This window comes from Ricinus communis, chromosome 4 (assembly GCF_019578655.1).
Source record: "Ricinus communis isolate WT05 ecotype wild-type chromosome 4, ASM1957865v1, whole genome shotgun sequence".
NCBI lineage: Eukaryota > Viridiplantae > Streptophyta > Magnoliopsida > Malpighiales > Euphorbiaceae > Ricinus > Ricinus communis.
Genome location: NC_063259.1, coordinates 451,881 through 523,969, shown reverse-complemented (window position 1 = coordinate 523,969; position 72,089 = coordinate 451,881). Strand labels below are relative to the sequence as shown.

Sequence of the window (72,089 nt, the reverse complement as noted above, 5' to 3'; positions counted from 1 at the left end):
GATAGTGGATGGATATAATGAGTTCGATAATAAGTATTTTAGTATTAATAGATTAATTGGGTTTTTTTACCTCTTAAATCGTAAGGGTTTGGTTGAGTTGTGATTAGTGTCAGCACCCATTTTTTGGATCTAGATATCGAATGAATTACAGAAAATCTGATGATGAAAGCTACTACTTTTCTCGAGTCTCGAGGATTGAAAAGAGGCGGATTTGAGAGAATGGTGGAATTAACTAGACTTTAAAATTACTTTTTTAGAATCAATTTAGACTCAATTGACAGAAAAAATAAAGTTTAAAGAGTAAAACGGCAGCTTTCACAAGTGTGGGGAGTAAATTGTCAAAATCTTAAAACTTTTGCTACTTAATGCCAATCGGCTCTGTGCATAGTTGAATTGCTTATACACTAAATAGGTCGATTGGCTACTTTCGAATTTTTTACGCCGTTTTTATGTGTATTTTCAACCTAAAACACCAAAAATTGGTAAAAATAAGTTTCTAGAATGTATTTATGAAAATTATTATAATTTTTTTAAATATTGGTTGATGATAATTGTTTAAAATTAAAAATAAATCCGTAATTATTTGATATTAATCTAATAAAATAGAGGGATACTCACAATCTATTTTTTAATAATTTAAAATTATCAGCATCTCTTAGGGTTTCTTAACCTTACTTCTATAAATAAGATAGTATTCCTTCGGTCTAGGGTTAGCTACATTCAGGAGGCAGCAGAGCTAAGCATAAAAAAATTACATCGATATACAAAGAGGAAACCTTTAGTAAAGCACTAAGAAAGAACTCCCAAAATTAGAATGACATAAACTTTTCTGAAAACACAATAATAGTATAACTAAATTCTCATCCCTTTTTTAATTCAACAGCTTCCTCGTCTCTTGAGACTCATACAGCGACAACTAACAGTGACAACCTAAGAATTTCCCTACATAATATCATCAACATCTCCTCTTATTGCTTCAATTTTTTTATTTTTGATTTATGAAAACATATTAGGAATGTTTCTTTAATGGTTATTCTACATAATTTCTATTATTAGATTGGAATTTCTTCATGTTTGGTATGCTGATTTTATTGGATTTTGAATTTGATAATAAGAACACCTAGGGTTTTGAATCTGATTTAATGAGGGTTTCGGATTTGATTGGTTAATAATAGATATAATTAGGTTATATTTTCATTTTTTTGCTAATCATACGTGCTCTAACTAATTTCTCTTTCTTTTGTGCATATAAAATCGGTCTGAAGCGCAAAAATTAAGGTAAGACTGCAGAAAGCCACTCTAAGCCTCTAGAGCCGATTGGCTCAATGCAGAGTTGATTTGGTTGTGCATTAAGTCGATTAGCTCTTCACCTTGAGCTGGTCAGCTTTATATATAATTATGCTGATTTTCGATTTTCTTGATGTATTTTGGCAATTTCTTGGACTGTAATTAGGGTTTTCTTTACGTTCTTTTTAGTTGTAGGTGAATTATAATAGCTAGATTTATTCTTTGTTTTTTAGTTTTTGCTTTTATTTATGATGGATGCCCAAATATATGTTGTATGATTGCCTAATTAAAAATGATTAGATAGACTAGTCCTTAAAATTGGACCTGACATGAGAACTGTAGTCTATTAACTTAATCAAAATGGTAATTGAGCTTTAACTTAAAATCCATATAGACTTAATGGGCTTTTTCATACTTAGTTAGGTTAAAATTAGACCATATTAGATTTAGGATCAACGAATTGGGCCTCTTCATAAAAAGTAATCAATTAGGCTTAAAGGCTGAAAATAAAAGTATAATCCGTAATTAGGCTAGACTAAGTAAGGGCCTTGTAGTAAGTAATTAGTAAGTCAGGCTAATAACTTTGATGTACGGGTTGGGCTTTAACAAAAATGGGCTAGATTTAGGTGGACCTCACATGCTGTAGTGCTTGATGTGTGATATATAATTATTGTATTTGTTGGAAATAGCCCGTTAAATAATAAAATTAAAGATAAATATATACAAATAAAGAAGTTGACTTACGGATCCATCTTTGGATTGTGACATAAGCTTCCTTATGGAATCGAGAAATGTCATTCAATAGTAAAAGTGTCCCGGTTACCTAGGAGGCGATTCTCATCTTTGCGCTAGGCTCTGTGACTAGTTAACGTGATCTCTATTAGGTTGAAAAGTCTTGCAGTTTTGTAGTTGCTGAAAATACTTGGGTGCGCACTCGAAACTGCCGCCCATAATTAATGGTGTGAGAATTTGATTTAGAATGTATAATTTTAAGCTTGCTACGAGCACTAGTAGCCACATGCATCTTTTAGTCCTAGTGCCGGTCTGGTCCCAGATTTGGATCGTGACAGATTTACCGGCTGAACTGAATTATTTATGTTTAGTTCGGTTACACTTTATATTTTAATTTGGTTCGATTTATAAAATCAAAAATTTCAGCTTTTGGTTAAAACCGAACCGGTTCCAACTGTTGCTCACCCCTAGTGATTACCGCGAAATTATTAGACGTTTTGCTGAAGCTGTTATAGTCGATGAAATGTCTCTTTTTTTTTTTTTTTGAATCCTTCAATTAACCACTTTAAATTTAAAATTCATATTTGATAGACCATTCGAAAAGGCAAAAAAGATAAATCAGACAAAGATTATATATATATATATATATATATACATGTGCAATGCATATAAATCGCTTGACTCGTTGTTGTTCACATAATAAAAAATAAAATAATTAGTAAATTTAAAAAAAAAAAACTTTACTGTTACAAATTAATATAAAATAAATTAACACATTTACAATTCGAATATGATTATACTTAACTGTAATTCTAATCCATCCAATTACGTATTTAATATTTTAATAAAATTAATTTAATTTATGTTGAATTATAAATTAATGCTTGCTAATTTATTTTTTAAATCTTTAATGATGATCTTAAATGATTAACGTAAATACAAAAACTAAGGTGCTAATTAATTTCTTATAAGAATAATTTTAAATTAAATTGTGATTGAACCAAGCATGTACTATAAAATATATATATATATATATATATAATACTAATAAATTAATATTTGTTTTTAAAATTTGATTTTTAAAAATAGACTTAGTTATACTTATAATTAAAAATTTTAATAGAATGAAACTTTTGACTAAGTTTTAATAATTTATTATTAAATTAAATTAATAAATAACTAAATTAACCCAATTAACAAACTTCATATATTTAATTTATATTTTGTTGGTGTAATGTTTTAAACATAGGTTTCTGATATAGTCAATCAGTGTTCCTTTGGTATATTATTCTGTTAAGTGTTTTTTTTTCATGTATCACAGAAATTAATTTTTCAGTTTGGAATTATCTCAATTCAATTCGTGTACTTTATTGACACATCCATTATATTACAAGTCATTAAAACTGTTGCAAATATTTTCTTTTAGGAATATTTACCTGTTTTCTTTTCCTTTTTATAATAATTAATATATTTTTTTTACAATCTTTTAGTGTCTTATTTCTTTTATTTATTGTTATTTTTTGTGTCTTATATTTTGTTACTAATTTTTACTGCTCCTGAGTGTCACTAATTTCATTATGCTTCTTATGTCATGATTTTCAGCCACCCAAATCTCAAAGGACCTTTCTTTATAAGGAGAATAAAAGAGAGGTGGTTTTATAAGCAAGACTTCAAATTTCTTAGGAACTTCAAATTTGGCTCTCTGTAATGTTAATTTTCTGGCTCACTTGCAATTATGTCAAGGCCAAGGGAGTCCAAATTTTAGATTTAAAGATAAACTGATAAGGAAAGTTAAATTAGTAGGAAACCTGTGTCAAATCTCATTTTGTTTCCCTATGGAAAGCCAATATAACCAAAGACTGAACTATAAAATATATGTAACCTATTTTCTTTATTTTTTTTTTTCTCATGTTAAATTCTAGTTAGATTACATATTCATCATTTTCTTAATCTAATGAAATGATATATGAATCTTAATTATTTTAATTTAACATTTAGATTAATAAATGACTCCATACTATACATATATAAAATATAAACAGATTTTAGCAGATCTACTGGTTTGAACTAATTCAATGGGTAGTATGAATCTGATTTTGCACAAGTAATTAAAATCAAACTCGTGATCGGATTTTGTTCATAAATGGAATTTAGAGGGATTCAGGTATTTATATCTTAAATGGATTTGAGTTACTCTCCATTGTCATTCCTACATGAGATGGATATCCATCTCCATCTCATAAGAATACGTAGACATTGACATCCATTATGATATGGATGTTGGGCATTGGAGATTAGCTCACCCAGCAAGTAGCCTAAAAGGAATTTCCAGTCTCTAAAGCTCAGTTAAGGACTTACTAAGACATCTTTATGCTGGAAACAACACTTCACTGGGAGTCTCCACTCGGCAAACAGCAGCCTTTCCTGGGTCTGGTGCTTGGATGCCAACAAATTTTAGTTGGATAACGCTAAAAGCTTGAACAGAGTCTGCAATCATTAGAAAAAGAAATTAAGAGGAAAAGCAAACAATCAGCAGTTAAAGAGAGTTTCTACGACCGTGCGTAAAGCATTAGTCTGACAAAAATGACACAAAAATATCCCCCTTGAGATTCGATTTTGTTAATGTGTATATAAAGTCAAGAAAAAATGAGATAACAAACATCAAACTGAATCTTGACCAAACGTTTGTTAATGTATATATAGTCAAGAAGAAATGAGATAACAAACATCAAGCTGAATCTTGACCAAACATTTGATTCGATACGATAACAAGCTTGCTTAGACTTCAATCTGGATCCTAAAGTTCTAGGCTGCAGAACTCAAATGGTTAGGCCTTAGATTTCTTCCCCTTTCCTTCTGTAGGTGGGTTGTTCTGGAAAGGGAGAAAAGATTTTCCACCCATATATCCTCTCAAAGGTTCTGGGATCTCTACACCATTTTCCTTCTGGTAGTTCTCAAGGATGCAGCAAAGGGTCCTCTCAGTTGCAGTCAGGGTAGAGTTCAACAAGTGAACATATTGCTTCGCCTGCTCATTGTTCTGCAACCAATCACAAAACAGCCAACAGAATATTAGAAACTTAACAATGATGTAATTATTAACGAAACCATTTTTAGAAAAGGGGCACAGTTCCTACTGCATGCAATACAGTTTTGAGAACTGCAGAGTTCAATTTACATCAGACCCTTCATGACCATCAACAGGCATGAGACTTGCACAGTTTTTCCTTTGTTTGAAGTAATGTTATATCTTCTCACCATTCCACCTCTCTTTTCTTCTCTAATCTAATGCATTTATTTTATCCAATTCCGCATTACTCTTTAAATTTTTTATTTAAATCAATGTTTATTCTAGGCTTTGTACCTCCTCATATCCTGTTATTCTTACCCTTATACTTTCAGTTCACCCCATCAAATGGGTCCTAAATTAGCATAACAGAATGTAAATAAATATAATTCTTATTACTTATCTGATATTCATCCATTAAATTTCATTAATTTTGAAGGTCTCCCATACAAGCTATTTCCCTAAAATTTCATCCTCCATCCTCAACTCTGTAATAATGGCACATAATCGTCCCTTAACTTCCAAGTTGTAACATAAAAATCAGTAAACTTGTATTGAATAACAATGGAATACCTTTTTCTTTTCATTTCACGGTCCTTTTCTAAAGTGTTGACCTAGAAGCCACAATAGTGACTACCATGTTCCCAACTACATGTGAATTCTCTCTCTGGCACAGAAATTTTGATTCTCCTGACATTTGTCACTCCTTTATCTCCAAAGACAATCAACTAAGATCAGATTTTATCTCCACTCAACATCCATTTCCTATTTAACCTCTTTCTTTAATTTCTCCAATCTTGGTTTGTCTCTTTTCGGCCTCATCTTACTTGCACTCAGACTAAAGTCATTGAAGCTCCCTCCATCAGAGAAACAAGTGAAAATCCAATAGTAAAAGAGAAAACAGAAGCAGGAAACACAATAATTGAAGAAAACCAGAAACCCTCGAAATAGGAAAAGCCCAACAAAAATATAAATACATGTTTTTGTCATCAATTACTCCATGTAAAATTGGCTCGCCTGAGTTGACCAGATCACCACCTACCATCTGATTGACTAATTATTCTGATAGATACTTTGATGAGAGAGAGGCTAGTGAATCTGAGAATGTTGATAGATTTTTAGCGTAAAAATGTTGAAGAATGTTTTGTTTCCTTGTGAAAGTGATGGAAGAAGAGAATTGGGATTTTGTGCTGCTAACTGGCTTTTATTAGGGCTCTCATTAATGAATTTCTCGAAGATTGAATTGTGGTTCCTCTCTCTGTTACATTGTTAACAAGATACATATTCTTTCATCAAATGAACAATGAGGTTAATCTTACTGCTCTGGATCTCTCTCGCCTGACAAATTATTTGTGCATTTTTGTCCAAATGTAGTGCACAATATTGCATGAAGTATTATTTTGAGCTTAGAGTTGAGAGAACATAGAGGAGCAGAAATTTAAGTGGTAGAGAGAGACAGTGTCCAGGTTAAGAAGAGAACTGCACGAGGAACTGATAATATATGCCAACCTGGGTTCCAAGTTAGCCCCTAGCCTGAGAAATAGCAGAAGATTGGAAAAGGTTCTCTATTGTTACACTAATAGAAGTTTATTGATATTGTTGATACAAATTGTAATGTAGTGATAATTATCTGCATCAAAGCAAAGTTGAGGGATAATGAACGAAATTTATCCTAACAACTTCAGCGTAGCTGAAACATGAACAAAACTTTATTATTCTTGATATAATAGAATGTCCAATTTTTCCCACATGAAGTACCAAACTATTACAGCAACTTCAGCCTAGGTAAAACATGAACAAAACCTCCTAAATTAATATTGAACACTGAGCAGTCCATAGAAAATGACTAATCATGATAATATAAAGCAACAAGATAAACATTGCATCACCAAATATATATAATATATGTTTTTATGAGGTTCCTGCAATGTAAGGAAATACAATGCTTCATTGCAATTTTTAGTTTTATTACCATAAGAATTATCAAGTAAAATTTTGGGCTCCACTCCTAGAAAATCTGTGCTGCAATTGTATGCAATTGCAGCCTTTGCAGTAGCAAAGAAATGGGTAAGATCCCTGAAATCTCAGTTAATACTGTTCTTGTTATCTTTGAGTTGATGACCTGCAGAAGGAAATCACTTTTCTAATCTACTGCTGTCCAGGATTTGAAGTCTTACCTGGCAGCATGTAATGTGTTGGCAATGGAGCTTAACTCCATGCTCGGACAGCTATGCGTCTCACTCAACTTGTATTTAGTTTATTTCTAAATTTCCTCTTTTGTACTTGTCATGACCCAAGAAAGTAGTTGTAACCAATTGTGTAGAAATATCAATATGAGTTGCAAAGATCATCATCAAATGCATAACAATTAAAATTGAAATTTATCTCTCAAGACTCTTCTCTCACTTCTTTCTCTTCTCATCTCAACTCTTCTCTTTCCCTCTCATTGTCTTTATTTTCTTTCTTTCTCTTCTATTTTTCTCTATCCAAACATTAGTTATGATCCATGAAGTTGGGCCATACAGTACATAAGATTTGGTCCATTTCTATTGAAAAGGGTGTGCAGTATTTTGTGTGTATCTGCTTTATATTTTTTTCCTCTTATTTTCTATGCACCTACTCTTCCTACTCTATTAGCGCTAAATAACTTGCTGCCTTGTTTAAACTCTTAACAAGGTGCAACCAAACAATTGTAAATATCACATTTTCAAAGATAGTGAAACATAGTAATGGTTTTAGCAAAAAGGGAAGCCAAGACAAGACATGACCACCATAGTTGGCCAATTAGGTTTGCCCTTACTTTATGACAGCAATGGCAATGGAGTGAAAGAGCTCTTTATAGTAAGGGCTATTTAGTTGGTGGTGAGGTGAACTTCACATCCAAGTTCATAGTACCATAGTTGTGTTGGCATCAGAGCGGAATTAAGGTTTCACTACCAGAGATGTATGATAAGCCAGAAATATATGATACACATGGCAGTCATATTCTAAATGAACAAAATTAGTTTGTAAGACCTACCTTTTTCTGCCCATATCGTATTTCTAACTTTCTTGATTGGTAGTCTGTGCAATTCGAACAGGAGACCAACTCTCTGTATGTATTTGAAGCAGGAAACCATGCTTCCAAATCATACTTCTTTGCAGCTGCATCATTCAGAGCACCAGAAACAATAGCCACAACTTGATAGGGGATGTTCAGCTGGTTGAGGAGAAAACTGTCAGACCACTTTATTTTAAATTTGTCATTGAAATGAGGTTATTAGCATGTCAACCAGGAGGCCTTGCCTTGTTATAGGATCCAGTGTTGTTTTTTAGAAACTATTTTTTGCAGAGATTTGTGTATATCAATTTCTAATCTTATGGTAGGTTGTCCTTAAAGTGGCAGCCATGTCAAATTGGAAACTAATGATGCTTTTCCCAAAAACCAAGAATTAAGAAAACAATAGACATCAGAACATTCTAATTTTCCAAGAAAATCCTATCATACCATCTTGTAGAAATCCTCAGAATTCTTTATCATTTCCTCGTGCATGTCCCAAGAGTCATTGCCATTTGGGCTAGTAATGCAGAATTGCTCCACTTTCTCAAACTGATGAACTCGGAAAATTCCCAGTGTGTCACGACCATGTGAACCAGCTTCTTTACGGAAACAAGATGAGTATCCAGCATATCTAGCAAAAAAATGAAATTAATGAGACCAACAGAATCAATCATTGTTTTCTGCCACAGAGACCAACAATCACTAATAAGTACAACCTGATTGGTAGCTGCGAGGGATGGATCCAATCATCTAAATGATAAGCACAGAGTGGTTGTTCAGCTGTAGCAATTAGATATTTGTCCTCTCCTTCACCAGTCACCTATCAAATATCAAGTCACTGAACTTAACATCTTGGAGTGATTGCAGTACCAAAAGAATAGACAAGTACATAAAAAGTTGTCTCAGGGACATAACTATTGCAAGGCAAAGCTTTTTTCACCTTGTAAAGTTCTTCATCAAATTGTGCTAACTGAGCACATTTTGCCATAATGTCTTTTCTCATGAAAAAGGGAGTTTGCAAGGCTGTATAACCTCTCTTCTCCAAGAAATCTAGCGCAACATTGATCAATGCTTGATTAAGTCGTACACCATCACCTTTCAAATAGAAGCCTCTGCCCCCAGCTACATTGGCACCTATTCATTCAAGCACATCAGCATCAGAATTAAATATTACAGAACCGACAAAAGAGAAAGAAAAACTCCAATAATACAAGCCACAGGTATTAATTTCAGAAATTTACTTTGAGATGGTTTGTTCATCAGGGTTATGGCTAAAAAGAATTATCAGCAGAAATTAAACAACAGATCCAATATCTATTTAAAAAATAATAGAAAAGTTGCATGCAATACTTGAGTCATCACTATCCAATAAAAACAAAAATGGCAGTAAAAAGAAATGCAAAACCATGATCCTTTTAGTCAATGCAAATGAATCATTGTAGTATAAATATGGAACACAAGAACTTAATAGATCTAAAAGCAATCAGAGAACTAATAGAAAACCCAATTCATTTGGTATACCTTTTTTAGTATCTGCAATTCCTAGAAGCTCAACAAGGTCCACATGGTTTTTCAATTTAGGCTCCAACCTTTTCTCACCCCAAACACTAATTACAGCATTATTGGCCTGTAGAATAATTTGAAAAAAAATGTAATTCCAATAACTCCAGCATGGGAAGTAAACATGAATAAACAAAAAACAATTAGCAGAGACCTCATCATTACTAACAGGCACTGAATCGTGCACAAGGTTCCCAACTTCTTCCAATTTCTTATTCAAAGCTAATGCAGCCTCCTGCACTTGTGCTTCTTTTTCTGCAGTCAATCGCTTGTTCTCATTTGTATCTTTTATCATTTCAGTTGCATCCTCACCTGCCTTTTCTTTTTCCAAATTTTTACCATCATTAACCTCCAAAATTAAGATTCAGAAAAACAAAAGAAAAGGAAACAGCAACAAAAAACCAATTAAATTAAATCAAATCAAATTGTACTAAAATAAAACAAATGCTTACAATTTTGAGCTTAGCGACCAGCTTGTTTATCTTATTAAAATCCTTGCGGAGGTTATCAAGCTCATATTGACCTAATACACATAGAAAAAGTAAATAAATTAAGTAAATTAAAGTAAAAATGACAAAAATAAGAGAGTAATAATGAGTATTATCGTTATTATTATAATTACGCTGCCTCCACTCCTTGTCCAGTAGAATGATCTCGCCGACGACGTTAACATTGGCAAAACGGCGACGTTGAGATTCACGGATGAGCTGGGGGTTATGGCCCTTGTCTTCTCTGAATAGATTAATGTCCAACATTCTTCTTCTTCTTCTTTTTCTACTGCTTGTAAGAAACTTTAATCCTCAGTGCCACCAGGCTCTATACTGCTATCCCTTGCACTCTATCAATCAAGTTTCTATTCAAAAAAAAAAAAAAAAATCAATCAAGAAAGACGGATTAATTGAAAATTTAAAAAAAAAAAATGTAAGGGTTAGTACTCAATCTTGGCACTGGTTATATGAGTTTCACAATCATCAGATTTGCTGCTGCTGCTGCTGAGTGGAAGTTGGAATCTGTGCTGCTGCTGGGTGGAAGTGGAATCTGTGCTCTTCTTCTGTTTCCTCAGTAAGTAAATAGAGGGAGAGGTAGGGTTTTATTTTATTGAAACGGCTACCAAACTAGTAAAGTACGGATAAAATGTCCCGTTCATAGCAAACCTTTGTCAATTGATTCTATTTGGTATTAAATTTTTAATTTGTTTCATTTTCGTATCTATCCTATTATTTTTGTTATTTCCGCCAGTACCAATGAGTATTCCGTCAGTTAATTGATAATATGACTTTTAGATTTATAAAATACCACAGACCACTTGATACATATTTTGCTGACTCATTTATTTTACTATAGTCAGCAAATCATTTGTGTCTCACTCCCAAATAAACAACTCTAAATTAGAAAAAAAATTTAATTTCAAACCCTAGTTTTTATAATTTGGCTTGATTCATTCTCTGTTCCCCTTTCTCTCATAATCGATTCTAAAGCTTCCTTGTTCTTTACCTTGTCGAAAAAACAGAGCAAAAAATAGCTAAGAGTGTGCTTAACCCGGAGAAATATACTTTTGGAGTTGAGGATTCTAATTGTGCATATGGAAGGCCTGCAAAATTGTTCGTGTCTCGAATTGAAAGGAAATCTGGTCGCAAGTTTTGGGGATGCTCATTTGTAGTAAGTATAAGAGTGCTTTCCTCAGTTTACATTGATATGGTTTTTGTTGTAATGAAGGTTTGTTCTTATACAGGTTCTTCAGTTGTGATTTTTTTAAGAGACACTACGTATGGGTTAATGATAGGACACTGGTGATGTTGCAAGAGTTAAGTTAAGTTAAGAATGGACACTGGTGAATCTAACATTATAAGTGAGCTGCTGAATAAGCACAAGAATGGAGTTAGTTTGCTAAATTCAAAGCTAAAGAAAATGAAAGAAGAAAAAGGGAGCATGAAGCGTAGTCGGGACCTGTATAAGCTTGGTTTTTATGTTGTGATTGGGATTCTGATTTACAAGATGTACTTTTGTTAGCTTAATTTGAAGATATACTTTGGATAGGTGGTGCGATGTATTTTGGAAACAGAGGTAGTTAGGTGGTGGTGGGGTGTATATTTTGAACACAATAGTTTTTATAACTACTATTACTTATGTATTTTGATGAGGAATGAATGAAATGATATGAAATGTGATTTTCTTCATAGATTCCTGTGGTTTCTTCATAAATTTCTTCATTTGGTTTTTATTGTGGTTTTTATTTTAATGTTATGATAAATAAGCATAGAAATTTAACCATAAATCAAGCTAGGAAACAGATAAATTGAGTGATAATTTAATAATAAGCATAGTAACAACATGATGTCATTTAAATAATATAGGTTGTTGATTACTTTAAATAATCAAATGTTTGAACAAAAAGTGAATAGGTGTAGAATTCCTATGCACATGAACCCTACACCCAAGTCTGTCAAAAGCCATTACAAAAACAAATATGTCAAAGGACCACACGTTAGGTCCAAACAGATAATAACAACACAACAATCAAAACAAACAGTATTAATTAGGGTTTCAAAAACATAAAATAATTGTTTCTTAGGTCTTCTTCTCTTTTTCCCAATCCTAATTCCTTTGTTCTCTGCAGTTCCTAGAGGCATCCAAGCTCTCTTCTTTGTTGAAACACTTCCATCAATCTTTTGTTTTCCTTTGTCTTGAAGCTTTGTTATTGTGTCAACTCCTTTCTTATTTATTGCAGCACTTCCTTCAGTCCCAACCTCTTTGCTCAACAATCTTTGAGGTATGAAAGTCTTTTTTCCCTTAGCTTCAGTTATTGGTTTTTCTGCACTTCCTCCTTTATGTGTCCGCGAAAGTCTTCCAATGTCCAGATCTGGTGGTAGCTCACTCAACAAATCAGTAATACTCTTAGTCTTTTTAGTGGTAGTTATTGAAGGTGATGTGATAGACTGTAAATGTGATTTCCACTGTGAAGCATAATCCTAGAAATCAACTCAATGAGCTGGTATGCCAAGCTCAACTGCAGCTGTTTTTTCTTGTGTTGCCGATGGTGTTATATTGAATAATTATATAATAAAATCTCAAGTTAGCGAACCACTATTTTACATTACTCAACTAAATATTAGAGGTGACAGATTACTTACTTGTGATAATAGTATTAGTGGTGACAGATTATCAAATGTTGAAGCTGTCCCTAAAGGAGCTATGCTTGTAAGAGCTCCATGGTCATCTTTATGATCAGGTTTGTCAATATCAAACACATTTGAAGCTCCATGATCATCTTCATGTGTTTCAAAACAAGTAGCAGCAGCATTTTGCACCTGTAAGTACAACTCACAAGATTGGCCAACCAAGAAAAATACACATTGATCCCTTATACAGTATATTAGTAGCTTATCTTCTGTGCACTACTTTCACCATTGGATCCATTTTTTTGCTGTTTTTATGTCTTCCTCATCAACTAGTATAAAATTTTCACACTTCATGTGACATTTATTGCAGGTAGAAGTATATGAGAGGAATACTTACATGTAATTTTTCCCTCCTCTATTGTTGCCTTGTAGAAGTACTAGCACCATGAAACCTCTTGTTGTGGCCTTTAGCACCACAAATTGTGCATGTCATCACAGAGCCTTCTTTTGTGATCTTGCCATTTTTATTAGAGTTTCCATCTCTTCTTCCTCTAACCTTCTCTTTCTAGCAGGCCTGCCTTTTCTAGGTTTGATTGGTTAGGGGGGTAAGACTGTAGGGCAGTTGCCTTGGGCCAAAATTCTTTACTAATAGTTGGGTTAAGCAAATGGCTATAGAATTTTAAGTATGTTTCAACCTTGTAGTAGTCATGTATATAAAATTCAGGATTTTCATTATTATACCAAATATGACAACAAGGTATACTAGTTAGATCCCACCTCCTACATGTACATGTCATCCTGTTTGTCAACTACAAACTGTCCCCCTGGTCCAACAACTTGAAACCTTTCACCCCAGACCACTTTGTTCTAAACATCCAGCAAAATTCTTTTGACTTTTCTAGTTTTTTCAGGATCTTAAGACAGTAAGCAAAGACCACTCTTTTCATAGCATCCCTTTTCTTATATATCCTTTTCATTAATTTTGTTCTTATAACCTCATTCATAGCTATCACACCCTTGGGTTTAGCATCTACGATAAAATTATTAAAATACTCACATAAGTTGTTTAAAAATATGTCACACTTAGCATTAGTCCTAAAATGAGATCTAGACTAGGGGGATGCTATTCATGTAGTTATGTCCTTGTTTTGATTCTGATGCAAATTTGTCCATTATTTTTTCAAGTAACTGGACATAACTTGCCCTAGCAGCACCTCACACAAGTTCTTTCAGCCCTAGACTATTAAAATCTCTTTTAAAATTATTATGCATATGTCTAACACAAAACCTATGTTCACAATTAGAGAATAGTTCTTCAATGGCAGGAATAAGACCCTATTCCAAAATCATAACATAAAATTAATACCATATATATATATACATACATATATATATATATATATATATATATATATATATATATATTACTTACAAAAAAGAAAAATGTGAAGAATATTTACCTTCTGCCTGTTAGTCATGAACACCAATGATAACTGTTGGATATCTTCAAATCTTCAGCCAGCAACTCCAAAAACCATTTTTAGTATTTCTTGTTTTCTTTCTGGACAACAGACCATGCCACTGGATAATGCAACCATTTGCATCTAAAGCAATAGTTGTAAGAAGCTATCCTCTAAATACTCCTTTAAGCCAACACCCATCCATAGATATCAAAGACCTACAACACTTAAATCCTTCCCTCAATGCAGCAAAGTACACATACATACTGGTAAAAACTCCTTCATTCAAATCAAAAACTATAGTGCTTCCTGGATTACTTCTCAACAGTTCTAGCTTATAATCATGAAGTCTAGAAAGTTGTTCTGTCTCATCACCATTGATAAATTTCAAGGCAGTATTTCTTGCTCTCCGTGCTTTAAGTTTGGACACATCAACACCACAGTCCTCTTTCATAGCTTGTATGATCCCTTGAATTGCTTAGGTGGGATCAGCTCTGAACTTTTCAACATAATAGTTAGTTATCCATTTAGCATTAATATGCCTATTGTATGTCTCTTTTGAACAATTGTGAGTCAAACAAGCTAACTTGATCTACATTGTTTGTTTGTCTGTGTTCATCAGGTAAGCCCAAATGAAGAACTGACATCTTTTCTTGCACTTAGCTGTGCATTTCTTCCTTGTATTTGGTCCAAATATTACATGGTTTCTAGTTTTGATTGATGAGCTCTTAATTGCATCCTTGAATTGTTTGAAGGAACTGAATAGCATTCTAATCTTAAAGCTGGGATTCACCGTGTCAATCTCCTCATTAAATATAGGCCACTTGTGCTTCCTTGAATCTGCATCATTGTCTTCAGTTGAAGAGCATGACAACAGCTCTTCTAATGGAGCATATACTATGACATCTGAATCTTTACACAACTCCTCAATAGGTTACCTAGCACTACCAGATCCATATGGTTTGTCCCTCTTAAGCTCCTTATCAACAAACTTCTCAAACATGGCATCATCATTAACATCTTCATCCTTGAGGTCATAATCAGAGTCCACAAACTTACTGTCCTCTGAATCTACATTATTATTCTCACTACTCTCACAACTGTCATCATCAATATTTTGTTCATTTTATGGTTCCTCTCCTTCCATCTCAAATATATATTTCATAGCCTCTTAACTAGCATGTGGTTCCCCAACTTCCTCTATTCTTTCAAACTTTTTCCTACTAAAAATATGTATCATTTTACAATCCTCCACAGATATTGCCATTTCTAAAGCATCACTATCAGTTTTAAGGCTTATCAATCCATCATTCATACTCTTCTTAGGATGCTTCCACGTAATAATTTTATTTTTAGGTTTCATTCCTAGCTCTCTAGCCATTGAATCAATTTATAACCTAGACATATTATCTAAACTTTAAAAATCAACAACTCCCGCATCCCATAGCTTAGGCTGACCTCTACCATCAACCCGATAATTATGTCAATACAAACTAAAGTACTCGGAATTAGGCACTACAAAATACAATTACCCTAAATTAATCAAACATACATTAATTATTTTAACAGAAGTAGTATTAATAACATCATCAATATTTAATCGATAAAAGGGATTTCTTTAGAGTAGCAAGTAATGATAAAACCCTAGCCCCTGCATTATTAACTTCCAAAGTAATGCATCATGCAATATGCATACAAAGATGCAAATTTAACATGAAAAGAACTTCAGTTCTTTCAATTACCACAGAAGAATTTGAGGTGCATTTACTTACAGTATTCTAGTGGATCTTCACGTTTCTCTCTTACTCGCCAGTCAAGTGACACTACTACCCAATCTCGAAATGTGCAGGTACAGTTGTGTAAAGAAACTAGGAAGAGCAAACTCATAGAGTTTTAACAACAGAGGTGGAAGTAAAACATTTTTCATTGATTTCTAAGGTAAAGCCGTTACTCTTGGGTATAATAGAGACAAAATGGAAGTAAAATAATTTATCTCAATTGTTTAGCTCAAGGTTAAGGTAACAATTTGTCTCAATTAGTGATGTGTTGACTACGATAAAATAAAGGAGTCAGCAAAATATGTGTCAAATGGTCTGTGGTATTTTGTAGATTTGGCAGCCGCATCATCAATTAACTACCGGAATCCTCATTGGTACTGGCGGAAGTAACATAAATAATAGGAGGTGTACTGATATGCATATTTTTACACATATTTGCTTGCAAATTATTGTGCATTTTCTTAGCATTTATTGTGTTATTATTCCAAGATCACCCGTGTTTTGTATCCTTTCGTGTTTTAAGAGATTTTATAGGTCCATTATTAGTGCTTTAGTAAATTTAGATCAATTTCGGGCGAAAACGGATGGAATCAGAAGTTTTTGACCTTGGGTTGACTTTTGGGAAGTCAACAAGGCTCGTGTTAGAATCCATGTAGAAATTCCAAACCATGTAGCTTGAGTACTTTGAAGCAACACATTTTTCAAGGGTACCCAACACGGGCAAGACCACGACCCTGCTTGATTCAGTTCATTTTGTCAATTGGAGTCCAACACGGCTCGGACACGATCCGTGTTGAGGGACACGAGCTGGAACACGCCCGTATTTGCACAATGTATAAAAGGAACGAGCCAAAAAAGAGAAAGGGAGTTCCGGATCGGCGATTTTGACTCTTCATCTTCTTTTATAATTTTGCTAGACGTGTTTCAGGCATTTCAGGGCGGCTTCCAAGAGACTGATTCCACCTTGGAACGTCAGATTCGTGATTCTAGATTTTGGATTGAAAATTGAGGAGGAGTTTTGGAGCAAATCAAGAAGAAATTCTAGAGATCGACTATAGTGTAGATCAAGGCTTTGAGCTGTTCATCCAATTCTAGGAAAAGGGTGTATATGTTTCAATTTCTTTATTCTTTCATTGTAGTCGAATTCCTATTTGCTTTAGACATGAACATGTGTAGCTAGATTGGTTGAACCCATTGGGGTTCGTTGTTATGTTGGCTTTGTATTGAATTGTTGAGATTGGTTGAGTTTTCTTTCTTGTATTCTTTTAGAAATTAATAATATAAATCTAGTTGTCGTTACATTGATTGTATTGACTACTATTTATAGAACTCTTTTAGCAATTGAGAAATTCTAATTCAGTTTAGAAATTTAATTACAAGAACATGTTAATTTTCCCTTAGAGCTAAGGTTAATTAATTTTCCGGATTAAGAATTAACAAAGCTCAATATAGGTGGATTAAAGCTTAAGGCTTACTTAATAAACAATCGTTAAGAAGAGATTTCAATTTTAGGTTCTTAGGTTTAGGAATTCGGTTGTCTCGAAAGAGAAGCCGAATTCAGTTTAGAATCCATCCACGGGTAGCATAATCGGACTCAACAATCTGTTATCTTTTGTTTGATAGCCAACTAGTCTAGGTCCTTTTTGGGTTTGCTTTCTTGTCTTGATTATTCTCTTTGCTCATTCATTCTCACATTACACTTACGATTTAGTTTTTAGTAAACCTAGAAACCTCCGTTATTAATTTTAGGCTAGATAAAAAGGAACAAAGTAGTAACTCTAGGATTTCACTAACCCGAGGGATACGATATTCTTAATACTTGCCATTATTTTAGGCTGCATCGATAGGTTCACTGCCTTAGTTGTAGTTGCATAAGCATTGAGCACTAAGTTTTTTGCGCCGTTGCCCTGGACTGTTTGAAAACTAGAGTAAAATTTGCTATTTGTTACTTTAGCCATTTTTCTTTTCTGTTTTTGTCATTTACTTTTTATTCAGTTATTCATTCATTTATTTGTTTGGTTTGTTGTTGCCTTGTTCATTTCAGGTAAATTATAACCAGGAGTTTTAATCCTGCACCAGTAGACCTTCTGCCCAAACCAGAGCAATCCCTCAAGCAGATGAGGAAGCGATTAGACGTGGAGGAGGAGGAGCAGATTGAGATTCCTGTCCACACACCAGTAAATATGGGAGACGGCAATAACAAAGTCGCTGAAGCAAATAGGATGATATACGAGCTTGCTAGAATTTCCCTGGAGGGGACGCACACTAGTATATTGAGGCCACCTGTTGCAGTGAATAATTTTTAAATTAAGTCAAATGTCATTCACATGGTGCAGCAGAGTGTACAGTTTGGGGGCTTGCCCAGTGAAGATCCTAACGCCTACATCACGAACTTCTTGGAGATTTATGATACCTTGAAGATAAATGAAACTACCGATGATGTCATTCGGTTTAGGCTGTTTCTATTTTCCTTGAAGGATAGAGCAAAGAGATGGCTACAGTCCCTACCAGCCAACACCATCACCACCTAGAGTTCGTTGGCTGAGAAATTTCTTTATAAGTACTTTCCTTCTGCTAAGACTGCAAAGATGCATAACGATATTTCTTCTTTTGTGCAGTTTGATGATGAGAGCATGTATGATGCGTGGGAGAGGTACAAGGACTTACTGAGATGTTGCCCCCACCACGGTTTACTATTATGGATACAGGTGCAGACTTCTTATAGTGGCTTGAACTCAGCCACAAGGCAGATGGTAGATGCAGCTGCAAGTAGGGCCATCAATAGTAAGATGCCACAGCAGGCCCAAAACTTAATTGAGGAGATGGTTATGAACACATATTAGTGGTAGTCTGCCATGATAGTAAGCAATGGTGAACCAGGTAGATTCTACATCAGCCTTGGCAGCTCAGGTGGATCTGTTGGCCAAGAAGATCAACCAGCTCTAAATGCCAGTCCATGCAGCACAGCTTGGCTGCGAGTTTTGTGGTGGCCCGCACTACGGTGCAAACTATAATATGGGAGGTGTGTTTGCTTCTTCTTCATTTTCTTTTTCTACTGACTATGAACAAGTTGATTATATGGGAAATGCGCCCAGGCAGCAGAATAACCCATACAGCAACACATACAACTAAGGGTGGAGAAACCATCCCAACTTCGAGTGGTAAAATAACAACACCTAGAGTCCACTAGGATTTCAGCGGTTGCACCAGCAGCAACTCCAACAGCAGACTGTTCTCCCTCAACTACCTCAGAACCAAGAGAAAAAGCCCAATTTAGAGGAGTTGATGATGAAATTCGTGTCCACTTCAGAGAATAGGTTTCAGCAGACGGACACATTCCTTAGAAATCAGCAAGCCTCCATACAGAATTTGGAGAATCAGATAGGCCAGATTTCTAAGTTGCTAACTGAGAGACAGCCATGGACACTCATAGAGTCAAACCCGATGGAGCATGTTAAGGCTATCACATTGAGATCAGGTAAGTAGTTAGCTAGCTCTTTACCTATGGCTGATGATGATGTTATTGTGTAGGATGAGCCAGCTAGTAATGAGTCAGAGCCTAAGGTGATAGAGCCTGCACGAATCGAGGACAAGAAGAAGAGTCCTATGAGAGAATACCAACCTCCAATTCCATATCCTGCCAGGTTGAAGCAGGAAAAGGTTGATCAACAGTTTGGTAAGTTCTTGGAATTATTTTAGCAGCTGAGGGTTAACCTACTTTTTATTGAGGCTATATCGCAAATACCTAGGTATGCAAGGTTCCTGAAAGAGATTCTAAGCAACAAAAGGAAGCTGGAGGACTTGGGACTAGTGACACTAAATGAGGAGTGCTCAGCCATTCTTTAAAACAAGCTGCCAGTCAAGAGGCGTGATACAAGGAGTTTTACTGTTCACTGTATTATTGGAGATTTGCATATTAGTGATGCTTTAGCTAATTTAGGAGCTAGCATCAATTTGAACTTAGCAGTTTATTTGAGAAATTAGGTTTGAGTGAGCCTAAACCTACTAGGATGAGCATACAATTAATAGATAGGACTGTGAAATTTCCTAGGGGAATAGTTGAAGATGTACTTGTTAAGGTAGACAAGTTTATATTTCTTGTAGATTTTATTATTATGGACATGGAGGGTGAGAGTAGCGTACCTTTAATTCTAGGTAGACCTTTCCTTGCAATATCTAGGGCTGTTATAGATGTGTGTGATGGAAAGTTACAGCTTAGAGTAGGTGATGAGACTATTACCTTTGACCTTAGTACTTCTATGAGACATTCACTTGACCATGATGATACTGTATATTTTGTGGATGTTTTGGATGATATTATGGGGTCTCAATTGCAGGAGATATTACTTGATGATCTTTTACAGGCTGAGGATGAGGAGGAGTTGTCCAACGAGGATGTATTGGAACAACTTACTTGTTTGCTGGCTAGTGAGCCCAGCAGGTTTGCTGACCATTTTATTAATATTGACAAGTCAAGAGTGCAGAAATTGAGAACTTCACTTGAGGAGCCATCAGCCCTAGAGTTGAAGGAGTTGCCTAAGCACTTGACTTATGCCTATTTGGATGAAGCGGAGAAGTTGATGGTGATCATTGCAGGTGATTTGACTCTTGAAGAGAGTGAGATGACTTTGGCCTCCCTCAGAAAGTACCCCGAGGTCTTTGCATACAAGATTGCATATATTCCTAGAATCAACCCAGCTATTATTCACATAAGATCCTGATGGAGGATAGTTATAAGCCAGTGGTACAGCCACAATAACAGTTGAACCCGAACATCAAGGAAACAGTCAAGAAGGAGGTAATTAAACTTTTGGATGCATGTTTAATTTACCCTATTTCTGACAGCTCTTGAGTTAGTCCTGTGCAGGTTGTGCCCAAGAAGGGAGGTATGACGGTGGTCAAGAATGAGAAGGATGAGCTGATACCGACTAGGATGATAACTAGTTTCTGAGCTTGCATTGATTATAGGAAGCTCAATGATGCAACTCGGAAGGACCATTTTCCCCTTCCTTTTATTGACTAGATGTTAGAACGTTTATCAAAGCATATGTTTTATTACTTTCTTGATGGTTTTTCAGGTTATTTTCAGATCACATTGCACCTGAGGACCAAGAGAAAACCACTTTCACTTGCCCCTATGGTACGTTCACTTATAGGAGGATGCCATTCGGTTTGTGCAATGTACCTTCTACTTTCCAGAGGTGTATGATGGCGATCTTCCATGACATGATTGAAGAGTCCATGGAGGTGTTCATGGATGATTTCTCAGTATTTGGTAACTCTTTCTCTTATTATTTGCTTAATTTAGAGCGTATGCTTGTGCGCTGTATAAAAGCTAACCTTGTGTTGAATTGGAAAAAAAATGTCATTTTATGGTAAGAGAGGGTATTATACTAGGGCATAAGATTTCATATGCAGGGATGCAGGTAGATAGAGCTAAGGTAGAGACCATTGCTAAATTGCCACCCCCTAGCTCGGTTAAGGCTGTTAGGAGTTTTCTTAGTCATCCTGGTTTTTACAGAAGGCTCATTAAGGACTTTTCTAAGCTTGCTAGACCTTTGACTCAATTACTTTATATTTTCTACTGACTGTTTGCAAGCCTTTAAGTTACTTAAAGAAAAGCTAACTACAACCCCTATTATGGTTTCACCTAATCGGGGGCTGCCTTTTGAGCTAATGTGTGATGCTAATAATTTTGTAGTTAGAGTTATTTTAGGACAGAGGATTGACAATAAGTTCCAACCTATTTATTATGCTAGCAAGACATTGATAGATGCCCAGGAGCACTACACCACTCCTGAGGAGTTACTTGCTATAGTTTACGCTTTTGACAAGTTTCGCTCATACTTGGTGCTATCCAAGACCGTGGTCTATACGGATCATTCGACATTTAGGTACTTATTTGGAAAGCATGATGCTAAGTCGAGACTCATTCGTTGGATTTTGCTTATGCAGGAAGTCAATATTGAGATCAAAGATAAGAAGGATGAAGAGGACTTTGCCATAGATCACCTTTTGAGATTGGAGAATTCAAGCCTAGACTCACTTGATAAGAGGGCTATTAATGATAGTTTTCCGGATGAGCGCTTGTGGTCTATTCAGGTATCTTTGAATGTCCCTTGGTTTTCCGATTTTGCAAATTACTTGGTTGCAAAGGTTGTGCCAAAGGGTATTGACATTTCAACAAAATAAGAAATTCTTTTCTGATTTAAAGTACTATATTTGGGAAGACCCTTTTCTGTTTTGATTTTATGCAGACCAGGTGATTCGGCGATGCGTGTATGGGGAGGAGATCCTCCAATTTTTAAGGCATTGCCATGAAGGACCAACGGGAGGTCATTAAGCAGCTAACCACACTGCTAAGAAGGTTCTTGAGGCTGGGTTCTATTGGCCAACCATTTTTTGGGATGCTAGAGCATTTGTACAGGTTTGTGATGCATGCCAGAGGTCAGGTAACATCTCTACTCGTGATGAGATGTTCCAAACGAGCATTTAAGCAGTTGAGATTTTTGATGTTTGGGGCATTGACTTCATAAGGCCATTTCCTTCTTCTTTTGGAAATAAATATATTGTTGTTACTATTGAGTATTTCTCTAAGTGGCTGGAAGCACAAGCTTTTCAGACTGATGATATTAGAGTCGTTACTAAGTTCCTTAATCGATTGTTTGCTAACTTTTGCATACCTAGGGCACTGATTAGTGATAGAGGGATGCATTTTTGTAATGCTCAACTAGAGAGAGTACTTCAATGATATGGGGTGACCCACAGATTTTCTACACCCTATCACCCATAGACTAGTGGGCAAGTAGAGGTTACTAGTAGGGGTTTGAAATGTGTTTTAGAGAAAACTACAGGGGTGAGTAGGAAGGATTGGGCAAATAAGTTAGATGATGCACTTTGGGCATTCAAGACAGCCTATCGTACTTCTACAGATTTTACACCTTATAGGGTTGTGTATGGGAAAGCTTGCCATTTACCTGTTGAATTATAGTATAGAGCCCTTTGGACCTTAAGAACTTGTAATTTTGATGTTGATTCTACATGTAAACAGAAACATTGGCAGCTCAATGAGTTAGATGAGTAGCACCAGCAAGCATATGGCAACTCATTCATTTATAAGGAGCAGACTAAGAAGTGGCACGACAAGCGACTGAGAGGCTCCAAGGAGTTTCAAGTTGGGGACCAAGTTTTGCTCTAGAATTCACATCTCCGTTTGTTCCCAGGGAAGCTCAGGAGTCGCTGGTCAGGACTGTTCATGATTAGGGCTGAGCACGGATCAGTCCAATTCGGTTATCTATAAATCACCAGTCCCATACCAAATCTCGATTCTTTTAAAATTGAAGGTACCAGTACCGTACCAAACATAAAAGGATCCGTATCATAATGTACCAATTTTTACGGTTAAATACAGTTTGGTTCGGTGCTAAAACACAACTTTAATCTCATCTTTAATCAAATACATTTAGAGAAAATATGATTACCAACCTAAAGAAAGTAGCATGAAAATCTGGATTAGAATTGCAATCATATTCTTGAACAACCTGTTTTGCAATTCAGTCACTTGCAAGTATAATAATTCATTCAATGTTCAAATACAAACCATTAAAATATATGTTACTGCTAGCATAAAAATATTTTACTAATGACAATCATTAAAACAAAATATTTTTCACAGTTGCAGCCACCAGTCTACACATAAAAAAATAAAAAAAGTAAAAAAGAAAAGAAAAATACCCGGGATTGAGCAACGACGGCACAGTTATGGAAAGAGAGAGTGCTACAGAGGAAAACGTCTATGCGAGCCAATTCTTGCTTCTGCCTTTTTGCGAGCCAATTATGTGTGGCGCTAAAGAGGAAGACGTATAGGCGAGCCAATTTCTTCCTTCTTCCTTTTAATTTTCTGTCTAGAAATTTGCCTTAGGGATTTTGTCTTTCTGAATTGAAAATTGAGAGATGCAGCGGTGTGTTCTAAAGAGGAAGACGTCTACGCGAGCGAATTTCTTCCTTCTTTCTTTTGATTTTCTGTCCAGAAATTTGCCTTAGGGATTTTGTCTTTCTGAATTGTAAAATGAGAGATGCGGCAGTGTGTTCTAAAGAGGAAGACGGTGTGTTCAAATTGTTAGGTATAGACTTGTAGTATGTGATAAGAAAAGGTATTAGGGTTAAGTTAGTAGATAGTAAATTATAAATTTATTATTAGAGTATGTATATTAGTATCAGTATACTATATAATATATTAATATATAACTTATATTATTTTATAGAGTATAAAATATATTATAATATTATAGTTATTTTTAATATGTAGTATTTTTTTTCTTATTTCGATAATAATTGCTTGAATTATATTAAATGATAAATATAAAATAATTCTTTTTATAGAGTATAAAGTATTTTATAATATTATAGTTATTTTTAATAGGTATTATTTATATAATATAAATAATTATTAATAAATATATGTAAAAAATTCGGTTATACGTTTTGGTCCAGATCAGTACAAGACGGATCGGTTATGGTACGGTTTTTACTAAAGAACCAGTACCATACCGTAATAGAAAAAAATTCAGACCAGTTCAATTTGGTTATAAAAAATTTCGGTTATTTCAGTTCTGGTATTTTTTTGTACGGTTATTCGGTTTGGGCGGGAATCACCGAGATCCATGCTCAGCCCTATTCATGATCCAGCAGGTGTTCCCATATGGCACAATTGAGTTGCATTATCTCGATAAGAGGAGTCTCAAGGTGAATGGCCATCGTTTTTGAAGCATTATCATAGAGACTCTCTTGAGATCGAGGACCAAGTCAATATGGTGTTGTTCTAGTGAGATTGACCTTCTGCATGAGTCCATCTACACGACTCGATCAAAAGAAGCGCTCTCGGGAGGCATTCCCGAGCTTACCCTTTACATTTCTACATTTTTTAGCATTTGACTTATCTTTTCTAATTAGCTCGTTTTTTGGTTGGTTTTGAATTTAACTCTTTGCATTTTTATGTCATTTTTTTTATAGATTATTGAGTTATATAGGTGTTAGTGCACAAAACGGAGTAAAAGCATATTTTTGGGCTTCAACACGGGACTAACACGGTTTCAAACACGGCAAGTGCTACTCTACACGGCCCGTGCCCAACTTCCCAGTTGGTTGTGAAAAACGAAGCTACACGGTTCCCGAGAGTCACGTGGCCTACAACACGGCCCATGTCTTATTGCTAAGGGCGTGTTAGGTATAAAAGTTAGAGTTATATGGTTCCCGAGAGTCACACGGTTTATAACACGGCCTGTGTACGTCAACACGACCCATGTCGAAACTGTGTTGATTATAAAGCATTCGAGGACACTGTCTGGTTGGGAGCACGGGTTGGACACAGCCCATGTCGTGCACACGAGCTAGAACACGGGTGTGTCCGATGCAGCGGCTGTAAAAAGGCGAGAATAGCACGGGCATTTGGCGTATCACAACCGTTTCAGAGTAAAAATTCTTCTAACTCTACCATTTTATCCGTTATTCTCTATAAATTTCAATTTTTGTGCAATTTTCTCGCATTTTCCGGTCAACCAAGTAAGTTTTCTTCTTTATTTCCTAATTTCTTTTAATTTTAATTGTTAGTTTTTATTTTTTTATTTATTTTTATTATTTTTAATTTTTTCTGCTTATTTATTTGATATTATTCTCCTTAATGTTCTTTTAATTTTATTTTTTTCTGCTTACTTATTTAATATTATTTTTTTTATTTTTTTATTTTTATTTATTTCATTTTATTTTTAGTTTATTTTTAATTATTAATTATTAATTTATGTGTTGTTTGATGTATAATTTAGTTATTTATTTTTCATTATGTAATTTTTCCTTTTATTTTAATCTGCCCTACACTGCTAAATTGTGAAAGTTAGTGACTATTACTTACTAGTGTACTAGAATACCATTGGCCATTACTTCTCTGCAGGAATTAGAGGCTTAAGGCATTTTCTAATGCCTCAAATTTTTTGGTTAGAAATTTTCAGTCGTTATGCTGTCAAAATTTTGGCTAAATTTTTGTGTTGTTTGAATTATTTATCTACTATGTATGCGTTATTTTCTATGCTTCTATTACTAACTAATATCTTTTCAGGTACAATGTGAGAACATAACAGACAATAGCCTCCACGACAGGCACACTACAAGAGACGTCGCACAGATGCAGACGCCTCTTCTTCAGTAGTAGGGCCCAACACCAACCGCAACAGCACAGCTGCCACAACCAGCCAAACCCTAGAGATCCTTGGCACTACCAGCCCCAGCGCGACACCGGCTGCTTACATTTTAGGCCGCACACCACGAGCAGTGCTTCCAAGCTCTTCGATGGAAGCAAGTCGGGACTGGACGGTGTATTGACTTCACCGTGCTAGAAAGGGTCGGACTAGCCCCGGAGGTTAGAAAGCTCTTTGAGACCCTACCATATGCTCGATTCTTCGACATCATTGAGCCTACCTATTGGGAGCTCACAATAGAGTTATGCAACACCTTTTTTCTATAGCAGCAGATCACTGATTGGCATTAGACTGATGCCATTTCGTTCAGGCTGGCAGATCTTCAGCAGGAGCACTTCACTAAGTTTAGGCAGTTTCGAAAAGAGACCAAAGCATAGCTCCAAGGCTTTAATGACATACTGCAGTAGCTCTTGGAGGGCCTCGAGAGACAGGTTACACAGTCAGATCAGATGGCAGCTCAACTCCAGTGCATAGCTGATTCTAGCAGGGATGATGGAGTGCATTGATTCTTTGATTACCTAGGTGATATTGAGTTGGACCTCAGCAATTGTTTCCCATATGCGACCCAGCCTCCACCAGTTCCAGCTGCCACTCAGGACCCTCCATCGTCTACGAGCACAGCTCCTGCCGAGGATGCGCCGGTGCCCCCACCAGCCTCACCTTCCACTCAGGACCCCCCATCGCCTATTAGCACAGCCCCTACTGAGGACGCACCTTTTTTCGCTCTACAGCATCTGCGAGTGCTCAGGGAAATCTTCCTTAGATTTTATTTCATTTTCTATTTTTCTTTACTTTATTTTTCAAACATTAGTTATTATTGATTTTGCTTTCCTTATTTGTACTCCCTATGCGGGGTACCCACTTCGTTTTACACTGAGGACAGTGTGTTCTTCAAGTGTGGGATGGGTAAACCGTATGTTCCTTTTCCTATGTTGTGATGTTCTTTTAGCTATATCTGAAATTGCTATCACTGATTATGTATATTGTTAGGATGTTAGGATTTTATGTCTTTATGCACTTAAGTATGCTATTTTTGAGCTGATTGACAATTTGATTTATAGAATTTCAGTTACTTTTGTTTATTGTTTATTGTCCTTGAAAAATAATTAATGATGTTTAATACATCAACTCTGCCGAGTTAAACTGGTGTTACTTAATTGTTTCTCGAGTCATCGAATTTTAACTTAGAAGGTTGATTATATCACATGCATGTGTTTCTTAAATGATGATTCAATTAATGATGTTGAGAACTAATTACAACTAATGCCACACTTCAAATGTGAGATTTTGAGCCAGTTGAGCATTCATTATACATATGCTTTTTATATTTCTTGTTTGAGTATGCATTGTATTTGGCTTCGCTTCTAGAACTTGCTTTGTAATGCTTGTTGAGGTTACATGAATTTGTGAATACCATGAGATGATTTGGGCAACTTAGGATTCACCACACTTAGCCAAAAACCTACCCTTTGTGTTTCCATTAGTTAGCCTTGGTTGAGCCTTTACCCTTTTCTTCATTTTACACCATTTCACACTTTATATCTTAGCCTTTTCATTTTATCTTTCTTTTACCTTTATGCTGGAATTTTTATGATTTGCTCTCTCTTATTTGGGATTAAAATGTCATTTACTATGTTGGTGAATTCACTAAATCCTTTTGATATTTTAGATGCTCCTTTCAATCCAAACTATATTTTTGCTCTTTACTTTATTCAGTTGTATGCAGTAGTCCTCTTATAAGCTGCTAGTTCAGTTTTCGTTATAAAAAGTTCTTATTCTCTTTATTGGATTGATAGTATTTTCAAGCATTATTCTACAGATTGAGAATTTAGAGAATATGTTTTGTATTTTTAGACATTTAATCCTTTGAGCATACATTATTGTTTATTGTAAGAATTTCCAGCATTTTCACACTTCTTTCCCAAATCTCCGTACCTTTACCTTAGCCCTATTACAACCCTAGTAAAGACCCTTTGATTTCAGTATTCATTTATTCACAGTACCGGAGATAGGATTTATGAGCAAGCTTATGGTAAGTGGGTTTTGTGCATTTGCTTTGAGGGATTTGTTTCTCATCGTATACACACTTTGAATGATTGAGTGATCCCTGTAAAGCATTGGTTCTTTATGTATGTTATTGAGTTATTGTTTAAATTATTCATATACTGATATTATCTCCATTCTCTGCTAATAATTCGCAACTTGACTTACGATTGAGTTTCTTTTGAGATATGTTGAATGCTATTTATTGTGGCTTAGAGGCATGACCTTTAAGGACTTGCTGACTGCAGTTCTGTGAGTTGAGTTGTTAATTGCTTGAGGACAAGCAAAAGCTTAAGTGTGGGTATTTGATATGCATAGTTTTACACATATTTGCTTACAGATTATTGTGTATTTTCTTAGCATTTATTGTGTTTTTATTCCAAGATCACCTGTGTTTTGTGTCCTTCCGTGTTCCAAGAGATTTTATAGGTCAATCATCAGTGCTTTAGCAATTTTAAATCAATTTCGAACGAAAACAGATGGAATGAGAAGCTTTTGACCTTGGGTTGACTTTTGGGAAGTCAACACGGCCTGTGTTGGAGCCCGGGCAGAAATTTCAAGCCGTGTCACTTGAGCACTTTGAAGCAGCACGTTTTCCGAGGGTACCACGCCCCAAAGCACGGCCTATGTTGGCTAACACGGGCAAGAGCACGGCCTGTGTTGGCTAACACGGGCCAGAACATGGCCCTGCTCGATTTAGTTCATTCTGTCAATTGGAGTCCAACATAGCCCGGACACGGGCTGGAACACACCCGTATTTGCGCAATGTATAAAAGGAACGAGCCAAAAAAGAGAAAGGGAGTTCAGGATCGGCGATTTTGACTCTTCATCTTCCTTTGTAATTTTGCTAGACGTGTTTCAAGCATTTCAGGGCAGCTTCTAGGAGACTGATTCCACCTTGGAACGTCAGATTCGTGATTTTGGATTAAAGATTGAGGAGGAGTTTTGGAGCAAATCAAGAAGCAATTTTGGAGATCGACTGTAATGTAGATCAATGCTTTGAGCTGTTCATCCAATTATAGGAAAAGGGTGTATATGTTTCAATTTCTTTATTTTTTCATTGTAGTTAAATTCCTATTTTCTTTAGACATGAACATATATAGCTAGATTGGCTGAATCCATTAAGGTTTCTTGCTATGTTGGCTTTGTACTGAATTATTGAGATTGGTTGAGTTTCCTTTCTTGTATTCTTTTTGCAATTAATAATATAAATCTAGTTGTCGTTACATTGATTGTATTGATTATTATTCATAGAACTCTTTTAGCAATTGAGAAATTCTAATTCAGTTTGGAAATTTAATTACAAGAATAGGTTGATTTCCCTTTAGAAGTAAGGTTAATTAATTTGTCGGATTAAGAATTAATAAAGGTAGATTAAAGCTTAAGACTTACTTAATAATCAATCGTTAGAAAGAGATTCCAATTTTAGGTTCTTAGGTTTAGGAATTTGGTTGTCTCGAGAGGGAAGCCGAATTCGGTTTAGAATCCATCCACTCGTTGCATAATCGGACTTAACAATCTATTATCTTTTGTTTGGTAGCCAACTAGTCTAGGTCCTCTTTGGGTTTGCTTTCTTGTCTTGATTATTCTCTTTGCTCATTCATTCTCGCAAATCTAGAAACCTCCGTTATTAATTTTAGGCTAGATAACAAGGAACGAAGTAGTAACTCTAGGATTTCACTAACCCGAGGAATACAATATTTTTAATACTTGCCGTTGTGCTAGGCTGCATCGATAGGTTCACTGCCTTAGTTGTAATTGCATAAGCATTATGCACCATGTACCAAAATAAAACAAATTGAAGATTTGATACCAAATGGAAACAAATGGCAAAGGTTTGTTACCAACGGGGCATTTACCCAGTAAAGTATCGTAATCCACCAAATTTACAACATCTTTTAATTTACGCTCTTGCAAAATTAATAATAAATTATATCATCAACCCGGATAAACTGTGAATTATATATTAGGTATCCAAAACATGATCGTTTTATTTAAATGAGGGATTTGAATTTTAAAATATCTGTGTAAGAGAGTTTCATTTCAAATATAATGTATATCTATTATTGTCGATTTAAATTATAATCACAAGCTTTTTTTCAACAGTTTGGTTTAATTTTGTCTTCTCCATTCTCGATTTTCCATCATTTAAAGCTTCAAATTAGATTCTATGACCTGTTGTTCTTTCTTTTTTTTCTTTCTTTTTTTTGTCCTCTGTTGTATAATATTGTTGTTCTTATTTTTCTTTTTTTTTTTGTTCTCATACATAGATTATGCATATTTATTTTTTAAAAACTTATTTTCAACAAGCCGAAATTCTTCATTTACTCTCTATTCTTTAGACCTTCAAATCAGATTCTACAAACTTTAATCCTTTCTTTTAAAATATGAAAACGGTTTTATTGCTGGAAAATGATAAGTTTACTATATAAAACATTAAGATTCATTATATATGAACTACAGGTTCATTATGTTGTTCATAATTTTGAAAATAGATTATTTTTAAAATAGAATAGGTACATTTCGTAGTACAATGAACCTTATATTACTAACAGATGAAAATAAAAGCTTTACATGATGAACATACTATATGTGCATAAAAATAAATCAGTATTCATGAGTTATAACGAACGAGTTTATTATTTTAATTAATTTACTTATATCTTTTATCTTCTATTATTAACTATTTCTCTATTATTCTGATCCTGCTCCGCAAATGGTATCAGAGCCTAGTTATTAAACTCGTAATATTGTTTAAGGTAGCGTTGGTCAGCCTGGTTTTCCGTTGGTTGCCTTCCCAATTATCGGTCAAGGCAGTCCGGTAGGTGGTCCCACTATCCTAAACATTATTTACTTGTTTATTGTCTTTGGTAATGACATCGTTGTTTCATGAGTTTTAGCGAATGAGAAATAGTTTCTCCTTCTTCTTCTTCTACTCTTTCCGATTTAAATTCAAGAAGAATTTCTTGCTCAAGGTCTAATATCTCGGAAATAGAAAATCAGTTACATAATTGGTCCATCCCTAAACAAAATGTTAATAGCATTTATCGAATTGGAACTTTTGATTTTGCACAAAATTATTCTATTAAACAAACTGAACAAACTATTGCTTTAAATAAATCTCATGAAAATTTACATTTACTTTCGCCCTCGCATTGCATGAACATATTAAAAGAAATTTAAATTTTTACATATAGGCATGGTTCAAATTGCTGTTAAACCTTTATTTAGAATTGGATTGGACATACCTATTTTCCTTTGTTTAAGAGATGCAAGACATTTGAATTTTTCAAATTCACTTTTGGCTATGGCTGAATCAAATTTAGCCAATGGTCCTGTCTATTTTAATTGTTATCCAAATTTTTCAATTTCATTATTTGATTCAAATATTTTAGACACTTTAATTTTAACTGTTAAAACAAAAAATATGGATTTTGCTGAAAATTCTAGATCTATAGCTGTCATTTATAGGATCTACTATAAAGTAATGACAACAACTATAGATCCTAGAGCAAGACATTCTTTAACAAGAAATGAAACGGTTTTATTTGAAGCTAATCCTTTACATTCTAAAATACAAGTCCCCAAAAGACTAAAATGGAATGAATTATCGCAAGCTGGAACTTGGGATTTACAAGAAATTAATAAGCCTCAGTCTATAGAAAATAATTCTAGAGTTTCACAAATTTTAGAGCAATCAAATGGTTCTGTTCAAATAAGTTTTTCACCTACTTTTGTACCTTCATCTAGATTGTCTACTTTTGAAAATTCTAGACCTTCCACACACACAACACGTTTTCCAAATTCTAATACAAATTTACAAGGAGTTGATTTTGAAAATAGGATTCCTCAACCTTTTACACTGATTACATTAATATAGAACAAGATAAAAATTCCGATGAACCTGTTTTGTCACCTTCTAGATCAACTATGGAAAATTTTTCAACTTTAAATATGATTTTTACACCTTTTGAAATAGATAAACCTTTTTACGATCCGATTATTACCATATAAGAAATCGTGAAAAAGTTTTATATTTCAAAATCATTTTCAAAAGGGGGAGAGAGACTATTCAAGAGAAATTTTATGAATATTTGAATTATGTTAAGGTAAATGTTCCGTTTTTTATCCGGTTTGAAATTTATTGTAACAATAATGATATAGAATTTCCTTTTAAAAATATTTTTACAAATGATAGAGTTTCTAAAACTTGGAATACAACCGTAGGAAATAAACAAATTATTTCGCTCATCCACCTTTAGAAGAAGTTAAAATAAATGTTCATAATCGGGAAATAATTGCTTCACCCTTTAAAAGGATAAGCTCTGAGAATGACGACAAACTCCCTTTACTAAAAGATATTAGAAATGTTCAAAATCAAAATAATTATACAAATCAAATTCTTTTTACAATTGCTTCACAACTTGATAGGATAGAGACATCTAGCCTAAATAATCAAGCACCTAGGCCAGGTGGTATACCTATGAAACCTATTTTTCAACCCCATGAGATTCCTGAACAACAATTAATTAAATTAAATGATAAAGATGATATTTTGAACCAAATAAATTTAAAATTAGCTAGTCCGTCCTTGAAAGATAAACCTTCTGTTAGTGTACTTAATTCTGATAATCTTGAACAAAATAAAGTTAAAAATTTAGAGAGTCAATTTATTAACGATAAAATTGAAATAAATAAAATATACCATAATAAAGGTTTTGACAAACCTAGGACTAGACATTATTATCCTAGACCTACTCCTCCAGATGTCTTGTTTGAGGAAAGAGTTAGCTTTACTCAAGCAAAATATGATGGAGATTCGTTTATGAATGGAACTTAGATGGTCCACCGAATATCGGATTTTAAATATGTTACAAGAAATGACCATGGCACATGCTTAAATGCGAGCCGGATCTGTAAATAATCGATAAAAAAATAGCTCGGATGTTAATATCCCGCTTCACCGGGTCAATTAAAAGGATGGTGGGATAATTACACCTCCTTAGAAGATAAATCAAGGATTTTAAATGCTAGGAAAATAGTTATAAAAACTGAAAATCAAACATCTATTCAAACTGAAGAAGAAGATGCTGTTGCAACTTTACTTTTGCTATTACAAAATGTTTTGTTGGTGAACCTAATCAATATCAAATTCGATCTTCAAATTCTTTCAAATCTAACTTGTCCTAAACTTCAAGATTTTCGTTGGTACAAAGATGTCTTTTTAACAAAAGTTTTCTCTAGAACTGATTGTAACCATAGTTTTTGGAAAGAAAGATTTATTCTTCGGTTTACCTAAATTATTCATTTGAAAAGTTAGAACAAGGATTAGAGATTTTTATGGAAATACTATTCCTTATGATACTTTAACCTATGGAGAAATTATTAATTTTATTAATAATGAAGGCTTAGCTTTGTGTCTTGATTTGAAATTAAAAGCCAAAATTAAAAATGAATTTTCACAATCTAGAAAGGAGTTAGGAGATTTCACATTTTCAATATGGCTATGAACGTATTCAAGCCCCTTCCTCAAAAACTAAAAAATATCCGAAAAGAAAATCTTCTAATAAAAATTATAGAAAAATACTTGAATTTTCAAAACCTTCTTCATCCAAAAATATTTCTCAAAATAAAAATAAAAATAATAAAAAGAAAGGTCCTCTTATCTCATTACAAATGTGGTCGTGTTGGTCATTTTAAATCCCAATGTAGGATGAAAGAAAAATTAATAAATTAGACATCTCCGATAAACTTAAAGATCAAATGCTTAATCTTTTACTATCGATGATCCCGAAAATTCGATTTAAGTGATTTTGAAGAAAATGATTTAAATATTCTAAGTGATTCATCTTCTACAAATCACTGATTTTGAAACATGTGAAGGTCCCGGAATTTGTACAGTCCCTTGTTGTAATTCAACTTTAAATGTTTTAACAAAAGAAACCCTTTCCGATCTTTTGAATTAGTTGACAAAATTAATGACCCTTCTGATAGAGAAAAATACTTTTTAAAATTAAGAGATATTGTTTTGCATAACGAAATTCAAAAATCTGAACCTATTCCTTATAACTTAAAAGAAATTTTTCAAAGATTTGACTCAAAATCTTCTAGAAATTCTACACCTAATATTCAAGATTTACAAGAAGAAATTAAAAATATAAAACAAGAAATTAATAATTTAAAAAATGAAAATTTAGATTTCAAAGAAAGAATTTTAAAATTGGAACTAAATAGGAAAAATAAAGATATTACTGAGTCCTCTGAAAATACGAATGATTCTCATATTAATGAATTTTTAGCTCATATTACTAGAGTAAATTTTCATAAATGGTTTATTTTTGTTAGAATTCTTATAAATGATTTTAAAATTGAGACAATTGCTTTAGTTGATTCTGGAGCAGACCAAAATTGTATACAAGAAGGAATTGTACCTACAGTTTTTGAAAAACAACCGAAAAATTACATACTTCGATGGTTCAAGAATGCAAATAAATTATAAATTTTCTAAAGTTAAAATTTGTAATGATGGATTGTGTTTTACACTTCTTTTATTCTAATAAAAAATCTATCACATCGTTATTCTTGGAACTCCGTTTTTAGCATTACTTTATCCTTTCACGATTGACACACACGGTATCAAAACTAGATTATTAGGAAAAGAAATTTATTTTAAATTCATCTTCTCTGAGCAAGAAAAGGACATAAATGTTTTGAAGAAAAATTGCATTTTTAATGATCTTATTAGTCAAAAGAAAAAACAAATCGCTTTTTTAAACAAAGAAATCTTATCTTTAAAGATTAAAGAAGAGTTAGACCTTGATGTGACAAAAGCCAAAATAAAAGATATCGAGAATCTCTTTACTAAAGACTTATGAGCACCTGTCCCAAATGCTTTTTGGAATAGGAAAAAACATGTGATATCTTTACCTTATGTTAAAGATTTTTCTGAAAATAACATACCAACAAAATCACATGCTATACATATGAACACAGAACTTGAAAATCATTGTAAGAAAGAAATAGATGAATTATTACAAAAGGGGTTAATTCGTAATTCTAGTTCTCCTTGGAGCTGCTCTGCTTTCTATGTCTATAATGCAGCTGAGAAGGAACGTGGTGTACCCAGACTTGTCATAAATTATAAACCTTTAAATAAAGTTTTAGAATGGATTAGATACCCTTTACCTAACAAAAGAGATTTGTTGAAAAACTTTATGATTCAAAAATTTATTCTAAGTTTGACATGAAATCTGGTTTTTGGCAAATCCAAATAGATGAAAAGGATCGTTATAAAACTGGTTTTAATGTTCCTTTCGGTCATTATGAATGGAATGTCATGCCATTTGGATTAAAAAATGCACCATCTGAATTCCAGAGAATTATGAATGACATTTTCATGATCATCAATCATTTACCATTGTTTACATTGATGATGTGTTAGTCTTTTCAAATTCATTAGCACAACATTTTTCTCATTTGCATAAGTTTTACAATATAATTAAACAAAATGGTTTAGTAGTTTCTGCACCTAAAATGAAACTATGTCAAACAAAAATTAGATTTCTTGGACATGAAATTTTTGAAAATAATGTTTCACCTATTTCAAGAGTTTTGGAATTTACTTCCAAATTTCCTGATGAAATTAAGGACAAAAATCAACTTCAAAGATTTTTGGGATGCCTTAATTATGTATCTGATTTCTTTAAGGATATTAGAATCCTCTGTAAACCTTTGTTCAATCGTCTTAGAAAAAATCCAAAACCCTGGACCCATGAACACACTCGAGTCGTACAAACTATTAAACGGAAAATTCGTCATTTACCTTGTCTATCCATACCACATCCCAATGCCTTTCTCATAGTAGAAACAGATGCCTCTGATTTAGGTTTTGGAGGTATTCTCAAACAGAGGTTACCTGATCAAAATATGAGTCTTTGGTTAGATTTCACTCCTGGAGCATGGAATGAAACCCAATCTAAATACTCTACTATTAAAAAGAGCTTTTATCAATTGTTTTGTGTATTACAAAATTTGAAGATGATTTAGTTGGAAAACATTTTTACTACGTATTGATTGTAGTGCTGCAAAAATATTTTAGAAAAGGATGTTAAAAATTTTATTTCAAAACAAGTTTTTGCCGGGATGGCAAGCACTATTAGGAATATTTGATTTTGATATTGAGTATATTAAAGGTTCTTCAAATTCTTTGCCCGATTTTTTGACAAGAGAATTTTTGCAGGGAAATAAATCAAGCTAATTCTTATGGGCACTCCCATAAAGAAAAATTATCTCCGACCGATTTCGCGGCTAAAAAGTCTGGACAATCTTCGTTGATTTCTACCAATGATTTGAAATACTTGACAAAACTCCTTCTACCCCACCTAAACCATCCAACTTTTTACAAACTGTTACAAAACCAGGTTCTTCTAAAACCGAACCACACAAATATTTCACAAAACCTCAACACCAAATTGTAACTATTCTTGAAAGCGAAATATTCAATGGAAATTTAGAAAATCCTAATTACCAACAATTATTCCAACACATTTTTCCCTCCTGGACAATTCTTCATTCCGAAAGTTCGTACAAATTAAAAAACTTTTACGAACTTATCCTTTTGGACACTCACTCAATAGAAATTGAACATTCCTTTGATAAAGACGTTCTGAAAAGATCTCCTATTCAAAATGCGAATTTTGAAAGTCCTTACCCTAACCGGAACCAAAATCCTTATAACGCCAAAAAATTTACATTACCTTTACACCTCCTTGTTTCAATTATTTTGATTACAAGAAAGCTCGGTACTATACTTTTTATCTTCAAATTGGAACCATTCCCGGTTCTTTATGTTTCACAAAACCAACTCAAAACCCTTTCCCAATTGGTTTTCTGATTGGTGGACATATTTTGGACTATGCCTAGAAATTTTACCTACCAAAATTATGGAAGGATTTACTATCTTTAAAGAAAAATTACCCATTCTTAAACATGACAAATTGATTATTTTTTCTGAAACTTTTAACCTACCTTGGATATTTTCTTGGCAATTCAAGGTGAAACCTTATAAACCCTCTCCAAATGTAAATTCTATTGCCTGCTTAGTTCGAGAATATAGTGTCAAATGGTGGACAAACTGCAAAGACATTCAAGCCAATAAAGAAACTGTTTTGAAACATTTTGCGGGAAAAAATCCCATGATAGCCGGCACAAGCCAATCTATGAAACAATTTAACTTTTTATCGGACAAAAGTAAAATTTTAGCAAAATTGTCTGGAAATACAACAAAGAAGGAATTCAAAGCAGCCTTGGAACAAGCTTTGTCACAAGTCTCTGGAGATAGTGACAATGAAGACTCTGGAAGCACTAGTGGACCTAGCTTTACTCCTCAAAATGAAGATGATTGTTATGGACTCGACAATTATGACATTCTTTTTGACTAAATAAGCAAGGAATCTTCTCTTTTTAACAAAATGGACAAGATGACAAGAAGATAAACGAGAATCTTTTGAAGAATGGACAAGGACAAAACAAAGATGATAAAAATGAACAAGTGGCGGACAAAGAATCTTCTCTTTGGCAAAATGGACAAAATGGCTACTATTTTCTTTTGACAAGTTAATTCAATAATGTAACGGACTCAAAAATGTTTGAAGTCCGAATAGTATAGATTTTCTTATTATAAATAGATGTACATTAGAAGGAAGAAGGCATCACTTGAATGCTTGAACTATCTTCCCTACTATCTCTCTTTGTAAAATCTTCTTTCAATAAAAGTTTAAATTATTTACTTATATCTTTTATCTTCTATTATTAACTATTTCTCTATTATTCTGATCCTGCTCCGCAAATGGTATCAGAGCCTAGTTATTAAACTCGTAATATTGTTTAAGGTAGCGTTGGTCAGCCTGGTTTTCCGTTGGTCAGCCGTCTTCCCAATTATCGGTCAAAGCGGTCCGGTAGGTGGTCCCACTATCCTAAACATTATTTACTTGTTTATTGTCTTTGGTAATGACATCGTTGTTTCGCGATTTTAGCGATTGAGAAATAGTTTCTCCTTCTTCTTCTTCTACTCTTTCCGATTTAAATTCGAAGAATTTACTGTTCAAGGGTCTAATATCTCAGAAATAGAAAATCAGTTACATAATTGGTCCATCCCTAAACAAAATGTTAATAGCATTTATCGAATTGGAACTTTTGATTTTGCACAAAATTATTCTATTAAACAAACTGAACAAACTATTGCTTTAAATAAATCTCATGAAAATTTACATTTACTTTCGTCTTCGCATTGCATGAACATATTAAAAGAAATTTAAATTTTTACATATAAACATGGTTCAAATTCTTTGTTAAACCTTTATTTAGAATTGGATTGGACATACCTATTTTCCTTTGTTTAAGAGATGCAAGACATTTGAATTTTTCAAATTCACTTTTGGCTATGCATTTGAATCAAATTTAGCCAATGGTCCTGTCTATTTTAATTGTTATCCAAATTTTTCAATTTCATTATTTGATTCAAATATTTTAGACACTTTAATTTTAACTGTTAAAACAAAAATATGGATTTCTTTGAAATTCTAGATCTATAAATTTGTCATTTATAGGATCTACTATAAAGTAATGACAACAACTATAGATCCTAGAGCAAGACATTCTTTAACAAGAAATGAAACGGTTTTATTTGAAGCTAATCCTTTACATTCTAAAATACAAGTCCCCAAAGACTAAAATGGAATGAATTATCGTAAGGAACTTGGGATTTACAAGAAATTAATAAGCCTCGGTCTATAGAAAATAATTCTAGAGTTTCACAAATTTTAGAGCAATCAAATGGTTCACATTCAAATAAGTTTTTCACCTACTTTTGTACCTTCATCTAGATTGTCTACTTTTGAAAATTCTAGACCTTCCACACACACAACACGTTTTCCAAATTCTAATACAAATTTACAAGGAGTTGATTTTGAAAATAGGATTCCTCAACCTTTTTACACTGATTCTGTTAATATAGAACAAGATAAAAATTCTGATGAACCTGTTTTGTCACCTTCTAGATCAACTATGGAAAATTTTTCAACTTTAAATATGATTTATTTTAATGCACATATGATATGTTCATTACGTAAAGCTTTTATATTTATCTGTTAGGGATATAAAGTTCATTGTATTACAAAATGAACCTATTTCATTTCAAAAATAAATTTATTTTTAAAATCATGAATAATATTATGAACTTATAGTTCATATATATTGAACACGTAGTTCATATATAATGAACTTTAAGTGATACTTTAATGAGCCTGTTGTTTGTAGTAATGAAATCGTTCATTATAACTCATAAATACTTATTTATTCTTATGCACATATGGTATGTTTATTATGTAAAACTTTTATATTCATCTGTTAATAATATAAAACTCATTTTCTATTTTCAAAATCAACTCCTTGTAAATTTGTATTAGAATTTGGAAAACGTGTTGTGTGTGTGGAAGGTCTAGAATTTTCAAAAGTAGACAATCTAGATGAAGGTACAAAAGTAGGTGAAAACTTATTTGAATGTAACCATTTGATTGCTCTAAAATTGTGAAACTCTAGAATTATTTTCTATAGACCGAGGCTTATTAATTTCTTGTAAATCCCAGTTCCGGCCATGATAATTCATTCCATTTTAGTCTTTGGGACTTGTATTTTAGAATGTAAAGGATTAGCTTCAAATAAAACCGTTTCATTTCTTGTTAAAGAATGTCTTGCTCTAGGATCTATAGTTGTTGTCATTACTTTATAGTAGATCCTATAAATGATGTACTATAGATCTAGAATTTTCAGCAAAATCCATATTTTTGTTTTAACAGTTAAAATTAAAGTGTCTAAAATATTTGAATCAAATAATGAAATTGAAAATTTGGATAGCCAAAAGTGAATTTGAAAATTCAAATGTCTTGCATCTCTTAAACAAAGGAAAATAGGTATGTCCAATCCAATTCTAAATAAAGGTTTAACAAAGAATTTGAACCATGCCTATATGTAAAATTTAAATTTCTTTTTAATATGTTCATGCAATGCAGAAGACGAAAGTAAATGTAAATTTTCATGAGATTTATTTAAAGCAATAGTTTGTTCAGTTTGTTTAATAGAATAATTTTGTGCAAAATCAAACCATCTTTCCCTATAAATCCCCATCTCAATCTCAAGATTAGGAATAATTAATTTATGAACTAAAAATCAAATAAGATATTGCAATATAATTTAATTAAATTTTACAATTTATATGATTTTTTTAATTAGATTTTTAAAAATAAATGAATTAGAAGTGCAATACATTTATATTGATAATTGATAATTAAGTACATTCATCTTTTACTATATACTGATCTAATTAATTAATAAACCATTAAATTATTCACTAGTTTATAAATATGAACATATCATATGTGCATTAAAATAAATCAGTATTCATGAGTTATAACGAACGAGTTCATTATCTATAAACAACATATTCATCAAAGTATCACTATAGATTCATTATATATGAACTACTAGTTTATTATATTGTTCATAATTTTAAAAATTAATTTGTTTTTGAAATGGAATAAGTTTATTTTGTAGTATAATAAATCTTATATCATTAACAAATGAATATAAAAGTTTTACGTAATGAACAATGCCATATATGAATACAAATAAATTAGTGTTTATGGATTAGTAATGAATGTATCAATTATCTACAAACAAGTTTATTAAAGTATCATTTGAAGTTCATTAAATTTATAATACAGTTTTACAGTATAGACTTATTATTCGTAAGTTATAATCAACATGTTCATCATCTACTAGTAACAAGCTCATCAACGTATTACTTGAGGTTCATCAATTATATAACAAAAATTCATTAATTATAGCTATAATCAAGAAGTTCATCGTACATATATAAAATATTTTAAATGAATAATTTTTTAATATAAAATAAATAATATATTCATCAATAACAAAATCTATATAAAACATTGGTTTTTCAGTTATAAACTTTAGTTTCATAAAGATTCTTTAATATTTTTACTACTGTTTTTGCAAACAAGTTATGTGATTATATTGAAATGCCATTTTAAATGAATATGAATATATTTACAAAATAATGAGATTTGCAGAAATTTTAAATCTTGAAAGATTAAAATCGAAAGCCAACTATGATCGTTACTGTATCCATATCGAAGAGATGCGGCTCGGTTATTGATAGAGTGAATAGATCCGCAATTTCTTGAGATCTTTTCAAAAGGGTGACATTGTAGGTTAGATTTCTACTTGTTGAAGGTCTATATCCAAGCCTTACTTCTCGGTCTAAGGCCTTCTACCGCCAAAATTGTAAAGATAGTAACTTTAAAAATAGAAGAGTATGTGTAAAATAAAAATGCAGAAAAAATAAAAGAATTTAATTTTTTAATATTGGAGAAAACAAATATGTGTTTTTGTTGAAATAAAAAATTATGTATTGAGTTGACAATTTTTTTTATTATGGATAAAAATCGTCAATTAAACTTAATATTTTTTCAAACACGCAAGCCACACATGTAAGTAATCCCAGGTACATAATGCTAAATGTACTTGAGTCCAGGATATAACAACTCAAAATTGATATGTTTATTTTTTACTTGATATAGTGCCTAAGGCCTTAGGTTCAAGGCCTTCCTTTTTTTTAAAATATGATAGTTTATTTTTCACTTACTTTTCTACAAACCATTGAGCCAACTTAAAACTTCATGCATACTAAGAGCCTTTGCCATTTTGGGATTCAGATTTGTTAGCGTGAGTTGTCATAAGAGTAAATTAAGGGATGATGATCCCTTCATTAGTAGGTCAACTAGAACCTATTAGAATTAATTTAAAATCTTACATTCCTCTTGTATTTGTATAAATAAAAAAATAGCAGGACTGCTATAAATTACCGTTATGTTGTAATACGAAAAATAACAAAAATACAAATGATTTCTCATTCTTTCTTGTCTCAAAGCAACATGGTATCAAAGCAGGTTATCTTTTATAGCTTTGGTAATTCAAAATAAAAATAGTTAATAATAATCTTTAATCTTCTATCATGGTTGATGACGACTCATATTCAGGAGAATTCCTTAATATGTCTTCATCTTCTATTCTATCAAAACTCACTGCAAAAATGGATGAAGTACTATCCAAAATTTCAATTTCAAATCAAACAATAGACATTGCTACCGATTTGATCGGGATCAAATTTGATGTATACAATTGGTCTCAAATGGTGGAGATGCACATATCTGGCCAAAACAAGTTGGGGCATAATGGTGATTGCCTCAACCTGTATCAACTGATCCAAGCTTTCAAAAATAGCGCACAAATGATGCTATTATGAAAGGCTAGTTAATCAACTTTATGGATTCATTACTGATTGAAAATCTTATCAGATTTCCAACTATAAAAATGGTTTGGGATGCTATAGCAACAACCTATTTTAATGGAAGTGATACCTCTTAAGTTTATGACCTTCGATGTAAAGTTTCATGGCTCAGGTAAGCAGGTGGATCACTGAAAAAATACTACAATAATATGCAAGGATTATGGAGAGAAATCAGTTTCCGAAGGCTAAACCCAATAAAATGCCAGGCAAATATTCAACATTTCAATAATATGATATAAAAATACCGAATGTATACTTTTCTAAATGGTTTAGATGACTAGTTAGACGACATCAGGAAGGATATATTACAGATGCAACCATTTCCAATTATGAAATAAGTATATGGTCATGTTTAAAGAGAAGCAACACATTAAACAATGATGACAGGGATCATAACTGATAAAACACAAGGTGTTGTTTTGGCATAAAAAAACTTAAAGATAGGAATTTCAACATCCATCTTTTCTCAAAGTGGAAAGTCAATTCCTAAGAAGAATACAAATGGATAAAGATGCACTCACTATGGAAGGTCTAAACATACTCGAGAGACATGTTTTAAAATCCATGGCTACCCTCAATGGTGGCATGAGTTGCAAGCAAAGAAGAAACGTGATGGAGAAGAAATTGCCAGCATAAGCAAAGATAAGAAGATGATTACACGTCAAGAGGCTAATTTAGTGAGAAAAGCCTTTATTGCTACTAATGATATAACTTTCTCTTTGATTCCAGTAATCATGTAATGTCAATACATATACAATTCTATCTGGTAGCAATTGAAGAGGGCTTGTAGTCAGTAGATACTTGACTTGGGAGCTTGTGACCATATAACCTATGATGAAAACAATTTGTCTGAATGATATATACCTTAAAGAACTAGTATTCAAATGCCAATAGGAAAATATATCCAGTAACAAGAGCCGGCACTACAGTGCTGTCACCCAAATTACATTTATCCAATACTCTTCTTATCCTTTCTCTCTCTCATAAATTAGAGTCGAATTAAAAAAGAATTATGTTGTGTTGCAATTATTTACCAAGAATTATTGATGACTAAAGAGATTTATCAAAATCTTTTTAATCGATAAATACAAAAGTTTAAAATAACTGGGGTAAATATCTATTCCATTAGAAAAAATAATTAAGAATCTAGATAACTATGATAAAAGTCCTGGAAAGTTAGTTTTGAAATTTATGGACATTTAAAATGGGAAAAATACTGAAAATGACATGAAAAACCCGAGTTTTGAGCCAACTAGCACTATGCAGAGTCAACCAACTCTATGCAATGTCAATCAACTCTATGTACAATCGATTAGCTTTAATGGTTGGCAAACTCTTAAAAAGTTACAATTTAGTCCCTATTTTTTGCCATTTGACCTAAAAACTGACTATCTACTCACTTTAATCCAAGTTGATTTTGAAAATTAATATTTTGGCTTAATTACTCGTAACCATAATTGGGATCTTTGGCTTTCCTCGGCTCCGTGAGACTTGGGAGGAACAACAACTTTCATCGTCCGAGTTTTCATAATTCTCTCGATATGTAAATTTGAAAAATGGTGCTTATAGTTTGCCCTTGGTTTATCGAGACTTATAAGCATATTCTTGGTTAAATAAATCAAGACAAATCATAAGCATCAAGGATACAACAAAAAGATATATGAACTTTAGAAGCTACATTTTGTAGGCTCGTGAAATCTGAAAGACCACCCTTCGAGATAGATGTATGCAAAAACTTCCTTTTGGCTATAGTTTAGTATCAAAGAAATTTAGAAACTAGAGTTATAAAAAGCCCGATGATGAAAGTTTATATGGTTATAAATCGAAAGAGGAAAAGAGACTATGGCCCTAAAACTTTAGATAGATCACTTGCAAGAAGAGAACGAAAAAGGGAAATAAAATATCAAAGACTTTTGATCCTAAGCCTAAGCTCGCGTAAGTCCAAGGTGACCTCATGCAGTCCACCCAGACACAATATGGATCACTAGCCTCATGTGAATCCAAGGTAAGCATGTGTGCGTCTAGGGTAAGCTCGCGCGACTCCACCTAGCCCTCACATATGGAGAGCATTAGCCTAGGAGCATGGGCCCCTAGCCCGAACCTCGCAATCATTCACGTTGAGCCTGCACGAGTCTAGACTAAGCTCGCACAAGATAGAGTGAGGACCTGCTCTAACCATTCATTGGATGGATATTTGAGCGGAATTTTTTCTTCCAATCAGGTTTTGACACTTATCAACCCTACTATAAATATTTGACCTTGTCCAATGTGTGAATCAATCATTGGGAGAGTTATTAAAAAAGTCATTTACTGAGGCAAAAATAAAAGAGAGCTTTAGTGAGGGATTTCTTCTTTCTAGTTTTCTTTAGGGAAAGAGGGGCCACAATCCTTTTCTTTTTCCTTTCTTATAAAAAGGCATTCAATTTGTTTCTTTAACTAAGTTGTAAAGGTAGTCACTTGAAGGCTTAAATTTATTCTTGATTTCATTTTCCTTATATTTCTCATATTTATTGCACTTGTTATAGTTTATTTTATGTTCATTCATTATTTTCCTTTAATCCACATTTTTTTTGTCCATTTTCTTATTACTATTTTTAAAAACTTCCACGTTTATTAACCTCGTTTGAGTAGACCTTATACCCTTACGAGGTCAACTCTTATCCCTCAGATTTATGTTGTTTTGAGTTTTTGTTCATTGCATTTTGATTAAAACGATATTGTCCTAAAACCTACTGGACTAGTACCATTGAGCATGCGTGAGGTCAAGAAGCTTGAGTCTTAAAGCGACATCATTTTTACTTAAAATGTTGCCTTTGGTGTGTTCCAGACCTTGGACCTCTAAGCTAGCGCAAGGTCACCCTCTGCTCACGTGGGTTCAGGAGCTACATGAACCCAAATGACTTTTTAGGCGAGAAACATCACCATTTCTTATGTTGCTTTGGATTAAGGACTGACCTCTTGCTAGTTGACCCTGTACTCGTGCGAGCTCAATCTCTTTCTTCCAGAATAAAAGGTTAGCATCTCAAGCGACATTATGACCCTCCTGTGACTTGAGGGGACCAGCCTCTTGCGAGTTCATCCTATACGAGGTCAACCCCTATGATGAAAAAATAAAAAATATTTTATCTTTTTATGTTATTTAATTCCTTGCCCTATTTAATTTTGTCCCGTTTTAATTTTGTTATATTGTTAATTTTATTTCTCTTTTGCATAAGATAAAACCTAAGGCACCAAAATGCATCTCGATTAAAACTAGCAAAGGTACTAATGTACCTTCCATCTAGTACTAGTTAAGGTACCGAAGTACCTCCGTCTAGGTTAGTCTTTCGATTACTCACCTCACATGCTAAAGAAGATAAAAAAAGGTTGATGCATAAAAAGAATATAGGATAAAAATAGGCTAAGACAATGTTATTAGGATAGGCAAACGACCGTCTGCTCTAGTGGAGGCTAGACTTCATCGCCTAAGCGGATAGAGGTACTTTCGTAAACCTTTCCTATCTATACCTGACTTTCCAAACCTAGAATCTCTAATTTTAGGAGGTAGAAACTTAGGCTCTCCGCAAGGGGTACAAAGCCATCACCCTTACTCCCAAAATCTATCATGATCTTATAGAGTGGCAACTCCTCCTCCAATTAGTCTTAAGGCCTTTAGTAGTCCTTTGGAACTTTTGACTGAACGAGTCATGTTAAACAAGCCTAGTATGAAGAATGGTACCTAGACACAGTGACGAGGGTGCTCAATACTGTGGACGGGCTCTTGAAAAAGTCGCACTCATAGTGGCGACTCCATTGGGGACTCAAGAAGTTGACTCTGAGGAGTGGATGAATTTTTGCCTTTCCTAATATTATTGACTTAGCCCTGCATTGCATTATATTAGAATTAAAGAAGGCCTATATTCTCGATGGCTTCAGTGTAAAGGATATCCATGTTCTACTCGAACACGAGATAACTTATAGCCAAAACACTTAGGTTAAGGTTTAACGGCTAGTCTAGAAAAACTCTTGTAAGGGGTGTGTGTGAGCCTAAGAAACACAATTTGTAAGGTTTAGTATGAGCCTTAAAATACTAAGTTGGGAGTGAGCTTGAAAAACTCCAAGTGTACAGATACAAGTATAGTGAATACCCAATTGTGAATTGGAGAGTGGATGTAGGATTTGTTAACACCTAAACTACTATAATTTCTTATGTACTATTCTTCTTACTCTCTATTCATTCTCTCTTAACCAAATTTTTTTAATTTACCATCATTTCTCTATTCACCAATTCAACCCCCCTTTCTTGGTTCATAAGGGTAAATATAAGTCAATTGTGTGACAAAAGTAACAAAGTCGCATTTGATTCTAAAGGTTACTAAGTCACTCCTTATGGTGTGACAAGGAAATATTTAGAGGATAAAAGTTTGACAATCTCTACATAATTAACTTACACAAAATTGCTCATGAATCTTTTGAGTGTCTTGTGTCTCTTAGTGGGAAGTCAAGGTTGTGGCATATAAGGCTTGGACATGCAAGCATGGAGCTTATTCATAACCTCAATAAGGATGCTTTGTTGGTTAGGTTTCCAAAGGTGAAGTTCACAAAGGATAACACATGTGGACCTTGCTAAATAGGAAAGCAAAACAAAGCATCCTTTAAAGCCAAAAATATTAGAAGTACATTTGAGATCCCTTCAATTAATTCATATGGATTTGTTTGGTCCTACTAGAGTTGCTAGTTTAAGAAGAAAGTATTATGCATTTGTTCTTGTAGATGATTACTCTAGATTTATTTGGATTAGTTTCCTAGTTCATAAGAATGATGCTTTTGAAGCTTTTTGAAGTTTTGCAAGAAAAGTTTAAAATAAAAAAAGTTTTATGTTTCCAAAATAAGAAATGATAATGGAAAAGCATTTGAAAATATTCTATTTAAAACTTAATATGATGAAAATGGGATTTCACATAATTTTTCATCCCTAGAACACCTAAAAAAAAGTAGTGTTGTAGAGAGGAAAAATAGAACTCTTATTGAGATGGCTAAAACTATACTCAATGAGTATGATTACCTACATAATTTTGGGTAGAATTTGTCAACACTTCTTGTTATGTAATTAATAAAGTTTTCAAAAGACTAATTTTGAACAAAACTTCTTATGAGCTATAAAATGGAAAAAGCTCAAAATCTCATATTTTATAGTATTTTGATGCAAATGTTACATTCTAAACACCAAGGATTATCTTGGAAAATTCTTATCTAAACCAAATAAAGGTATCTTTCTTGGTTATTCGTCATATAGTAAAGCTTATAGGGTATTTAATAAGAAGTCCATAATTGTTAAGGAGTCTATGAATGTTGTGTTTGATGAATCTAATACACTTGATCTTGGAAAAGGTTCTTTTAATCGTTTTATAGGTGATCTTAAGAAGTTTGACCTTAATAAAGTAGAAAATCAAGTTGGAGGGACTTTTAAAGGTCAAACTCAAGTTATTGAGCCTTCTTCACCATCTCACGGAGAAGCATCTCAAAAACTTCCAAAGGAGTGGAGAGAACCCAAAGGGCGTCCTAAGGAGTTGATAATAGATGATCTTTAAAGGCTGTAAGTAATATATCTCAATTCAAGCATTTAGATAATAGTCTTACTTGCATTTTTCAAATTGAGCTAAAGACCATTAATTAGGCTCTTAATGATGGTTGTTGAGTGATTTCTATGCAAGAGGAACTCAAGCAATATGAGAGAAATAAATTTTGGAAACTTGTTCCTAAACCCAATAATCACCCAATTATTGGTTGCAAATAGGTGTATAGGAACAAGTTGGATGAGCAAGGTTCTATTACTAAGAACAAAGCCCGATTGGTTGCTAAAGGCTATAACCAAGAGGAATGCATTGACTATGATAAAACCTTTGCCTCCTGTAGCAAGATTAGAAGTAATTAAAATTTTATTAGCTTATGCATGCCACATGAATTTCAAATTCTTTCAATTGGATGGTAAAAGTGCATTTGTAAATGGCTTTATTAAAGAAGAGGTATATGTTAAACAACCTTAGGTTTTGAACATCATGAATTTCTAATCCATGTTTTAAAATTAACTAAGGCCTAATATGGTTTAAAGCAAGCTTCTGAAGCTTGGTATGAAAGACTCAATACATTTCTTTTACAAAATGGTATTTTAAAAGGAAAGGTTGACACAACTCTTTTCATGAAAACTCACGAGCATGATACATTAATTACTCAAATTTATGTTGATAATACAATATTCGGTGCTACTAATGAGTCCTTTGTGAGGAATTTTCCAAGTGCATGAATAGGAAATTTGAAATGAGCATGATGGGAGAGCTTAAGTTTTTTTTAAGGTTGCAAATCAAATAATACAAGGATGACGTCGTCATTAACCAATTCAAGTACACCGAAGAGCTTCTCAAGAAGTTTGGAATGAAAAGATGTAAGAAGCCAAAACATCAATAAGCACATCAACAAAATTGGACAAGAATGAAAGGGTAGGCCAATAGATAAAAAGAAGTATAGAGGTATGTTTAGATTTCTACTCTATCTTACGGCTTCTAGACCCGATATTATGTAGAGTATTTTTTTGTATGCACATTTTCAATCTAGCCCTAGAGAATCACACTTAAATGATGTTAAGAGAATCTTGAAATATTTGAATGGCAAATTACATCTAGGTCTTTGGTATCTTAAGGATACATCTTTTGACATAATTGGCTTTTCTAGTGCCAATTATGTGGGTAGTCTCTTAGATAGAAAAAGCACTTCCGGAACTTGTCATTTCCTAGGTGAATGTTTAGCATCTTAGTTTAGTAGAAAGCAAGTCTCAGACGCCTTGTCCACCATCGAAGCGAAATATATAGCGGCGGGTTGATGTTGTACTCAAATTCTTTAGATAAAACGACAACTTAAAGATTATGGTTAAGTGCTTAGTTATATTCCAATTAAGTGTGATAAAACTAGTGCAAAAAACTTGTCAAAGAATGCCATTCAACACTATAGGAGTAAGCATATAGACATTAGGCATCAGTTATTGAGAGACTATGTGCAAAATGGACATGTAGTGTTAAAATATATTGGCACTTATAATCAACTTGTTGATATCTTTACCAAGCCTTCAAATGAGGAAAGATTGAACTTTATTAAGAGGGAACTTGGTATGATAGATGGAGACTCTTTTGATTCATGAACATGTTCATATAAATTGATATATATACTTGGTTGAATGATTATGAACACTGTTGTGCATTATCTTTATTAAGTAATTTGTTGCGAATGAAGCTTGATATGATTATGAATTACTAAAACTTTTCTCCTTGTTAATATAAATGACTCATGAGTATTCTTTTGTCATTCTATCATCAATGTGTAATCATAAAAGTAGTGTCACGAATCTCATGAAAACTTTAAAATAAAAATCTCATGTTTTCATTTTTGACTGGTAAATCGCAAGTGCAATATACACTAAAACTTTAAAATTGAATTTAGGCAAAATTGTGAGCACAATGTGTCTCACAAATGTGAAAATTAGATTTTTGACCGTTACATAGTATCCAAGTCTTTCATGGACGCGAAGCACAATCTCACGAGTGCAATTTCAAGATTTTAATGACCGTTAGATACATTTTATAGAACTCGCGGACAGAATTATCATATCACAATCGCGATTGTCATTAAAACTGCATTTATGAAAACCGTTACAAATTTTTAAAATTTGAATCTTTAAGATTTACTAGCCATTTTTTCTTCATTTCCTTGGCTATAAAACCCCTAAAAAGTAGTTATGAATCACTTTTGATCATTCTTAAGCATTATATTCATCAAACTTTCATCTTTCTTCTTCTATTTTCTTTCTATATCTTCAAGCTTTTTCATCTTTTCTTTTCAAATCAAAACTAATGGCACCAAAGTCTAAGATTCCAAGGGGAGATAAAGGGGAAAGGAATAGTTCAAGAAAGTTATCAAGATAAGATAGCTCAAATAGTTAAGAGAATGAGAGGTGTAAGTGAGGAAGAAAGAAAGAGGTACCAAATCATTGCTTTAAAGGAATGGTTGCCTACAAAGTACCATCTAGGCATTCCCTTACGTAATTAGAAATTGAATAAGAGGTAATGGACGGGATCAAGGCTTTAGTTGGGAAAAATTTATCTTTCTAAATGAGGATGGGTTTGTAGAATTGATAAAAGAGTTTCTATGTACTCTAGATGTCAAGAAGAAGTTGAGCGCCATTGGGCCATTATGGCATTACTTTTAACCTCTTTGGGAAGCAATTTAGCCTTACAAGGGATCAAGTGGCAGAAGCTTTAGAATTCCATATGGATTAATACTTCCATATCATGGACATGGAAAGCTCTTTCACCTAATCTTGGATCTCCATCTCTATCGAAATAAAGTTTGATCCAAAATCCTTCTTAGTTAAAAATATAAAAGCTTTTCATCTTTGGATTCTTCATTGGATTATTTCTTTCACCATCAATTCTAGAGGTGATGCTAATGAGAAAGTAAGCCAAAAATATATTTTTTTTCTCTATGGGATGGTCAACCACAAGAAAATTTAAACCTTTCATTTTCTAATAAATCACTTCATCTCTCTAGGCAACAAGTCTAAAGGACTTATCCTCATCCCTTCTCATGTCACCCTTATTGCAAAATATTAGAATGCCTTTCCTTAAAACCTTAAGCAAATTCCTTTAACCAAAGTAGCCTATAACTCCAACCTTCTTGACCATTGAAGCTGAAGGGGATATCGTGAATGCGAGCAGAAAGTGGCGCCTATAAAAAAGTGCAAAATGGAAATAGTAGGTATCGCACCAAACATCGTGATCAAGAAGCTTACTACCTCAAAAGCCTTACCTCTAATAGATCGCGACTCCGCTAATGACCTCATGGCCGTGACACTCACATCCATTAAGAAGATCGCCAACAATTACTTCTAACACAATGAATCACGGAGTGGCATGTGGAATATAACCATTGCTACTTTAAGAATCACGACCATGACCAAGGAGTCTCGACCACGAAAAGCCATTTGCGACCGCAATTAAGATATAGCGATCACAATTGTGCTTTAATAATGCATTTAATGCACTATCTAGAGCTAGAAGCAATGAAAGGCCTATGAACCATATTGTAATGTCTCTTTAGCTTTAAGAGGATATAAATACCCTCTTCTAAAAGATATTTATAGTTGATCAACAACCCTTATTGTGCATATTCATTGCTTGCTTATTTCTTGACGTTGGCTGATTAAAAAGGCATCCTCTCATTAAATTTTGTGTATAACTAACCTTGTAAAGGTTATTGTAAGAGCTTGCTTGCTCTTATGAGTGTTTAAGTGTTAGTCTAAATACTTGGAATTGAGATTGAGAGTTAGCCTGGGTAAAACTCTTATAAGGATTGTATGTGAGCCATAAAAATACAAATATAAAAGTTGTTATAAGCCCTAAATACTAAGTTGGGAGTGAGCTTGGAAAAAGTCCATTGTAAATTGTGTTAGTAAAATACCCGATTAGAAATTAAGGAGTGAATGTTAGGTTGGTTGATACTGAACCACTATAAAATATATATTGTGCACCTTTTTTTATTCTTCTACTTCTTCCTTTCTAATTCCTATAAAATTTTAATTTGTGATCATTCTCACATCAACCAATTCACCCATTCTTCGTTCATAAAGGCAAATAACGACTTATTTTAAATATTTATATTAATGTGTATGTACTGAATTTTGTGATAGCAATAAATTAATCATTAGAATTGACTATAATCCTATTGTTAGAATAAGTAAACCTTAGATAGTTAGAGCTAAAAGATTAAGGGCTATATAAGACTGTCTAGTTTAATAGGTATAATATTTGAGAAACAATTAACCTTCCTATACTAAAGTCGTAATAGTTTTTATCCATTCTAAAAATTTGATACAAAGTGTTTTAGTGCAAATATGTTGACTATAAAATAAAATTGGTCTAATTTGTTTAAAAAGTACTCTATATATAAAGACATTTTCATTTTATTTAGATAAGGCATATTATTCAATTTATTTTGTAATTTTTTTTGTGTGAGTAGCAAAATATAAATGTATCAAGATCTCCTATTTATCTATCTATTTTTTAATTTACATTTATTATTATTTCTTTATATATTGACGATGGATTTTGGGACAACAACCAGACTTATTATTGACCGATTAAGATATTAATGGAGTTTTAGATTAGTGGCAAGTGAAGCCTATTAAGGAAAAAACTTAATCTCTTCTTATTCTTTGCTCAATATAGACATAATATCATTCTAAAATAAAAAAATTACAATCCAAATAGTTATACCAAAGTCTGAAATAGAAAATCTATGTTAAAAATTAAACTTATAAATCACATCAGCTCTATATCACACCTATACCCGTAATCATCTAGACATCTACCTTCTAAGCTGTTGATCCACTCTTATACAAATACTATTACTTATAAATATGTTGTTAAGTATTTCTCGTCTCTTCTTTCATATGTCGTCTCCAATAATTTTTTTGCTATTTTAATCCATCATGTTAAAGATAGTGTTATTATTACTCTATAATTACCTTAAAATCCCTCTATATCTATAAAAGAAAAGAAAAAAATCAGATATAAAAAATATCACTAAATTAAACTATTTTTTTTTATTTCTCCTATATATTAAATGGTACCATTTAATAAATTTTTGAATGACCTTGATATTTAGGAGATTGATTAGTGAGCTCGAAAGGATGTTGTTTGTCGAGATGCACTCCTTAGAATTTGTTAATCACTTTAGATGAACTAGTGTTATGTAATTCTTGTAACTTGTTTACACAATTGGATGAATTAGTCTTCTACTATTTGAAGAGCTCGTGTAATTCTACTCTCTAACGAGCTCGTGTACTATTACTCTCCAATGAGCTCATGTTTTCTGCTCTCCAATAAGCTCATATACTCTTGCTCTCCTTTGAGCTCATGTACTCTTCAATGAGCTCATGAATTATTGCTCTCCAATGAGCTCATGCATTTAGATTGGTTATTTTAGGATCAACGCTTGTTTTGAGCTTGAGATCCACACTTCTTATGTGCTTTGGTGCTCCTTCATGAGCTTTAGAGGTCGACACTTTGTTATGTGCCTTAGTGCTATTTAATGAGCTTTGGAAATCAATACTTTTTTATGTGCTTTGGTGCTCTCTAATGAGCTTTGTAGATTGACACTTTACTATGTGCTTTGGTGCTCTCTCATGAGCTTTAGAGATTGGCACTTTGTTATGTGCGTTGGTGCTCTCTCATGAGCTTTGGATATTTGTACTTTTTTATTTGCCTTGGTGCTTTTTCATGAGCTTTGGAGATCATTATTTTTTTATGTGCTTCAGTTTTTTTATGTGCTTTAGTGCTCTCTCATGAGCTTTAGAGATTGATACTTTGTTATGTACCTTAGTGCTCTCTCATGAGCTTCGGAGGTCGACACTTTTTTATATGCCATGATGCTCTTTCATGAGCTTTGGAGACCGATACTTTTTTATGTGCTTTGAAGCTCTCTCATGAGCTTTGGAGATCGACACTTTATTATGTGTTTTGGTGCTCTCTCATAAGCTTTGGAGATCGATAATTCGTTATGTGCTTTGGTGCTCTCTCATGAGCTTTAGAGATTTGCCCTTTTTTATATGCCTTGGTGCTTTCTCATGAGCTTTGGAGATCATCATTTTTTTATGTGCATTAGTGCTCTCTCATGAGCTTTAGAGATCGATACTTTGTTATGTACCTTTATGCTCTCTCATGATATTTGAAGATTGACATTTTTTTTGTAATTTAGAGTTCTCTAATGAGCTTTGGAGATCAACACCTTTTTATGTGCTTTAGTATTCTCTCATGAGCTTTGGAAATCGTCATTTTTTATGTGCTTAGGTGATCTTTAATGAGCTTTGGAGACCGATACTTTGTCATGTGCCTTGGTGCTCTCTAATGAGCTTTGGAGATCGCACTTTGTTATGTGCCTTAGTGCTCTCTTATGAGCTTTGGATATCAACCTGTAACATTCTTTTATTGTTATTGTCATCTGCAGATCCTCTCTTTCCTTCACTGGATTGGTACCTCATATATCCATGTGCTCATTTCTTATTTTGATCCTCTTTATTGTATCGTATTATAATTTTTGTTGAAGCTAATTGCTAAAGATAGATAGTTGAGATAAGTGCAGTACTTACTGCTTGATGTTGGATGAACTTGTGGGTGAAGAAGATTAGTGTCCTTGCTTGTCGTCATAAGTTTGTGATTTATTTTGAAGAAAAAGACTTTTCAATTCTTTTTCTTCCAGACAACACCATTTGATAACTTAATCAAGAAAGGTAAGCTATTAACAAGGTCTTCAAGTCTGACTCGAGCTTCAGTGTACCTGAGATAATGGTCAGAAAGCATCAGACAGGGTTGTCCGGCCACTCACTTTAATGGCTAAGTCAGTAATGTATTTGAGTTGTAAAGTATGTAGTAATTGTAAAATAATGAGTGTACCTGACATTTTGTGTCATAGTCCTTTATATAAAGACTGAAACTCCTAGTCCTACAAAGAGTAGGACTTTGTGAATATAATATCTTCCAATCCTATTAGGATTAGTTTTCTTGGTCATACAATAGAACCTTAGATCGGATCATTTTTTTAATTAGAGTCCGACTATGACTTGATCTTCAAGACTTCTTGTTGTACTTGAATTTAGACTTACTCAACTCTATATTTCTTGCTTATGACAACTCGACATACAATGCTCGATTATCATTAGATGCTCAGCTTACTCTTATTTGCTCAACCTATGGTTTATGGTCGGTCTACTCTCTTATAATCAACCTATTCTTTCATGCTCAGCCAACTCTTTCATGGTCGGCCTATTCTTCCATAGATTGCCTATTCTTTCACAGTCGACCTTTTTTTTCATGATCAGTTTTCAAGAGATAGCGTGATAGTCAATCTAGAACTGAATTAAAGTTAGATTTAAAATAGAAGCTGCCCTAATAGAATTATAACAGTAGTGGATAGGCCCACCCGAGTACCTATTGCTATGCCTAACCATGGTTTGTAAATCGATGGTTTCAATTCATGAATTGCTGATTCAGAATTTTATACCACAAGAAATTGGTTCTAGTTCTAACCAGTTTTAAATAATATAAAAGAAGATTCAAAAAATTTAAATGAAATTTAGAAACTAAAATGTATAAAATAATATTAATAAAAAATAAGATAGTGTTTCTGAAAATAATTTATAGATAATAAATAAATTCTATAATAATTATAGAAAAAGATATTAAGAGATAATAAATAATTATAATAAAATATTTTAGAAAAATAAAAAATTATAGATAATAAATAATTCTAAAAATTAATTTTTAAAAAATAAATTATATATTATAAGTTAATTTTATAGATAATCTTCCTTTACGGATTAGCAGTTTGGATTCGAGTGGAAGGGTAATCGGTCCCTCTCAATTTCGAATTGGTTCTAGCTCAGTTTCAAATTTGAACAATTTCGGTTTCGGGTCTGCTGGAGCCTGTTGCTTAATGGTCCCTTTTCCTTTTCGTCTCTCCCACCTCTCACGCACGCAACTGTCGGCTCACCCCTTTCACCCAACTCATGACGAAGTCATAATTTAAAATTTGGGTCCTTTTTTCTTTTTCCTTTGTCACAAAGGAAAGAAAGAAAGAAAGAAAGAGAGCTATTGTCATGTGATGTGATGTGATGATAATGTAGTGCGTAGATCTGTGTTATGATTGTGAATTGCTGATTGCTGAAATCAAATATCTAACAATGTCATCATCTCAAACCCTAGGAGGTTCATCTCGTTCCGGCAAAGTTTTAGGTCCTTCACTCGACAAAATCGTTAAAAATGCAGCCTGGCGTAAGCATTCACACCTCGTCTCCGCTTGTAAATCTGTTCTTGACAGCCTCCAATCTCTCTCCGATTCGGATTCCGTTTCCGGTTCAAATGCCACTGTTTTAGTGGGTATTCAGTCTCCTTCCGACTCCGAATTCTTTCTTAACCCTTTAATTCTAGCCCTGGAATCTTCTTATGCTAAAGTTGTGGAGCCTGCGCTCGAATGCGCCTTCAAGCTCTTCTCGTTAGGCCTTCTTACGGGCGAGATCGACTCGAATAATTCTTCAGTTCTTTTTAAGATCATTGATGGGGTTTGTAAGGTCTGTGGGATTGGAGAGGAAGCTATTGAGCTGGGTGTGCTTAGGGTTTTGCTTGCTGCTGTTCGATCTCCCTGCATTTTGATTCGCGGAGAGTGTTTGGTTAATCTTGTCAGAACTTGTTATAATGTGTATCTCGGTGGATTTAACGGTACTAATCAGATCTGTGCTAAATCTGTTCTTGCTCAGATTATACTTATTGTTTTTACTCGTGTCGAGGAGGATTCTTTGGATGTTCATGTTAAAACTGTCAATGTTAATGAATTGTTGGAGTTTACTGATAAAACTTTGAATGAAGGAAGTTCTATTCATTTTTGTCAGAATTTTCTTCATGAGGTTATGGGTGCTTGTGAGGGCGTTCCAAACGCCAATATTTTATTGCACACTAGTCCGTCTTCTAATGGTGGTGATGCTAATTTCTCAAATGGAAATGAGAATGATAAAGGCGGATTGGGTGATGGAGAGGCGAATGATGTAGCTGAATCTAATGGTGCTGGCGGTGCTGCTGTTGTTGCATGGGGGAGTAAAGTTAGGGAGGACGGTTTTCTTCTTTTTAGAAACCTTTGTAAATTGTCTATGAAATACTCCTCTCAGGAGAACCCTGATGATCATATTCTTCTCAGAGGTAAAATCTTGTCTCTTGAGTTGCTCAAGGTGGTCATGGACAATGGGGGTCCCATTTGGCGCAATAATGAAAGGCAAGTCACTTTGCATATGCTCCCTTGATGTCAAGTTTGCTAATTATTGCTGCCACTTTTATTATATGCTTTACCATTTTTCTTTCTGATGTAATTCTGTCAAATTTTATATATTTCAGCAAGCTTATTTTGTGTCTATGGATGGAAAGTATTTTAATTCATTAGCTTGATTACAAATGGGATTAAGAGGAGAAATAAGTGAATTAAAATTGCGATGTAAATAAGATCATGCTAGACCCTTGAAGGGACTTGCTTTTCCAAGGAAAAGAATTGAGTTTTATCTCTTGAAATTTGTGAGAATAATTTTCCTGCAGACTCATAATTATTGCTTGAGGAGGGCTTTTATAAGTGGAGGAGGAGGTTCTGATTTGGACTTATAAGTTATTGTAATAAGCTTGCTACTCTATAATATGATTGAAATTATAATGAATCTTACAGTTTTTCTGGGGTTGGCCATATGTATTGTCTTTCACACACATTTTCAGTTTTAAGCTTGATCTCTAGTCTTTTTTGCTTTCCCTTTGAATTATTTTTGTAAAAGATTGCTGCTAGGAATCAATAAGTTTATTATTTTAGATCATCTGATTATAACCTGTTTATAGAAAAAGAAAAAGAAGGGGATGAAAACCTATATTAAAATCAACTTTTCCTAATTTTTTTTATTTGTGTATGTCTCGTCATGCGATAGTGATTTTGCTCAATTCATTTTGTCCCCTGTTTGTATTAGTCTGTTTAATTTTTGGTGAAGGCTGCATAATTAATAATTTGTTTTACATGATACAGGTTTCTCCATGCTGTTAAGCAATATCTCTGCCTGTCATTGTTAAAGAACAGTGCATTGTCAGTTATGGCTATTTTTCAGCTTCAATGCTCTATCTTTATGATCCTGTTATCAAAATTCAGATCAGGATTAAAGTCAGAAATTGGCATATTCTTTCCTATGCTCATCCTCAGGGTGCTTGAGAATGTGAACCAGCCTAGTTTCTTACAAAAAATGATAGTGCTGAATTTTTTGGAGAAGATTGCTCAGGATCCACAGATTATAGTTGATGTTTTTGTGAACTATGACTGTGACTTAGATGCACCAAATATATATGAGAGGTATTGCTCATATCTTTTTTTATTATTTCTTCTTCTCATTCTATTTCATGGTAATTAAGTTTAGATTTATGCAATCTGAATAATTGAACGTATATCATCTGCATAAGAGAAGTATCTTAAATTTGAATGCAAATAATCCTTAGAGGATGTTATGGGCCCTAGCGTAGGATCTAGTCACGGGTCGAGACACGGGAAGGAATTCTCTTTTTTCCTTGGTCGTTTTCCCACCTTTCTTTGAAGAACCTAGGCTGGCAGCCAAGAGACCTGTCCTTGACAGAGTCTAAGGCACATCTGCAATTTTGATAAAATTCTGCTTGACCTTTATTAATGACAGCCTCTCTTTAAATAGGCTTAAGAAATAAACATTCCTAATTAGGACTCCTAATTAGGTACAATGTCTATAACAGAATTATGATGAAACTAGGAAACCTAACCTGAATGAAACCAGGAAATCTGAACTGAATGCAACTAGGAAACTAAACTACTGAAATAAAATTATTAAAATAAATCCTAATAGAATTAAATTTAGAATTAAAGTCCTCTCGTATTCTTCCGTGAGTAGACCTGGCCCATAAAGGCTTCCTCAACATTTCTCCCCTCCTCGACTTTGAGCTTGTCCTCAAGCTCCGGATAAACCTCTTGAAGTGTTGCGAGGTCTTCCCATGTTGCATTTTCTTCCGCACTGTCTTCCCAATGTACCAACACCTCTTGTCTGCTTCTGTTAAGCCTGGACCGTATACAAGATTGAGGAATAGGTATCAAACAACCATCATGAAGAGGTGGAGGTGGAGGTGGAGTAACATAGCTGAGTTCTCCCTGAACTTCTTTAGAAGTGAGACATGAAAGACATCATGGACATGGCTGCCCTCTGGTAACTCCAATCTGTATGCCACATTGCCCACCTTTTGCAATACCTTGAAAGTACTGAAATACTTGGGAACAACTGGTGATATTCCTTAGGCCGTAAGGAAAGTTGTCTGTAAGGATGAAGCTTCAACCATACCCAATCCCCTTCGGCAAAGGAAATGAGCATCATGAGTAATCTTCATTCATTGTTGAGCTTGCAACAACCGCTCTCTTGCTGATCGCAAAACCGAATCCCTTTCCTAAAGAGCATGGTCAACCGCCTTCACTCTTGTTGATCCAGCAAGATAATTCAGCAAACGGGGGGATTCCCTTCCATATACCACTTGAAATGGAGTAGCTCATAAGGAAGAGTGGAAAGAAGTATTATAACAGTATTCTGCCCATGGAATCCATGCAATCCAACGTCGAGGGCAATCAGTAGTAAAGCAACGAAGATACATCTCGATTGTGTGATTTACCACCTTGGTCTGCCCATCCGATTGAGGAAAAGCTGAAGAAAACGCCAACTTTGTACCAGACAAACAAAAGAATTCTTTCCAAAAGAGACTAGTAAAGACTTTATCCCTATCAAAAACAATTGTCTCAAGTAATCCATGTAGACGAAATACTTTTGTTAAAAAAAAACACGGGCCACAGAAATTTCCTTAAAGGATGAGCAAGTGGAATGAAGTGGGCATGTTTGGAGAACCTATCAACAACCACCATCAAAACTGACTTTCCTTGAACTTTAGGTAATCCTTCGATAAAACCCATTGAAATGTCAGCCCATACTTATTGAGGCACTGAAAGAGGCTGAAGGAGCCCAGCAGAATGTAAATTTTGCTATTATTGCGTTGACATGTCAAGCAACTCTGCACAAATTCTTCTACTGTTGACTTCATGCCTTTCCAAAAGAAATCCCCACGCAGCTGCTGCAAGGTCTTTTGGACCCCTCGTGGGCCATGTTATGAATGCTGGAAAGAATGATCTGCACCATGGGAAAAGTGGGTAGCAGATAGACTTTCTCCTTAGAAAAAACCAAGCCATCCCTTACTTTCCAATCAGTGCTGGCTTCTCCGCTGTCTATCCATTCTCGTAGTTGCTGCAAGCTGTCCGAGGTTGTCCCCTCCTGTTGTATGGCATAAAAAATGTCAGCTTGAGGCTGAGAGATTGCAAAGTGCTAGTTGTCCTCCTCTCGTCGGGAAAGTGCATCGGCAGCCCGGTTGAGTCTCCTTGCCTTGTACTCCACCCTGAAATCAAAACCCATCAGTTTACTAATACAATGCTGCTGAGTTGAAGTGGTCGCCCATTGTTCTAGTAAGAATTTGAGGCTGTAATGATCGGTTTGGATAAAGAATGCCGCCCCCCCCCCCCCCCCCCTTCCACAAGTAAGGCCGCCAATGGGCCACAGCTTTAGCAAGTTCAATGAGCTCTCTTTCATATGCTGCAAGTTTATAATGGCGATCGGCCAATTTCCTGCTAAAAAATGTGATTGGGTGCCCATGTTGTTGCAGGACTGCCCCAATGCTGCTACCCAAAGCATCGCACTCCACTAAAAATCCTTCCTCAAAATTTGGCAACTTCAGAACAGGAGCTCAAAATACCCAAACTAGGGACCTTTTTTCTATTAGCCACGGCCACCTGCAGTCTTGGCCTTTTATTTACTACTACACCAATCTTTGGGATCACCCCTTCCTTGATAAAATTATGGGTGCTGCCTGAATCCACTAAGATCTTTTCAGATTTTATCATGAAATTTGGAATCTGTAACTGAAGTGTGGGGCTTAATAGTGGGGCTTAATAATGTAAGGCCGCCAATGGGCCACAGCTTTAGCAAGTCCAATGAGCTCTCTTTCATATGCTGCAAGTTTATAATGGCGATCGGCCAATTTCCTGCTAAAAAATGTGATTGGGTGCCCATGTTGTTGCAGGACTGCCCCAATGCTGCTACCCAAAGCATCGCACTCCACTAAAAATCCTTCCTCAAAATTTGGCAACTTCAGAACAGGAGCTCAAAATACCCAAACTAGGGACCTTTTTTCTATTAGCCACGGCCACCTGCAGTCTTGGCCTTTTATTTACTACTACACCAATCTTTGGGATCACCCCTTCCTTGATAAAATTATGGGTGCTGCCTGAATCCACTAAGATCTTTTCAGATTTTATCATGAAATTTGGAATCTGTAACTGAAGTGGGGCTTAATAATGTAGCATTAAAGTATAACTTAATATGAATTGTACCTTCTAATTGTTAAAACCAAATCACATAGGCTTGAAGTGAAAACATTCAACCCTACAGGTAAAACCAACTAAAAGGAACATAATATATATACATCACACGAACAAATATCTCAGGTTCCTAATACCCAAGTCTACCCACCCCTAAAAGGCATGTTTCCAGGCAGCCTTGGAGGAGTAGACCCATGCTTGATCTCTGACATGCTTGTGACAACTATGTTTATTTAGATAACGTGTCACATGATTGTTTGTCTGTACTTAGTCGAAGCAAAAATATACTCTTGAAATATACGTGTAATGTTCAGTGCATGTAAAACAGCTAGTTACTTCAAAATGGTGAAGGGTAAAAAAATCCAATTCCTAAATCAGTTTTTCTGCGCTGCAGAACAAGCTTAGAAAACATGAAAACAACATGGGAGAAAATAGTGAATTGTAGTGGATGCCCCAGGAGCCAACTAGCTCTTATTATTTGGCCTTTGAGAGAGTGGCTGGATTTTCCCTGGAATATCACTTTGGGCCTGATGTAACCTTTGATGAGACATTTTACAAATGGGATGTGGAGTGTAATTGAAAATATAGTTGCTTGTGCTTGAGACCGTCAAAGAGTTGCCATTTATCCATAATCTATTATTAGGACTCTATGCCTATACTTCTTCTATAGTCTATTATGATTGCACTATTGATGGATTCTGCATTTGATGTACATGCGGTGTATTTATTTCCATTGCTTAATTTGTCTTTATGGTACGTGTATATAAAAAATATATTAAAACCCTTATAATTCCATCAGATACTTGCAGGATTGTGAATGGCCTTCTTAAAACTGCTCTAGGACCGCCTCCTGGTTCAACCACAACTTTGTCCTCGGCCCAGGATATTACTTTTCGGCATGAATCTGTGAAGTGTCTGGTCTGTATCATCAAATCAATGGGTGCTTGGATGGATCAACAACTGAGAGTAGGAGAGTCCTATGCACCTAAGAGCTCCGAGACTGATGCTTCAACAGAGAATCTCTCAAACCCAAGTGGAGAAGATGCAAATAGTCCTGACTATGACTTACATTCAGAAGTGAACTCTGAAATGTCAGATGCTGCTAGTCTTGAACAGCGCCGGGCTTATAAAATCGAACTCCAGGTTGAATAATGTTTCACTTGTATAAATGTTGGCCATATATAATCCTTGAGGTAGTCATCTGTTTATAGGTTTCTAGTTATGAGCATCATGAAAATATTGTGTTACCAGTATAGCTCCTGTACCACCAAACTTTTATTTTCTTTTTAGATATATAATCTGCTCCCTTTTAATTGAAATGAGGACTGTTTTATCTTTTATGTGACAAGCATGCTGGGTTGAATGCAGAAAGGAATCTCTCTGTTTAATAGGAAACCTGCCAAGGGAATTGAGTTTCTGATAAGCACCAAAAAAATTGGCGGTTCTCCAGAAGAAGTTGTTGCCTTCCTCAAAAACACCATTGGCCTCAATGAAACCATAATTGGTGACTATTTGGGTGAAAGAGATGAGTTTTGTTTGAGAGTTATGCATTCTTATGTTGATTCATTCAATTTTAAAGCGATGGATTTTGGTGAAGCAATAAGGTTTTTCTTACGAGGCTTCAGGTTACCTGGAGAAGCTCAGAAGATTGACCGAATCATGGAGAAGTTTGCAGAGCGCTATTGTAAATGCAATCCAAATTCATTTACTAGTGCAGATACAGCCTATGTCCTAGCATACTCTGTGATATTGCTCAACACAGATGCCCATAACAACATGGTGAAAGATAAGGTTTGCTTGCAGAACCTCTTGCCATTTATCATTGGCCACACGATCATGACTAGTGAGCTTTGCCTTTTCCTCCCTTAATGAGAATTCTTCTGTCTTCAATAATTCTTTTATGGAAAATTTCACTGTTTTTAATCTCTTTATTTTTAGTTAACAGATGGTTGGTCTAGTAATCATGAATATGCTTTGTAAATCTAATCTTAATTATCATCTTGTGGTGAGTTAACCAAATTCACTTTTAATCTCCAAGTGATTTAGGTTGCAAAATCTGAGGGTAATTAGTTGCTAATTAGATGCATAATTTTATGGAAGGTTCCAATGAACATTATAAGGAACATGAAATGGTGTACAAAATGCTTAAAAAATTTATGTATTTTTCTATCTATCATCTAATTTACAATTGAACTTCTTTAGGAAATTTTTCTTATTTATATATGCATAAAGATTCCATCCAATGATCCTCGAGTGGGGGTAATTGACGGGAAGAAGTTCTCTGTGCATAAACATCCATGTATTAAATTCCACTATTTATCACAAAAGTCGAAAACTTTCATTACCCCCAACAAAGAAGCCGATATGGAATCATTGACCAACTGTCCTATCTTCTTGTAATAATATGGTCTAAAAATGCATTTGAGTCTTTCTGACTGTTCTGCTTTGGATCTATGCAGATGACTAAGGCTGATTTCATACGAAACAACCGTGGAATAGATGATGGGAAGGATTTACCTGAAGAGTTTCTGGGCACCCTCTATGATAATATTTTGAAAAATGAAATTAAAATGAATGCTGATTCTTCTGCTCCTCAAAGCAAGCAGGCAAACAGCTTAAATAAGCTATTAGGTTTGGATGGTATACTGAATTTAGTCACTGGGAAGCAGATTGAAGAAAAACCTTTAGGTGCAAATGGACTTCTCATAAGACGCATCCAAGAACAGTTCAAGGCAAAATCAGGGATATCAGAGTAAGCTATTTTGCAATGTGTTTCATGGTTTTGTGCAACTTTTTGTCATTTCATTAAGATAATCCACCTTATATCCTCATACGGTGGAATAAATGAGTAAAAGATAGAGGTGGTTGGCAGTAGTTTAGGGTGTGCAATAATCAGGCATTCGTTATGATGGAGCTTCTTTTTAATATTTTGTTATTGGGGATTTTAGAGGAGGTTATCAGGATAGAACGGGAGCTTTTTTCTTATTGAATGGAATATTTTGGTTTTCCTTTTCTTGTTTTTTTTTTTTTTTCTTTTCAAGCCTGAGATTGAGATTCCTGATTTGGAGTAAAGAACCCTGAGTCTTCAGTGTGTTTCTTTCAATATAATGACCATATTTGTCCTTTCTTCAACATGTCGTTGTTGTGGTCTTATCTTTGTCCCCCATCTTGCATATGAAATATTAATCTAAGTCTGGTGTTGCAGGTCTGCGTATCACATTGTTACAGATGCAGCAATTTTGAGGTTCATGGTTGAGGCCTGCTGGGGTCCTATGTTGGCTGCATTTAGCATGACCCTTGACCAGAGTGATGATAAGCTTGCTACTTCTCAGTGCTTACAGGGCTTTCGATATGCAGTGCATGTTACCGCAGTAATGGGAATGCAGACCCAGAGAGATGCTTTTGTAACATCAATAGCAAAGTTTACTTATCTTCATAATGCTGCGGATATGAAACAGAAGAATGTTGATGCTGTGAAGGTAATCAATGATTTAGCATACCATCACTGAAAGGGGGTGAAGAAAAAAAAAACAACCTCCCTGCTTCATTAGGAGGAGCAGAACTGCTAGGGATATTTTAGGAGTTTGGATTGGTTCATTAACTTCATCGTTTTATCATTTAGACCACAGTAAATGTGCGTTATAGTTAATTGGATGGAAAACTTGAAATGGAAGGAGGTATGAGTTTGAGAATACATGGATAATCTTTGTTTTCTTTAGACTCATGAATGACTGCTTTAGTTGAGTGTGGATTTGAAATGCCTATGAAATGAAGTTATTTCAAGTCCACATCTGTGATATTTAGAGAATAGACTAACTCTAATTTAATATAAAATCATGTCCAAATTTTTTAGTTATAATTGTCCTATTCAAACAGCAATGCATTTGGTATTTAGTATCTCTGTTGTGTTGTTTGTGTGTATACATATTTAAACAGTTCCCTCGGTGCAGGCAATAATATCAATTGCCATTGAAGATGGTAATAATCTTCAGGAAGCTTGGGAGCATATCTTAACGTGTCTCTCCCGGATTGAGCATCTGCAGCTGCTGGGAGAGGGTGCACCACCTGATGCATCTTTCTTAACATCATCTAATGTTGAAGCAGATGAAAAAACATGGAAGTCAATGGGTTATCCATCTCTAAAGAAAAAAGGAACTCTCCAGAATCCTGCTGTAATGGCTGTTGTCAGAGGGGGTTCATATGACAGCACCACAGTTGGGGTGAATTTGCCAGGACCAGTGACCCTGGAGCAGATTAATCACTTTATTTCAAATTTGAATTTGCTTGATCAGATTGGGAACTTTGAATTGAACCATGTATTTGCTAATAGCCAGAGGTTGAACAGTGAAGCAATAGTAGCTTTTGTGAAAGCTCTTTGTAAAGTTTCAATGTCAGAGTTGCAGTCCCCAACAGATCCTCGTGTATTTAGCCTCACAAAAATAGTTGAAATTGCGTAAGATCTTTCTTCATGTTAAAAGTTCATTAAATATATCTCATATCTTAAAACTTCCAATGCATATGGATGTGATACAAAGATAAAGAAATCTTGAAGTGGTTTCTTATGTTCAACAGACATTTTGTCTTTCTTAAATTTTATCGACTTGTTTAAGGAGTTTCATGAGGATTTTTATCTTCTTTCTTTCTTCTAATATCTTAAAGGGAAAGGTGCAGATGGATATCTTTTTGAAATTTTGTTTAAAATTTCAAAATCCATCATGCAAATGATGTTTGAAATGAAATGGCTGGGGATGTTTCTACTAATCAGAGAGTTGTTTTTTTCACAGGCATTACAATATGAATCGCATTAGACTGGTCTGGTCCCACATATGGAATGTTCTGTCAGATTTTTTTGTATCAGTTGGATTGTCAGAAAATCTCTCTGTTGCAATATTTGTGATGGATTCACTGCGGCAACTTGCTATGAAATTCTTAGAGCGCGAAGAACTGGCAAATTACAACTTCCAGAATGAATTTCTGAGGCCATTTGCGATTGTCATGCAGAAAAGCAGCTCTGCAGAAATTAGGGAATTAATTGTTCGCTGCATTTCACAGATGGTCCTCAGTCGTGTTAATAATGTGAAATCTGGGTGGAAAAGCGTTTTTTTGGTATGTTCTAGTACTCTATTGATTTCTTGGGGGAGACAATTTAAGTCGCATTCATTACTGAAATTGTGAAACTCTTGTGGGGAAGTTAAATTATATGCAGTAAAAATATAAAGAGAAAACATTGCTTTCCTTCGCTATTGTATTAATGCAGATCCTGATCTAATGCGCATTTCTTGTTGATGTATTTTCATGAGGATTTTCTTTTTGCCTTACTCATGTGGGTTAACTTATGATAGTGGTTGAGATATGTCCCTGTTAATGTACCATATTGCCAATATCTCATATCTGACATCGCTCTCTCTCTCTCTCCTGTTTTGGATGTCGTATTTGCATCTAGGTACTTAATCGATAATTTGACTGTCAGTTTATTACTGAAAAAATTCAAAGTTCAAGTACATTTCTGTTATTCATCCCATAATCATATTCCTATGGCATGTCCAATTGAGGATGAATTGCCTTATAACCTTGTTTACCAAATCTCCTGATTATAAATGGAGTAGCATTATCATGCATATGTGCTGGAGTCTTTTGTAGATGTAGACTTGGCCCACAAAATTGAATTTCACATTGCTGTTCTTTTTCAATTCCTTTGCTAGAAAAAAGCCTTTAAACTGGCTTTATTTCTTAACTCTAATAATGCTCGAGAATGGGCATTTTTATCTTTTCATGTTCATTGATTCTGTGATATTTTTTCCTTAGGTTTTTACAGCGGCTGCAGCTGATGAGCGTAAGAATATAGTCCTGTTGGCATTTGAGACCATGGAGAAAATAGTGCGAGAGTATTTTCCTTATATAACTGAGACAGAGACAACGACTTTCACAGATTGTGTCAGATGCCTAACGACCTTCACAAATAGCAGATTTAATAGTGATGTAAGCCTCAATGCCATTGCATTTCTCCGGTTTTGTGCTGTAAAACTTGCAGATGGAGGACTTGTCTGGATTCAAAAGAGCGGGGTTGATGATTTATCCATTCAATCGTTAAATGAGATGGCTTCTGATGAACAATCTTTAAGTGACAAAGATGATCATGCATCCTACTGGATCCCATTACTCACAGGTAACTTGCATCTTAGGAAAGAGCCTTAGTTAATACTACTTTGTATGTTACTATTCCTAATAGGAGTAAAATTAATCATCAGGTCATTAAATACCTATCTAACTATTTAACTTTTAGGATTTTGATAACAAGCCTTGTTTTTCTCTTAATCTTATCCTCTCTTCCCCTCCTTTCACACTATTGCTATAGGCTATAGGTACCATTAATAGCAACAATCAACTCCCCTAACCTTTTCGTTCTTTTCACTCTAATAAGTTGTAATTGTATTTCCCAACCTTAAAGTAACTCACTTCTTTATATCTATTTCAAATGCTAATCAATAGATTGATATTTGTGTCATGGAAAAGCATCAGTAGGCAGATTTATCTTTCTGTCCAGCTGTGCTACATCAGACTGTTTTGCAACCTTGTTTTATGCTTGTTACTTAAGAGGGAAAAGCTCTTTCACTGTAACTGTTCAGCACAAGAGGGCTGATCAGTAATTTCTTTATTGCATGAATGACAAGAAGTTTTTGTAGCGTGTAGGTTGGACGGAATTTAACTATCTCAGTGCTATTGTTTCAGGGTTATCACAGCTTACATCTGATCCCAGATCAGCCATTCGAAAAAGTTCTTTGGAAGTGCTATTTAACATTCTCAATGATCATGGTCACCTTTTCTCACGATCATTTTGGAATGACATTTTCAACTCTGTTATTTTACCCATATTCAGTAATATGTATGACAAGAAAGATAATCTTGTTAAAGACGGTCAGTCTTCACCAGCTTCAGCCTCTCCACAGCTGGAAGGAAGTGGATGGGATTCTGAAACTTCTGCAGTGGCAACCCAGTGTTTAGTAGATTTATTTGTCAGTTATTTTAATACAGTGAGGTCTCAACTATCAAGTGTGGTATCAATACTGACGGGATTCATTAGAAGTCCTATTCAAGGTCCTGCTAGCACTGGGGTTGCAGCTTTATTGCGCTTATCAGGTGAACTGGGAAGCAGACTTTCTGAGGAGGAATGGAAGAAGATCTTTCTAGCTCTGAAGGAAGCTGCTGCATCAACATTGCCAGGTTTTATGAAGGTCCTTAGAAGCATGGATGATATTGAGATGCCTGACAGCTCGGGATCTTATGCAGATATGGATACTACTCATCATGGTTTCACCAATGATGACCGGGAGGATGACAATCTCCAAACTGCAGCTTATGTAGTTTCGAGAGTAAAGAGTCACATTGCTGTGCAGCTACTGATTTTACAGGTTCTCTCTCTCTCTCTCTCTCTCTCTCATACACACACACAGACATGGTCGTGTGCATAAAATTATCTCTTTGACATTATATTCTGGGATTCAAGTGGAGAAAAGGCGGTGCTCGCTGATCGAGTTCACAATTGATGGATGTGTTACCAAACAAAGGGAAGAGTTCAATTGTGAACTCCTTCACTGAGTACTACTATTATGTTTATACACTACCTCTAGGGCATCAATAATATATTATGTGAGACTAAAATGTTTCGTTCTCAAAATTTTTGATTGCCTAGAAAGAAATAATTGACAATCTTGCACTTATATGGAGTGTACCTTCCTACCCTTGTAGGTGCCACATGGATAATACTCAAATGTCAATTTATGCCACAAAATCTTTATGAAAATTAGCTTAATGCCTTTGGCACAAACATGCTACTTGATGATAACAAATGAGAACCACAGGTGCTAAAATGACACCTAAATTTAAATAAAAGGAAAACAATACACAGATCCCAAAGTGAATTGCGAAATCACAAGGCATATCTTTTAACTTTCCTCTGGAATAAAAGGCATGCATTACAACATATGCTCATCCTTTTGTCATCTCAAAGTGCTTATGAGCAATATCGCCACAGAAATATAGATTCACAATTGGGTCTTCTTTAAATAATTTGTGAGTTGAGTCAGCAACTTCATTTTATCCTGATCAAAAGGCCTTAATGGGTAGGTCTAAGATTGACAAAGCATGGCAAGATTTCTCTTTGTTCATACTTGAGCTATAATTGCAAGATATCTGAATTTCTTTAAAACATTTCTATGCATTAAATCATGTCTGTTAACTTTGTGGATTACACAACAGTAGAAAGAACCAAAGCTTTTAATGAATAATGTAAATTAGTAGTTTTTCATACACTGTGACAAGTATGCATTAATGTAGGGGTTATAGGAGTTGGCTTATGAATCTGAATGATATGAGCTTCACTCAGCTCAACCTTCTTTTGATTATTTATGTGCTTCAAGAGAAAGTTTGATGTGGGCTTATTTGTTAATGAGCTCAAGTGTATCGCTACTTTATTGAACCATATATAGTTCATGAGTGGCTGGACTTATTTGCTGTCTACTATCTCCTGCAGTATGTTGCTGCTAGATCTTTCTTCTCTTAGCTTTTTTGGATCATTATAGATGCAGTGTTAAGTGGAGCCCAGTCTGTTAAGTATACTTAGACAGTCTTAAATATAATAAAGTAAAAGTGACTACAAGAGAAAATTGAAAGCATTCAACACGAATCGCAATTTCCTTGGTCTATCATCTGATGAGCTTCTGTGAGAGTCTTAACATAAAATTTTGGTATTATAGTGTCACTAATTCAACTTTGCATTACAGTATAGAATTATGATGGCAACATATCCTAGCAATGGCTTTGCTTTGCATGAACACTTTTAGTGCTTTTCCTGGATCAGGATTTCAGCAGTTCTCTTATACTAGTGTTTTTTGACGTCAGGTTGTAACAGATTTATGTAAAGCAAACCTACAATTCTTATCAGCAACCAATATTGGGATTCTTCTTGATATATTTTCATCTATTGCATCGCATGCCCACCAACTGAACTCTCAGACAATTCTGCAGAAGAAATTGGAGAAAGCTTGCTCCATTCTGGAGCTATCTGATCCTCCCATGGTTCATTTTGAAAATGAGTCGTACCAAAATTACCTCAACTTTCTCCATGATTTGCTTGTGGATAATCCATCCATGTCTGAGTTGATGAATATAGAATTGCAACTTGTGGTAGTCTGTGAAAAAATATTGCAGATATATCTAAGTTGTACTGGGTCCCAATCCATGCAACAGAAACCTGTTAGCAAGCTGGTGGTACACTGGATTCTTCCATTGGGTTCAGCAAAGAAGGAAGAATTGGCAGCAAGAACTACTTTGCTTGTTTCAGCTTTGTGCATATTAAGTGATCTGGAAAGGGACTCCTTTAGGAGGTACGCTTCCCGATTCTTTCCTTTGTTGGTTGATCTTGTGCGGAGTGAGCATAGCTCGGGAGAAGTTCAGCATCTCTTAAGCAACATTTTCCAGTCATGTATAGGCCCAGTACTAATGGGATGAATTATTATTTTATAGAAATACACATGATTATTCCTTGCCGAATCTCAGTTTTGATCTCTCGAATTAGCTATTGTACCAACCTTCATATTAATTTCATCTAAATCAAATATTTTTGGTGTATGCTGAGGCTAGTAGAAAGCTTTTTCACCCATGTAAAAGAATGCACGTGTAAACATCCTGTCGATACAGATTGATTGATTTGAATTGGGGTAGTAATAATGATAAATTTTTGGTTCTTGAATCCAAATTTTGTCTTGTGTCCTTTCTTGATTGGAGATCTTAAAAGTCGGGTTTGCATTTTCTATATTCTGACTTGTGGACAACCAAGAAAACAGGAACTATAAATTTGGGGCTGTGACTTCAGACTTGTCAGGTAGTTTATGCTTTTTTTGGTTTTTAAGACAAAATATAGCATTTGTTGCAGAATCCTATGAACCTACCCTTTGATTTGCTTTATGAAGTTTGTAGTTTTACACTTGTTTTTGGAAGTTTGAACACTCGTGTGTCTGTGTCTGTCTGACCCTAAATGGGTCTTGTGTTATTGGATAGAGTAATTGGAAAGCAATAGTATATATGTATATGCTAAATGATGTCTGATAACTACAAGAATTGGTCACTGGCTATTGAATGCCTTTCCTAAATTTTAACTCTTATGCCAAATTGTAATAAAATAAGAATCTTAGAACTCTTCAAGTTCCAATTTTTCAACACACATTCTTGTCTTATTTGTTTAATTTGATAGTTGAACTAGTAATTGTAAAGGTTATACAATTGAATATGCTGGCTGGCTAGTGTCAC

General features: G+C 34.2%; 2 protein-coding genes and 1 non-coding gene across 3 annotated transcripts; 1 reads left to right on the top strand and 2 right to left on the bottom strand.

Moving 5' to 3' along the window:
* Positions 1-4,603: 4,603 nt before the first annotated feature.
* On the bottom strand, positions 4,604-10,841 carry LOC8285368 (serine--tRNA ligase). Its single transcript, XM_002514352.3, has 10 exons — positions 10,619-10,841; positions 10,306-10,536; positions 10,136-10,206; positions 9,838-9,999; positions 9,645-9,750; positions 9,064-9,257; positions 8,840-8,943; positions 8,571-8,754; positions 8,103-8,282; positions 4,604-5,056 (listed from the first exon to the last, which is right to left on the bottom strand). Exons 2-10 carry the CDS (start codon positions 10,436-10,438, stop codon positions 4,847-4,849), a joined length of 1,344 nt encoding a protein of 447 aa, XP_002514398.2. The 5' UTR covers positions 10,439-10,536; positions 10,619-10,841; the 3' UTR covers positions 4,604-4,846.
* A 7,785-nt stretch (positions 10,842-18,626) lies between these two features.
* On the bottom strand, positions 18,627-18,732 carry LOC112533983. The gene has a single exon (XR_003078306.1). It is a non-coding gene; the product is annotated as a small nucleolar RNA R71 (small nucleolar RNA).
* Positions 18,733-56,169: 37,437 nt separating this feature from the next.
* LOC8285369 (brefeldin A-inhibited guanine nucleotide-exchange protein 1) lies at positions 56,170-71,532 on the top strand. Its single transcript, XM_002514353.4, has 11 exons — positions 56,170-57,608; positions 58,392-58,709; positions 62,594-62,927; positions 63,153-63,575; positions 64,244-64,536; positions 64,990-65,263; positions 65,735-66,237; positions 66,569-66,890; positions 67,590-67,950; positions 68,514-69,193; positions 70,683-71,532. The coding sequence occupies exons 1-11, from the start codon at positions 56,527-56,529 to the stop codon at positions 71,289-71,291; spliced, it is 5,199 nt and encodes a 1,732-aa protein (XP_002514399.3). The 5' UTR covers positions 56,170-56,526; the 3' UTR covers positions 71,292-71,532.
* Positions 71,533-72,089: the final 557 nt, after the last annotated feature.

Coding starts and splice junctions, on each gene's coding strand:
- LOC8285368 (XM_002514352.3), bottom strand. CDS start 10,438: ATGTTGGACATTAATCTATTCAGAGAAGACAAGGGCCATAACCCCCAG. Junction 8,944..9,063: donor TTGATGAAGAACTTTACAAG/GTGAAAAAAGCT, acceptor GATATTTGATAG/GTGACTGGTGAAGGAGAGGA. Junction 8,755..8,839: donor CCCTCGCAGCTACCAATCAG/GTTGTACTTATT, acceptor TTTTTTTGCTAG/ATATGCTGGATACTCATCTT.
- LOC8285369 (XM_002514353.4), top strand. CDS start 56,527: ATGTCATCATCTCAAACCCTAGGAGGTTCATCTCGTTCCGGCAAAGTT. Junction 64,537..64,989: donor GCAAAATCAGGGATATCAGA/GTAAGCTATTTT, acceptor CTGGTGTTGCAG/GTCTGCGTATCACATTGTTA. Junction 69,194..70,682: donor TGCAGCTACTGATTTTACAG/GTTCTCTCTCTC, acceptor TTTTGACGTCAG/GTTGTAACAGATTTATGTAA.